Here is a 71,217-nt window from a genome sequence, read left to right as displayed (position 1 = left end):
CCATCATACTAAACTCAGCAAAAAAAGAAATGTCCCTTGTTCAGGACACTATCTTTCAAAGATAATTTGTAAAAATCCAAATACTTCACAGATCTTCATTGTAAAGGGTTTAAACACTGTTTCCCATGCGTGTTAAATGAACCACAAACAATTAATGAACATGCACCTGTGGAACAGTCGTTAAGACACTAACAGCTAACAGATGGTAGGCAATTAAGGTCACAGTTATGAAAACTTAGGACACTAAAGAGGCCTGATTGCGTTTGCTGTAGAGGGACAAAATACATTTTTGCACGATGGCGCACAGCCGGTTTGGTTTCCGTGTAATAAAGGTGAGAACTCTCTTGGTAGATAGTGTGGTCTACAGCTTATCATGAGGTGTTCTACCTCAGGCGAGCAATACCTCAAGACTTCTTTAATATTAAACATTGCACACCAACAGTTATTGACAAATAGACACAGCCCACCCCTCGTCTTACCAAACGTAGCTGCTCTGTCCTGCCGATACACAGAGAAGCCATGCAGCTCTCTATTATCCGTGTCGTCGTTCAGCCATGTCTCGGTAAAACGTAAGATATTATAGTTTTTAATGTCCCTTTGGTAGGATCATCTTAATCGTAGTTCTATCAGTTTGTTTTCCAATGATTGCACGTTGCCTAATAATATGGAGGAAAAGGTGGTTTACCTGCTCGTCTGAAAGTTCTTACAAGGCACCCGCTCTCCTCCCCCTTTTCCTCCGTATTTTCTTTATGCTAATGACGGGGATTTGGGCCTTGTCTTGACAAAGCATTATATCCTTTGCATCGGACACATTAAAGAAAAATCTTTGTCCAGTTCGAGGTGAGTAATCACTGTTCTGATGTCCAGAAGCTCTCTTCGGTCACAAGAGACAGTAGCAGCAACATTATGTACAAAATGAGTTACAAACAATGCGAAAAAACTAACAAAACAGCTCAGTTGGTTAGGAGCCTAGTTGGTTAGCTCTCTGTGTACATCCGGGGACCAACCGTGCTTCCCTGTTAAGAGCCAATTGCAATTTTCCTAAGTCCTTCTTTGTGGCACTTGACCACAGAACTGAACAGTAGTTCAGGTGCGACAAAACTAGGGCCTGTAGGACCTGCCTTGTTGATAGTGCTGTTAAGAAGGTAGAGAAGGGCTTTATTATGGACAGACTTCCCCCTATCTTAGCTGCTTTTGTATCATTATGTATCATTATGTTTTAACCATGACAGTCTACAATCCTGTTTAGTCATCTCAACTTGCTCAATATCCACATTATTTATTACAAGATTTAGTTGATGTTTAGGGTTTAGTGAATGATTTGTCCCAAATACGATGCTTGAAGATTTTGAAATATTTAGGACAAAATGATTCAATTCTGAAGCTAACTGCAGCTCTTTGTTGATTGTTGCAGTCATTTCAGTCTCTGTAGTAGCTGATGTGTATAGTGTTGAGCCATCCATCATTCCTTCAATTCTGACCAGTTTCCCAGTCCCTGCCAATGAAAAACATCCCCACAGCATGATGCTGCCACCACCATGCTTCACTGTGGGGATGTTGTTCTCGGGGTGATGAGAGGTTTTATGGTTGCGCAAGACATAGCATTTTCCTTGATGGTCAAAATTCTGCTCAATTTTAGTCTCATCTGACCAGATTACCTTCTTCCATATGTTTGGGGAGTTTCCCACATGCCTTTTGGCGAACACCAAACATGTTTGCTTATTTATTTCTTTAAGCGATGGCTTTTTTCTAGATTTATTGGTGCTCTGTGGGATATTCAAAGTTTCTGATATTTTTTAATAACTCAAGCCTGATCTGTACTTCTCCTCAACTTTGTCCCTGACCTGTGTGGAGAGCTGCTTGGTCTTCATAGTGCAACTTGATTGGTGGTGCCCCTTGCTTAGTGGTGTTGCAGACTCTGGGGCCTTTTAGGACAGGTGTATATATACTGAGATCATGTCACAGATCATGTGACACTTAGATTGCACACAGGTGGACTTAATTTAACTAATTATGTGACTTCTGAATGTAATTGGTTGCACCAGATCTTATTTAGGGACTTCATAGCAAAGGGGGTGAATGCATATGCACGCACCTGTTTTCAGTTTTTTATTTTTTGGAATTTTTTGAAACAAGTAATTTTTTTCATTTCACTTCACCAATTTGGACTATTTTGTGTATGTACATTACACAGAATCAAAATCAAAATCCATTTAAATTACAGGCTGTAATGAAACAAAATAGGAAAAATGCCAAGGGGGGTGAATACTTTTGCAAGGCACTCTATGTCGAAAAAGTACAGAAGTGCAACATTCTCTACCTTTTTACAGTAACTTTCAGGCAACTGACTGCCAGTAAGTTACCGTAAAAACAACTGGATTTGTTTTACAGCGCAGGATGGAATAGTCTTGGGTGTAAGATCAGAAAGAAACTTTGGTTTAACAGTTCATTAAAGTAATGTACTGTTAAAAAAAAGTTTATTGCAATTTACGGTAGCATACTGTACCCTTTTCACAGTAACTTATTGGTAAGTGGCTGCCAGTAAGTTAACGTGAAAACAACACGATTTGTTTTACAATGTGGGGTTATGGAAGTGTCAGGGACGGACAAGCCATAGGGCAATTCTGGCAAATGTCCATTATACAGGAGGTACCGGCGCACACCTACCGTCAACTAAGAGCCATTTTATGCTTGAGGCTACAGAGGCATGAAGAAGGCCAAATTGGCCATCATACTGCATCGCCTCTCAGATGTTGTAACAATGTGAAGGGAACCATATATGTACCCATCCTCTGGCTGTGGTTCAATGTACAGTAGTAATGTAGCCATCCTCTGGCTGTGGCTCAATGTACAGTAGTAATGTAGCCATCCTCTGGCTGTGGTTCAATGTACAGTAGTAATGTAGCCGTCCTCTGGCTGTGGCTCAATGTACAGTAGTAATGTACCCATCCTCTGGCTGTGGTTCAATGTACAGTAGTAATGTAGCCATCCTCTGGCTGTGGCTCAATGTACAGTAGTAATGTAGCCATCCTCTGGCTGTGGTTCAATGAGGAGTAGTAATGTAGCCATCCTCTGGCTGTGGTTCAATGACGAGCAGTAATGTAGCCATCCTCTGGCTGTGGTTCAATGAGGAGCAGTAATGTAGCCATCCTCTGGCTGTGGCTCAATGTGGAGTAGTAATGCAGCCATCCTCTGGCTGTGGTTCAATGTACAGTAGTAATGTAGCCATCCACTGGCTGTGGCTCAATGTACAGTAGCAATGTAGCCATCCTCTGGCTGTGGTTCAATGAGGAGCAGTAATGTAGCCATCCTCTGGCTGTGGTTCAATGAGGAGCAGTAATGTACCCATCCTCTGGCTGTGGTTCAATGAGGAGTAGTAATGTAGCCATCCTCTGGCTGTGGTTCAATATACAGTAGTAATGTAGCCATCCTCTGGCTGTGGTTCAATGTACAGTAGTAATGTAGCCATCCTCTGGCTGTGGTTAAATGAGGAGCAGTAATGTAGCCATCCTAAGGCTGTGGTTCAATGTACAGTAGTAATGTAGCCATCCTCTGGCTGTGGCTCAATGTACAGTAGTAATGTAGCCATCCTCTGGCTGTGGTTCAATGTGGACTAGTAATGTAGCCATCCTCTGTGGTTCAATGTGGAGTAGTATTGTAGCCATCCTCTGTGGTTCAATGTACAGTAGTAATGTAGCCATCCTCTGGCTGTGGTTCAATGTACAGTAGTAATGTAGCCATCATCTTGCTGTGGTTCAATGTACAGTAGTAATGTAGCCATCCTCTGGCTGTGGTTCAATGTGGAGTAGTAATGTAGCCATCCTCTGGCTGTGGTTCAATGTACAATAGTAATGTAGCCATCCTCTGGCTGTGGCTCAATGAGGAGCAGTAATGTAGCCATCCTCTGGCTGTGGTTCAATGTACAGTAGTAATGTAGCCATCCTCTGGCTGTGGTTCAATGAGGAGCAGTAATGTAGCCATCCTCTGGCTGTGGCTCAATGTACAGTAGTAATGTAGTCTTCCTCTGGCTGTGGTTCAATGAGGAGTAGTAATGTAGCCATCCTTTGGCTGTGGTTCAATGAGGAGCAGTAATGTAGCCATCCTCTGGCTGTGGTTCAATGAGGAGCAGTAATGTAGCCATCCTAAGGCTGTGGTTCAATGTACAGTAGTAGTGTAGCCATCCTCTGGCTGTGGCTCAATGTACAGTAGTAATGTAGCCATCCTCTGGCTGTGGTTCAATGTACAGTAGTAAAGTAGCCATCCTCTGGCTGTGGTTCAATGTACAGTAGTAATATAGCCATCCTCTGGCTGTGGCTCAATGAGGAGTAGTAATGTAGCCATCCTCTGGCTGTGGTTCAATGAGGAGTAGTAATGTAGCCATCCTCTGGCTGTGGTTCAATGTGGAGTAGTAATGTAGCCATCCTCTGGCTGTGGTTCAATGTACAGTAGTAATGTAGCCGTCCTCTTGCTGTGGCTCAATGTACGGTAGTAATGTAGCCATCCTCTGACTGTGGCTCAATGTACAGTAGTAATGTAACCATCCTCTGGCTGTGATTCAATGTTCAGTAGTAATGTAGCCATCCTCTGGCTGTGGTTCAATATTCAGCAGTAATGTAGCCATCCTCTGGCTGTGGCTCAATATACAGTAGTAATGTAGCCATCCTCTGGCTGTGGCTCAATGTACAGTAGTAATGTAGCCATCCTCTGGCTGTGGTTCAATGAGGAGTAGTAATGTAGCCATCCTCTGGCTGTGGTTCAATGACGAGCAGTAATGTAGCCATCCTCTGGCTGTGGCTCAATGTGGAGTAGTAATGTAGCCATCCTCTGGCTGTGGTTCAATGACGAGGAGTAATGTAGCCATCCTCTGGCTGTGGCTCAATGTGGAGTAGTAATGTAGCCATCCTCTGGCTGTGGTTCACTGTGGAGTAGTAATGTAGCCATCCTCTTGCTGTGGTTCAATGTACAGTAGTAATGTAGCCATCCACTGGCTGTGGCTCAATGTACAGTAGCAATGTAGCCATCCTCTGGCTGTGGTTCAATGAGGAGCAGTAATGTAGCCATCCTCTGGCTGTGGTTCAATGAGGAGCAGTAATGTACCCATCCTCTGGCTGTGGTTCAATGAGGAGTAGTAATGTAGCCATCCTCTGGCTGTGGTTCAATGACGAGCAGTAATGTAGCCATCCTCTGGCTGTGGCTCAATGTGGAGTAGTAATGTAGCCATCCTCTGGCTGTGGTTCACTGTGGAGTAGTAATGTAGCCATCCTCTTGCTGTGGTTCAATGTACAGTAGTAATGTAGCCATCCACTGGCTGTGGCTCAATGTACAGTAGTAATGTAGCCATCCTCTGGCTGTGGTTCAATGAGGAGCAGTAATGTAGCCATCCTAAGGCTCTGGTTCAATGTACAGTAGTAATGTAGCCATCCTCTGGCTGTGGCTCAATGTACAGTAGTAATGTAGCCATCCTCTGGCTGTGGTTCAATGTGGACTAGTAATGTAGCCATCCTCTGTGGTTCAATGTGGAGTAGTAATGTAGCCATCCTCTGTGGTTCAATGTACAGTAGTAATGTAGCCATCCTCTGGCTGTGGTTCAATATACAGTAGTAATGTAGCCATCATCTGGCTGTGGTTCAATGTACAGTAGTAATGTAGCCATCCTCTGGCTGTGGCTCAATGTACAGTAGCAATGTAGCCATCCTCTGGCTGTGGTTCAATGAGGAGCAGTAATGTAGCCATCCTCTGGCTGTGGTTCAATGAGGAGCAGTAATGTACCCATCCTCTGGCTGTGGTTCAATGAGGAGTAGTAATGTAGCCATCCTCTGGCTGTGGTTCAATATACAGTAGTAATGTAGTCATCCTCTGGCTGTGGTTCAATGTACAGAAGTAATGTAGCTATCCTCTGGCTGCGGTTCAATGAGGAGCAGTAATGTAGCCATCCTAAGGCTGTGGTTCAATGTACAGTAGTAATGTAGCCATCCTCTGGCTGTGGCTCAATGTACAGTAGTAATGTAGCCATCCTCTGGCTGTGGTTCAATGTGGACTAGTAATGTAGCCATCCTCTGTGGTTCAATGTGGAGTAGTAATGTAGCCATCCTCTGTGGTTCAATGTACAGTAGTAATGTAGCCATCCTCTGGCTGTGGTTCAATGTACAGTAGTAATGTAGCCATCATCTGGCTCTGGTTCAATGTACAGTAGTAATGTAGCCATCCTCTGGCTGTGGTTCAATGAGGAGTAGTAATGTACCCATCCTCTGGCTGTGTTTCAATGAGGAGTAGTAATGTAGCCATCCTCTGGCTGTGGTTCAATGAGGAGCAGTAATGTAGCCATCCTAAGGCTGTGGTTCAATGTACAGTAGTAGTGTAGCCATCCTCTGGCTGTGGCTCAATGTACAGTAGTAATGTAGCCATCCTCTGGCTGTGGTTCAATGTACAGTAGTAAAGTAGCCATCCTCTGGCTGTGGTTCAATGTACAGTAGTAATGTAGCCATCCTCTGGCTGTGGCTCAATGAGGAGTAGTAATGTAGCCATCCTCTGGCTGTGGTTCAATGAGGAGTAGTAATGTAGCCATCCTCTGGCTGTGGTTCAATGTGGAGTAGTAATGTAGCCATCCTCTTGCTGTGGTTCAATGTACAGTAGTAATGTAGCCGTCCTCTGGCTGTGGCTCAATGTACAGTAGTAATGTAGCCATCCTCTGACTGTGGCTCAATGTACAGTAGTAATGTAACCATCCTCTGGCTGTGGTTCAATATTCAGTAGTAATGTAGCCATCCTCTGGCTGTGGTTCAATGTTCAGCAGTAATGTAGCCATCCTCTGGCTGTGGCTCAATATACAGTAGTAATGTAGCCATCCTCTGGCTGTGGCTCAATGTACAGTAGTAATGTAGCCATCCTCTGGCTGTGGTTCAATGAGGAGTAGTAATGTAGCCATCCTCTGGCTGTGGTTCAATGACGAGCAGTAATGTAGCCATCCTCTGGCTGTGGCTCAATGTGGAGTAGTAATGTAGCCATCCTCTGGCTGTGGTTCACTGTGGAGTAGTAATGTAGCCATCGTCTTGCTGTGGTTCAATGTACAGTAGTAATGTAGCCATCCACTGGCTGTGGCTCAATGTACAGTAGCAATGTAGCCATCCTCTGGCTGTGGTTCAATGAGGAGCAGTAATGTACCCATCCTCTGGCTGTGGTTCAATGAGGAGCAGTAATGTAGCCATCCTAAGGCTGTGGTTCAATGTACAGTAGTAATGTAGCCATCCTCTGGCTGTGGCTCAATGTACAGTAGTAATGTAGCCATCCTCTGGCTGTGGTTCAATGTGGACTAGTAATGTAGCCATCCTCTGTGGTTCAATGTGGAGTAGTAATGTAGCCATCCTCTGTGGTTCAATGTACAATTGTAATGTAGCCATCCTCTGGCTGTGGTTCAATGTACAGTAGTAATGTAGCCATCATCTGGCTGTGGTTCAATGTACAGTAGTAATGTAGCCATCCTCTGGCTGTGGTTCAATGTGGAGTAGTAATGTAGCCATCCTCTGGCTGTGGTTCAATGTACAGTAGTAATGTAGCCATCCTCTGGCTGTGGCTCAATGTACAGTAGCAATGTAGCCATCCTCTGGCTGTGGTTCAATGAGGAGCAGTAATGTAGGATCCTCTGGCTGTGGTTCAATGAGGAGCAGTAATGTACCCATCCTCTGGCTGTGGTTCAATGAGGAGTAGTAATGTAGCCATCCTCTGGCTGTGGTTCAATATACAGTAGTAATGTAGTCATCCTCTGGCTGTGGTTCAATGTACAGTAGTAATGTAGCCATCCTCTGGCTGTGGTTCAATGAGGAGCAGTAATGTAGCCATCCTAATGCTGTGGTTCAATGTACAGTAGTAATGTAGCCATCCTCTGGCTGTGGCTCAATGTACAGTAGTAATGTAGCCATCCTCTGGCTGTGGTTCAATGTGGACTATTAATGTAGCCATCCTCTGTGGTTCAATGTGGAGTAGTAATGTAGCCATCCTCTGTGGTTCAATGTACAGTAGTAATGTAGCCGTCCTCTGGCTGTGGTTCAATGTACAGTAGTAATGTAGCCATCATCTGGCTGTTGTTCAATGTACAGTAGTAATGTAGCCATCCTCTGGCTGTGGTTCAATGTGGAGTAGTAATGAAGCCATCCTCTGGCTGTGGTTCAATGTACAGTAGTAATGTAGCCATCCTCTAGCTGTGGCTCAATGTACAGTAGCAATGTAGCCATCCTCTGGCTGTGGCTCAATGAGGAGCAGTAATGTAGCCATCCTCTGGCTGTGGTTCAATGTACAGTAGTAATGTAGCCATCCTCTGGCTGTGGTTCAATGAGGAGTAGTAATGTAGCCATCCTCTGGCTGTGGCTCAATGTACAGTAGCAATGTAGCCATCCTCTGGCTGTGGCTCAATGTACAGTAGTAATGTAGCCATCCTCTGGCTGTGGTTCAATGAGGAGCAGTAATGTAGCCATCCTCTGGCTGTGGCTCAATGTACAGTAGTAATGTAGCCATCCTCTGGCTGTGGTTCAATGAGGAGTAGTAATGTAGCCATCCTCTGGCTGTGGTTCAATGAGGAGCAGTAATGTAGCCATCCTCTGGCTGTGGCTTAATGTGGAGTAGTAATGTAGCCATCCTCTGGCTGTGGTTCAATGAGGAGCAGTAATGTAGCCATCCTCTGGCTGTGGCTTAATGTGGAGTAGTAATGTAGCCATCCTCTGGCTGTGGTTCAATGAGGAGCAGTAATGTAGCCATCCTCTGGCTGTGGTTCAATGAGGAGCAGTAATGTACCCATCCTCTGGCTGTGGTTCAATGAGGAGTAGTAATGTAGCCATCCTCTGGCTGTGGTTCAATGAGGAGCAGTAATGTAGCCATCCTAAGGCTGTGGTTCAATATACAGTAGTAATGTAGCCATCCTCTGGCTGTGGCTCAATGTACAGTAGTAATGTAGCCATCCTCTGGCTGTGGTTCAATGTACAGTAGTAAAGTAGCCATCCTCTGGCTGTGGTTCAATGTACAGTAGTAATGTAGCCATCCTCTGGCTGTGGCTCAATGAGGAGTAGTAATGTAGCCATCCTCTGGCTGTGGTTCAATCAGGAGTAGTAATGTAGCCATCCTCTGGCTGTGGTTCAATGTGGAGTAGTAATGTAGCCATCCTCTGGCTGTGGTTCAATGTACAGTAGTAATGTAGCCGTCCTCTGGCTGTGGCTCAATGTACGGTAGTAATGTAGCCATCCTCTGACTGTGGCTCAATGTACAGTAGTAATGTAACCATCCTCTGGCTGTGGTTCAATGAGGAGCAGTAATGTAGCCATCCTAAGGCTGTGGTTCAATGTACAGTAGTAATGTAGCCATCCTCTGGCTGTGTCTCAATGTACAGTAGTAATGTAGCCATCCTCTGGCTGTGGTTCAATGTGGACTAGTAATGTAGTCATCCTCTGTGGTTCAATGTGGAGTAGTAATGTAGCCATCCTCTGTGGTTCAATGTACAGTAGTAATGTAGCCATCCTCTGGCTGTGGTTCAATGTACAGTAGTAATGTAGCCATCATCTGGCTGTGGTTCAATGTACAGTAGCAATGTAGCCATCCTCTGGCTGTGGCTCAATGAGGAGCAGTAATGTAGCCATCCTCTGGCTGTGGTTCAATGTACAGTAGTAATGTAGCCATCCTCTGGCTGTGGTTCAATGAGGAGTAGTAATGTAGCCATCCTCTGTGGTTCAATGTACAGTAGTAATGTAGCCATCCTCTGGCTGTGGTTCAATGTACAGTAGTAATGTAGCCATCATCTTGCTGTGGTTCAATGTACAGTAGTAATGTAGCCATCCTCTGGCTGTGGTTCAATGTGGAGTAGTAATGTAGCCATCCTCTGGCTGTGGTTCAATGTACAGTAGTAATGTAGCCATCCTCTGGCTGTGGCTCAATGAGGAGCAGTAATGTAGCCATCCTCTGGCTGTGGTTCAATGTACAGTAGTAATGTAACCATCCTCTGGCTGTGGTTCAATGAGGAGTAGTAATGTAGCCATCCTCTGGCTGTGGCTCAATGTACAGTAGCAATGTAGCCATCCTCTGGCTGTGGCTCAATGTACAGTAGTAATGTAGCCATCCTCTGGCTGTGGTTCAATGAGGAGCAGTAATGTAGCCATCCTCTGGCTGTGGCTCAATGTACAGTAGTAATGTAGCCATCCTCTGGCTGTGGTTCAATGAGGAGTAGTAATGTAGCCATCCTCTGGCTGTGGCTCAATGTACAGTAGCAATATAGCCATCCTCTGGCTGTGGTTCAATGAGGAGCAGTAATGTAGCCATCCTCTGGCTGTGGCTTAATGTGGAGTAGTAATGTAGCCATCCTCTGGCTGTGGTTCAATGAGGAGCAGTAATGTAGCCATCCTCTGGCTGTGGCTTAATGTGGAGTAGTAATGTAGCCATCCTCTGGCTGTGGTTCAATGAGGAGCAGTAATGTAGCCATCCTCTGGCTGTGGTTCAATGAGGAGCAGTAATGTACCCATCCTCTGGCTGTGGTTCAATGAGGAGTAGTAATGTAGCCATCCTCTGGCTGTGGTTCAATGAGGAGCAGTAATGTAGCCATCCTAAGGCTGTGGTTCAATATACAGTAGTAATGTAGCCATCCTCTGGCTGTGGCTCAATGTACAGTAGTAATGTAGCCATCCTCTGGCTGTGGTTCAATGTACAGTAGTAAAGTAGCCATCCTCTGGCTGTGGTTCAATGTACAGTAGTAATGTAGCCATCCTCTGGCTGTGGCTCAATGAGGAGTAGTAATGTAGCCATCCTCTGGCTGTGGTTCAATCAGGAGTAGTAATGTAGCCATCCTCTGGCTGTGGTTCAATGTGGAGTAGTAATGTAGCCATCCTCTGGCTGTGGTTCAATGTACAGTAGTAATGTAGCCGTCCTCTGGCTGTGGCTCAATGTACGGTAGTAATGTAGCCATCCTCTGACTGTGGCTCAATGTACAGTAGTAATGTAACCATCCTCTGGCTGTGGTTCAATGTTCAGTATTAATGTAGCCATCCTCTGGCTGTGGTTCAATGTTCAGTAGTAATGTAGCCATCCTCTGGCTGTGGTTCAATGTACGGTAGTAATGTAGCCATCCTCTGGCTGTGGTTCAATGAGGAGCAGTAATGTAGCCATCCTAAGGCTGTGGTTCAATGTACAGTAGTAATGTAGCCATCCTCTGGCTGTGTCTCAATGTACAGTAGTAATGTAGCCATCCTCTGGCTGTGGTTCAATGTGGAATAGTAATGTAGTCATCCTCTGTGGTTCAATGTGGAGTAGTAATGTAGCCATCCTCTGTGGTTCAATGTACAGTAGTAATGTAGCCATCCTCTGGCTGTGGTTCAATGTACAGTAGTAATGTAGCCATCCTCTGGCTGTGGTTCAATGAGGAGTAGTAATGTAGCCATCCTCTGTGGTTCAATGTACAGTAGTAATGTAGCCATCCTCTGGCTGTGGTTCAATGTACAGTAGTAATGTAGCCATCATCTTGCTGTGGTTCAATGTACAGTAGTAATGTAGCCATCCTCTGGCTGTGGTTCAATGTGGAGTAGTAATGTAGCCATCCTCCGGCTGTGGTTCAATGTACAGTAGTAATGTAGCCATCCTCTGGCTGTGGCTCAATGAGGAGCAGTAATGTAGCCATCCTCTGGCTGTGGTTCAATGTACAGTAGTAATGTAACCATCCTCTGGCTGTGGTTCAATGAGGAGTAGTAATGTAGCCATCCTCTGGCTGTGGCTCAATGTACAGTAGCAATGTAGCCATCCTCTGGCTGTGGCTCAATGTACAGTAGTAATGTAGCCATCCTCTGGCTGTGGTTCAATGAGGAGCAGTAATGTAGCCATCCTCTGGCTGTGGCTCAATGTACAGTAGTAATGTAGCCATCCTCTGGCTGTGGTTCAATGAGGAGTAGTAATGTAGCCATCCTCTGGCTGTGGTTCATTGAGGAGCAGTAATATAGCCATCCTCTGGCTGTGGCTCAATGTGGAGTAGTAATATAGCCATCCTCTGGCTGTGGTTCAATGTGGAGTAGTAATGTAGCCATCCTCTTGCTGTGGTTCAATGTACAGTAGTAATGTAGCCATCCACTGGCTGTGGCCCAATGTACAGTAGCAATATAGCCATCCTCTGGCTGTGGTTCAATGAGGAGCAGTAATGTAGCCATCCTCTGGCTGTGGCTTAATGTGGAGTAGTAATGTAGCCATCCTCTGGCTGTGGTTCAATGAGGAGCAGTAATGTAGCCATCCTCTGGCTGTGGCTTAATGTGGAGTAGTAATGTAGGCATCCTCTGGCTGTGGTTCAATGAGGAGTAGTAATGTAGCCATCCTCTGGCTGTGGCTCAATGTACAGTAGTAGTGTAGCCATCCTCTGGCTGTGGCTCAATGTACAGTAGTAATGTAGCCATCCTCTGGCTGTGGTTCAATGTACAGTAGTAAAGTAGCCATCCTCTGGCTGTGGTTCAATGTACAGTAGTAATGTAGCCATCCTCTGGCTGTGGCTCAATGAGGAGTAGTAATGTAGCCATCCTCTGGCTGTGGTTCAATGAGGAGTAGTAATGTAGCCATCCTCTGGCTGTGGTTCAATGTGGAGTAGTAATGTAGCCATCCTCTGGCTGTGGTTCAATGTACAGTAGTAATGTAGCCGTCCTCTGGCTGTGGCTCAATGTACGGTAGTAATGTAGCCATCCTCTGACTGTGGCTCAACGTACAGTAGTAATGTAACCATCCTCTGGTTGTGGTTCAATGTTCAGTAGTAATGTAGCCATCCTCTGGCTGTGGTTCAATGTTCAGCAGTAATGTAGCCATCCTCTGGCTGTGGCTCAATATACAGTAGTAATGTAGCCATCCTCTGGCTGTGGTTCAATGAGGAGTAGTAATGTAGCCATCCTCTGGCTGTGGTTCAATATACAGTAGTAATGTAGTCATCCTCTGGCTGTGGTTCAATGTACAGTAGTAATGTAGCCATCCTCTGGCTGTGGTTCAATGAGGAGCAGTAATGTAGCCATCCTAAGGCTGTGGTTCAATGTACAGTAGTAATGTAGCCATCCTCTGGCTGTGGCTCAATGTACAGTAGTAATGTAGCCATCCTCTGGCTGTGGTTCAATGTGGACTAGTAATGTAGCCATCCTCTGTGGTTCAATGAGGAGTAGTAATGTAGCCATCCTCTGGCTGTGGCTCAATGTACAGTAGCAATGTAGCCATCCTCTGGCTGTGGCTCAATGTACAGTAGTAATGTAGCCATCCTCTGGCTGTGGTTCAATGTGGAGTAGTAATGTAGCCATCCTCTGGCTGTGGTTCAATGTACAGTAGTAATGTAGCCATCCTCTAGCTGTGGCTCAATGTACAGTAGCAATGTAGCCATCCTCTGGCTGTGGCTCAATGAGGAGCAGTAATGTAGCCATCCTCTGGCTGTGGTTCAATGTACAGTAGTAATGTAGCCATCCTCTGGCTGTGGTTCAATGAGGAGTAGTAATGTAGCCATCCTCTGGCTGTGGCTCAATGTAGAGTAGCAATGTAGCCATCCTCTGGCTGTGGCTCAATGTACAGTAGTAATGTAGCCATCCTCTGGCTGTGGTTCAATGAGGAGCAGTATTGTAGCCATCCTCTGGCTGTGGCTCAATGTACAGTAGTAATGTAGCCATCCTCTGGCTGTGGTTCAATGAGGAGTAGTAATGTAGCCATCCTCTGGCTGTGGTTCAATGAGGAGCAGTAATGTAGCCATCCTCTGGCTGTGGCTTAATGTGGCGTAGTAATGTAGCCATCCTCTGGCTGTGGTTCAATGAGGAGCAGTAATGTAGCCATCCTCTGGCTGTGGCTTAATGTGGAGTAGTAATGTAGCCATCCTCTGGCTGTGGTTCAATGAGGAGCAGTAATGTAGCCATCCTCTGGCTGTGGTTCAATGAGGAGCAGTAATGTACCCATCCTCTGGCTGTGGTTCAATGAGGAGTAGTAATGCAGCCGTCCTCTGGCTGTGGTTCAATGAGGAGCAGTAATGTAGCCATCCTAAGGCTGTGGTTCAATGTACAGTAGTAATGTAGCCATCCTCTGGCTGTGGCTCAATGTACAGTGGTAATGTAGCCATCCTCTGGCTGTGGTTCAATGTACAGTAGTAATGTAGCCATCCTCTGGCTGTGGTTCAATGAGGAGTAGTAATGTAGCCATCCTCTGGCTGTGGTTCAATGAGGAGCAGTAATGTAGCCATCATCTGGCTGTGGCTCAATGTGGAGTAGTAATATAGCCATCCTCTGGCTGTGGTTCAATGTGGAGTAGTAATGTAGCCATCCTCTTGCTGTGGTTCAATGTACAGTAGTAATGTAGCCATCCACTGGCTGTGGCTCAATGTACAGTAGCAATATAGCCATCCTCTGGCTGTGGTTCAATGAGGAGCAGTAATGTAGCCATCCTCTGGCTGTGGCTTAATGTGGAGTAGTAATGTAGCCATCCTCTGGCTGTGGTTCAATGAGGAGCAGTAATGTAGCCATCCTCTGGCTGTGGCTTAATGTGGAGTAGTAATGTAGCCATCCTCTGGCTGTGGTTCAATGAGGAGCAGTAATGTAGCCATCCTCTGGCTGTGGTTCAATGTTCAGTAGTAATGTAGCCATCCTCTGGCTGTGGTTCAATGTACGGTAGTAATGTAGCCATCCTCTGGCTGTGGCTCAATGTACAGTAGTAATGTAGCCATCCTCTGGCTGTGGTTCAATGTGGACTAGTAATGTAGTCATCCTCTGTGGTTCAATGTGGAGTAGTAATGTAGCCATCCTCTGTGGTTCAATGTACAGTAGTAATGTAGCCATCCTCTGGCTGTGGTTCAATGTACAGTAGTAATGTAGCCATCATCTGGCTGTGGTTCAATGTACAGTAGCAATGTAGCCATCCTCTGGCTGTGGCTCAATGAGGAGCAGTAATGTAGCCATCCTCTGGCTGTGGTTCAATGTACAGTAGTAATGTAGCCATCCTCTGGCTGTGGTTCAATGTACAGTAGTAATGTAGCCATCCTCTGGCTGTGGTTCAATGAGGAGTAGTAATGTAGCCATCCTCTGTGGTTCAATGTGGAGTAGTATTGTAGCCATCCTCTGTGGTTCAATGTACAGTAGTAATGTAGCCATCCTCTGGCTGTTGTTCAATGAGGAGTAGTAATGTAGCCATCCTCTGGCTGTGGTTCAATGAGGAGCAGTAATGTAGCCATCCTCTGGCTGTGGCTCAATGTGGAGTAGTAATATAGCCATCCTCTGGCTGTGGTTCAATGTACAGTAGTAATGTAGCCATCCTCTGGCTGTGGTTCAATGAGGAGTAGTAATGTAGCCATCCTCTGTGGTTCAATGTGGAGTAGTATTGTAGCCATCCTCTGTGGTTCAATGTACAGTAGTAATGTAGCCATCCTCTGGCTGTTGTTCAATGAGGAGTAGTAATGTAGCCGTCCTCTGGCTGTGGTTCAATGAGGAGCAGTAATGTAGCCATCCTAAGGCTGTGGTTCAATGTACAGTAGTAATGTAGCCATCCTCTGGCTGTGGCTCAATGTACAGTGGTAATGTAGCCATCCTCTGGCTGTGGTTCAATGTACAGTAGTAATGTAGCCATCCTCTGGCTGTGGTTCAATGAGGAGTAGTAATGTAGCCATCCTCTGGCTGTGGTTCAATGAGGAGCAGTAATGTAGCCATCATCTGGCTGTGGCTCAATGTGGAGTAGTAATATAGCCATCCTCTGGCTGTGGTTCAATGTGGAGTAGTAATGTAGCCATCCTCTTGCTGTGGTTCAATGTACAGTAGTAATGTAGCCATCCACTGGCTGTGGCTCAATGTACAGTAGCAATATAGCCATCCTCTGGCTGTGGTTCAATGAGGAGCAGTAATGTAGCCATCCTCTGGCTGTGGCTTAATGTGGAGTAGTAATGTAGCCATCCTCTGGCTGTGGTTCAATGAGGAGCAGTAATGTAGCCATCCTCTGGCTGTGGCTTAATGTGGAGTAGTAATGTAGCCATACTCTGGCTGTGGTTCAATGAGGAGCAGTAATGTAGCCATCCTCTGGCTGTGGTTCAATGTTCAGTAGTAATGTAGCCATCCTCTGGCTGTGGTTCAATGTACGGTAGTAATGTAGCCATCCTCTGGCTGTGGCTCAATGTACAGTAGTAATGTAGCCATCCTCTGGCTGTGGTTCAATGTGGACTAGTAATGTAGTCATCCTCTGTGGTTCAATGTGGAGTAGTAATGTAGCCATCCTCTGTGGTTCAATGTACAGTAGTAATGTAGCCATCCTCTGGCTGTGGTTCAATGTACAGTTGTAATGTAGCCATCATCTGGCTGTGGTTCAATGTACAGTAGCAATGTAGCCATCCTCTGGCTGTGGTTCAATGTACAGTAGTAATGTAGCCATCCTCTGGCTGTGGTTCAATGAGGAGTAGTAATGTAGCCATCCTCTGTGGTTCAATGTGGAGTAGTATTGTAGCCATCCTCTGTGGTTCAATGTACAGTAGTAATGTAGCCATCCTCTGGCTGTTGTTCAATGAGGAGTAGTAATGTAGCCATCCTCTGGCTGTGGTTCAATGAGGAGCAGTAATGTAGCCATCCTCTGGCTGTGGCTCAATGTGGAGTAGTAATATAGCCATCCTCTGGCTGTGGTTCAATGTACAGTAGTAATGTAGCCATCCTCTGGCTGTGGTTCAATGAGGAGTAGTAATGTAGCCATCCTCTGTGGTTCAATGTGGAGTAGTATTGTAGCCATCCTCTGTGGTTCAATGTACAGTAGTAATGTAGCCATCCTCTGGCTGTTGTTCAATGAGGAGTAGTAATGTAGCCGTCCTCTGGCTGTGGTTCAATGAGGAGCAGTAATGTAGCCATCCTAAGGCTGTGGTTCAATGTACAGTAGTAATGTAGCCATCCTCTGGCTGTGGCTCAATGTACAGTGGTAATGTAGCCATCCTCTGGCTGTGGTTCAATGTACAGTAGTAATGTAGCCATCCTCTGGCTGTGGTTCAATGAGGAGTAGTAATGTAGCCATCCTCTGGCTGTGGTTCAATGAGGAGCAGTAATGTAGCCATCATCTGGCTGTGGCTCAATGTGGAGTAGTAATATAGCCATCCTCTGGCTGTGGTTCAATGTGGAGTAGTAATGTAGCCATCCTCTTGCTGTGGTTCAATGTACACTAGTAATGTAGCCATCCACTGGCTGTGGCTCAATGTACAGTAGCAATATAGCCATCCTCTGGCTGTGGTTCAATGAGGAGCAGTAATGTAGCCATCCTCTGGCTGTGGCTTAATGTGGAGTAGTAATGTAGCCATCCTCTGGCTGTGGTTCAATGAGGAGCAGTAATGTAGCCATCCTCTGGCTGTGGTTCAATGTACGGTAGTAATGTAGCCATCCTCTGGCTGTGGCTCAATGTACAGTAGTAATGTAGCCATCCTCTGGCTGTGGTTCAATGTGGACTAGTAATGTAGTCATCCTCTGTGGTTCAATGTGGAGTAGTAATGTAGCCATCCTCTGTGGTTCAATGTACAGTAGTAATGTAGCCATCCTCTGGCTGTGGTTCAATGTACAGTTGTAATGTAGCCATCATCTGGCTGTGGTTCAATGTACAGTAGCAATGTAGCCATCCTCTGGCTGTGGTTCAATGTACAGTAGTAATGTAGCCATCCTCTGGCTGTGGTTCAATGAGGAGTAGTAATGTAGCCATCCTCTGTGGTTCAATGTGGAGTAGTATTGTAGCCATCCTCTGTGGTTCAATGTACAGTAGTAATGTAGCCATCCTCTGGCTGTTGTTCAATGAGGAGTAGTAATGTAGCCATCCTCTGGCTGTGGTTCAATGAGGAGCAGTAATGTAGCCATCCTCTGGCTGTGGCTCAATGTGGAGTAGTAATATAGCCATCCTCTGGCTGTGGTTCAATGTACAGTAGTAATGTAGCCATCCTCTGGCTGTGGTTCAATGAGGAGTAGTAATGTAGCCATCCTCTGTGGTTCAATGTGGAGTAGTATTGTAGCCATCCTCTGTGGTTCAATGTACAGTAGTAATGTAGCCATCCTCTGGCTGTTGTTCAATGAGGAGTAGTAATGTAGCCGTCCTCTGGCTGTGGTTCAATGAGGAGCAGTAATGTAGCCATCCTAAGGCTGTGGTTCAATGTACAGTAGTAATGTAGCCATCCTCTGGCTGTGGCTCAATGTACAGTGGTAATGTAGCCATCCTCTGGCTGTGGTTCAATGTACAGTAGTAATGTAGCCATCCTCTGGCTGTGGTTCAATGAGGAGTAGTAATGTAGCCATCCTCTGGCTGTGGTTCAATGAGGAGCAGTAATGTAGCCATCATCTGGCTGTGGCTCAATGTGGAGTAGTAATATAGCCATCCTCTGGCTGTGGTTCAATGTGGAGTAGTAATGTAGCCATCCTCTTGCTGTGGTTCAATGTACACTAGTAATGTAGCCATCCACTGGCTGTGGCTCAATGTACAGTAGCAATATAGCCATCCTCTGGCTGTGGTTCAATGAGGAGCAGTAATGTAGCCATCCTCTGGCTGTGGCTTAATGTGGAGTAGTAATGTAGCCATCCTCTGGCTGTGGTTCAATGAGGAGCAGTAATGTAGCCATCCTCTGGCTGTGGCTTAATGTGGAGTAGTAATGTAGCCATCCTCTGGCTGTGGTTCAATGAGGAGCAGTAATGTAGCCATCCTCTGGCTGTGGTTCAATGTTCAGTAGTAATGTAGCCATCCTCTGGCTGTGGTTCAATGTACGGTAGTAATGTAGCCATCCTCTGGCTGTGGCTCAATGTACAGTAGTAATGTAGCCATCCTCTGGCTGTGGTTCAATGTGGACTAGTAATGTAGTCATCCTCTTTGGTTCAATGTGGAGTAGTAATGTAGCCATCCTCTGTGGTTCAATGTACAGTAGTAATGTAGCCATCCTCTGGCTGTGGTTCAATGTACAGTAGTAATGTAGCCATCATCTGGCTGTGGTTCAATGTACAGTAGCAATGTAGCCATCCTCTGGCTGTGGCTCAATGAGGAGCAGTAATGTAGCCATCCTCTGGCTGTGGTTCAATGTACAGTAGTAATGTAGCCATCCTCTGGCTGTGGTTCAATGAGGAGTAGTAATGTAGCCATCCTCTGTGGTTCAATGTGGAGTAGTATTGTAGCCATCCTCTGTGGTTCAATGTACAGTAGTAATGTAGCCATCCTCTGGCTGTTGTTCAATGAGGAGTAGTAATGTAGCCATCCTCTGGCTGTGGTTCAATGAGGAGCAGTAATGTAGCCATCCTCTGGCTGTGGCTCAATGTGGAGTAGTAATATAGCCATCCTCTGGCTGTGGTTCAATGTGGAGTAGTAATGTAGCCATCCTCTTGCTGTGGTTCAATGTACAGTAGTAATGTAGCCATCCACTGGCTGTGGCTCAATGTACAGTAGCAATATAGCCATCCTCTGGCTGTGGTTCAATGAGGAGCAGTAATGTAGCCATCCTCTGGCTGTGACTTAATGTGGAGTAGTAATGTAGCCATCCTCTGGCTGTGGTTCAATGAGGAGCAGTAATGTAGCCATCCTCTGGCTGTGGCTTAATGTGGAGTAGTAATGTAGCCATCCTCTGGCTGTGGTTCAATGAGGAGCAGTAATGTAGCCATCCTCTGGCTGTGGTTCAATGTTCAGTAGTAATGTAGCCATCCTCTGGCTGTGGTTCAATGTACGGTAGTAATGTAGCCATCCTCTGGCTGTGGTTCAATGAGGAGCAGTAATGTAGCCATCCTAAGGCTGTGGTTCAATGTACAGTAGTAATGTAGCCATCCTCTGGCTGTGGCTCAATGTACAGTAGTAATGTAGCCATCCTCTGGCTGTGGTTCAATGTGGACTAGTAATGTAGTCATCCTCTGTGGTTCAATGTGGAGTAGTAATGTAGCCATCCTCTGTGGTTCAATGTACAGTAGTAATGTAGCCATCCTCTGGCTGTGGTTCAATGTACAGTAGTAATGTAGCCATCATCTGGCTGTGGTTCAATGTACAGTAGCAATGTAGCCATCCTCTGGCTGTGGCTCAATGAGGAGCAGTAATGTAGCCATCCTCTGGCTGTGGTTCAATGTACAGTAGTAATGTAGCCATCCTCTGGCTGTGGTTCAATGAGGAGTAGTAATGTAGCCATCCTCTGTGGTTCAATGTGGAGTAGTATTGTAGCCATCCTCTGTGGTTCAATGTACAGTAGTAATGTAGCCATCCTCTGGCTGTGGTTCAATGTACAGTAGTAATGTAGCCATCATCTTGCTGTGGTTCAATGTACAGTAGTAATGTAGCCATCCTCTGGCTGTGGTTCAATGTGGAGTAGTAATGTAGCCATCCTCTGGCTGTGGTTCAATGTACAGTAGTAATGTAGCCATCCTCTGGCTGTGGCTCAATGAGGAGCAGTAATGTAGCCATCCTCTGGCTGTGGTTCAATGTACAGTAGTAATGTAACCATCCTCTGGCTGTGGTTCAATGAGGAGTAGTAATGTAGCCATCCTCTGGCTGTGGCTCAATGTACAGTAGCAATGTAGCCATCCTCTGGCTGTGGCTCAATGTACAGTAGTAATGTAGCCATCCTCTGGCTGTGGTTCAATGAGGAGCAGTAATGTAGCCATCCTCTGGCTGTGGCTCAATGTACAGTAGTAATGTAGCCATCCTCTGGCTGTGGTTCAATGAGGAGTAGTAATGTAGCCATCCTCTGGCTGTGGTTCATTGAGGAGCAGTAATGTAGCCATCCTCTGGCTGTGGCTCAATGTGGAGTAGTAATATAGCCATCCTCTGGCTGTGGTTCAATGTGGAGTAGTAATGTAGCCATCCTCTTGCTGTGGTTCAATGTACAGTAGTAATGTAGCCATCCACTGGCTGTGGCTCAATGTACAGTAGCAATATAGCCATCCTCTGGCTGTGGTTCAATGAGGAGCAGTAATGTAGCCATCCTCTGGCTGTGGCTTAATGTGGAGTAGTAATGTAGCCATCCTCTGGCTGTGGTTCAATGAGGAGCAGTAATGTAGCCATCCTCTGGCTGTGGCTTAATGTGGAGTAGTAATGTAGGCATCCTCTGGCTGTGGTTCAATGAGGAGCAGTAATGTAGCCATCCTCTGGCTGTGGTTCAATGAGGAGTAGTAATGTACCCATCCTCTGGCTGTGGTTCAATGAGGAGTAGTAATGTAGCCATCCTCTGGCTGTGGTTCAATGAGGAGCAGTAATGTAGCCATCCTAAGGCTGTGGTTCAATGGACAGTAGTAGTGTAGCCATCCTCTGGCTGTGGCTCAATGTACAGTAGTAATGTGGCCATCCTCTGGCTGTGGTTCAATGTACAGTAGTAAAGTAGCCATCCTCTGGCTGTGGTTCAATGTACAGTAGTAATGTAGCCATCCTCTGGCTGTGGCTCAATGAGGAGTAGTAATGTAGCCATCCTCTGGCTGTGGTTCAATGAGGAGTAGTAATGTAGCCATCCTCTGGCTGTGGTTCAATGTGGAGTAGTAATGTAGCCATCCTCTGGCTGTGGTTCAATGTACAGTAGTAATGTAGCCGTCCTCTGGCTGTGGCTCAATGTACGGTAGTAATGTAGCCATCCTCTGACTGTGGCTCAATGTACAGTAGTAATGTAACCATCCTCTGGTTGTGGTTCAATGTTCAGTAGTAATGTAGCCATCCTCTGGCTGTGGTTCAATGTTCAGCAGTAATGTAGCCATCCTCTGGCTGTGGCTCAATATACAGTAGTAATGTAGCCATCCTCTGGCTGTGGCTCAATGTACAGTAGTAATGTAGCCATCCTCTGGCTGTGGTTCAATGAGGAGTAGTAATGTAGCCATCCTCTGGCTGTGGTTCAATGACGAGCAGTAATGTAGCCATCCTCTGGCTGGGGCTCAATGTGGAGTAGTAATGTAGCCATCCTCTGGCTGTGGTTCACTGTGGAGTAGTAATGTAGCCATCCTCTTGCTGTGGTTCAATGTACAGTAGTAATGTAGCCATCCACTGGCTGTGGCTCAATGTACAGTAGCAATGTAGCCATCCTCTGGCTGTGGTTCAATGAGGAGCAGTAATGTAGCCATCCTCTGGCTGTGGTTCAATGAGGAGCAGTAATGTAGCCATCCTCTGGCTGTGGTTCAGGGAGGAGCAGTAATGTAGCCATCCTAAGGCTGTGGTTCAATGTACAGTAGTAATGTAGCCATCCTCTGGCTGTGGCTCAATGTACAGTAGTAACGTAGCCATCCTCTGGCTGTGGTTCAATGTGGACTAGTAATGTAGCCATCCTCTGTGGTTCAATGTACAGTAGTAATGTAGCCATCCTCTGGCTGTGGTTCAATGAGGAGCAGTAATGTAGCCATCCTAAGGCTGTGGTTCAATGTACAGTAGTAATGTAGCCATCCTCTGGCTGTGGCTCAATGTACAGTAGTAATGTAGCCATCCTCTGGCTGTGGTTCAATGTGGACTATTAATGTAGCCATCCTCTGTGGTTCAATGTGGAGTAGTAATGTAGCCATCCTCTGTGGTTCAATGTACAGTAGTAATGTAGCCATCCTTTGGCTGTGGTTCAATGTACAGTAGTAATGTAGCCATCATCTGGCTGTGGTTCAATGTACAGTAGTAATGTAGCCATCCTCTGGCTGTGGTTCATTGTGGAGTAGTAATGTAGCCATCCTCTGGCTGTGGTTCAATGTACAGTAGTAATGTAGCCATCCTCTGGCTGTGGTTCAATGAGGAGCAGTAATGTAGCCATCCTAAGGCTGTGGTTCAATGTACAGTAGTAATGTAGCCATCCTCTGGCTGTGGCTCAATGTACAGTAGTAATGTAGCCATCCTCTGGCTGTGGTTCAATGTGGACTATTAATGTAGCCATCCACTGTGGTTCAATGTGGAGTAGTAATGTAGCCATCCTCTGTGGTTCAATGTACAGTAGTAATGTAGCCATCCTTTGGCTGTGGTTCAATGTACAGTAGTAATGTAGCCATCATCTGGCTGTGGTTCAATGTACAGTAGTAATGTAGCCATCCTCTGGCTGTGGTTCATTGTGGAGTAGTAATGTAGCCATCCTCTGGCTGTGGTTCAATGTACAGTAGTAATGTAGCCATCCTCTGGCTGTGGCTCAATGTACAGTAGCAATGTAGCCATCCTCTGGCTGTGGCTCAATGAGCAGCAGTAATGTAGCCATCCTCTGGCTGTGGTTCAATGTACAGTAGTAATGTAGCCATCCTCTGGCTGTGGTTCAATGAGGAGTAGTAATGTAGCCATCCTCTGGCTGTGGCTCAATGTACAGTAGCAATGTAGCCATCCTCTGGCTGTGGCTCAATGTACAGTAGTAATGTAGCCATCCTCTGGCTGTGGTTCAATGAGGAGCAGTAATGTAGCCATCCTCTGGCTGTGGCTCAATGTACAGTAGTAATGTAGCCATCCTCTGGCTGTGGTTCAATGAGGAGTAGTAATGTAGCCATCCTCTGGCTGTGGTTCAATGAGGAGCAGTAATTAGCCATCCTCTGGCTGTGGCTCAATGTGGAGTAGTAATATAGCCATCCTCTGGCTGTGGTTCAATGTGGAGTAGTAATGTAGCCATCCTCTTGCTGTGGTTCAATGTACAGTAGTAATGTAGCCATCCACTGGCTGTGGCTCAATGTACAGTAGCAATATAGCCATCCTCTGGCTGTGGTTCAATGAGGAGCAGTAATTAGCCATCCTCTGGCTGTGGCTCAATGTGGAGTAGTAATATAGCCATCCTCTGGCTGTGGTTCAATGTGGAGTAGTAATGTAGCCATCCTCTTGCTGTGGTTCAATGTACAGTAGTAATGTAGCCATCCACTGGCTGTGGCTCAATGTACAGTAGCAATATAGCCATCCTCTGGCTGTGGTTCAATGAGGAGCAGTAATGTAGCCATCCTCTGGCTGTGGCTTAATGTGGAGTAGTAATGTAGCCATCCTCTGGCTGTGGTTCAATGAGGAGCAGTAATGTAGCCATACTCTGGCTGTGGCTTAATGTGGAGTAGTAATGTAGCCATCCTCTGGCTGTGGTTCAATGAGGAACAGTAATGTAGCCATCCTCTGGCTATGGTTAAATGAGGAGCAGTAATGTACCCATCCTCTGGCTGTGGTTCAATGAGGAGTAGTAATGTAGCCATCCTCTGGCTGTGGTTCAATGAGGAGCAGTAATGTAGCCATCCTAAGGCTGTGGTTCAATGTACAGTAGTAATGTAGCCATCCTCTGGCTGTGGCTCAATGTACAGTAGTAATGTAGCCATCCTCTGGCTGTGGTTCAATGTACAGTAGTAATGTAGCAATCCTCTCGCTGTGGTTCAATGAGGAGTAGTAATGTAGCCATCCTCTGGCTGTGGTTCAATGAGGAGCAGTAATGTAGCCATCCTCTGGCTGTGGCTCAATGTGGAGTAGTAATGTAGCCATCCTCTGGCTGTGGTTCAATGTGGAGTATTAATGTAGCCATCCTCTGGCTGTGGTTCAATGTACAGTAGTAATGTAGCCGTCCTCTGGCTGTGGCTCAATGTACGGTAGTAATGTAGCCATCCTCTGACTGTGGCTCAATGTACAGTAGTAATGTAACCATCCTCTGGCTGTGGTTCAATGTTCAGCAGTAATGTAGCCATCCTCTGGCTGTGGCTCAATGTACAGTAGTAATGTAGCCATCCTCTGGCTGTGGTTGAATGAGGAGTAGTAATGTAGCCATCCTCTGGCTGTGGTTCAATGAGGAGCAGTAATTAGCCATCCTCTGGCTGTGGCTCAATGTGGAGTAGTAATATAGCCATCCTCTGGCTGTGGTTCAATGTGGAGTAGTAATGTAGCCATCCTCTTGCTGTGGTTCAATGTACAGTAGTAATGTAGCCATCCACTGGCTGTGGCTCAATGTACAGTATTAATATAGCCATCCTCTGGCTGTGGTTCAATGAGGAGCAGTAATGTAGCCATCCTCTGGCTGTGGCTTAATGTGGAGTAGTAATGTAGCCATCCTCTGGCTGTGGTTCAATGAGGAGCAGTAATGTAGCCATACTCTGGCTGTGGCTTAATGTGGAGTAGTAATGTAGCCATCCTCTGGCTGTGGTTCAATGAGGAAGAGTAATGTAGCCATCCTCTGGCTATGGTTAAATGAGGAGCAGTAATGTACCCATCCTCTGGCTGTGGTTCAATGAGGAGTAGTAATGTAGCCATCCTCTGGCTGTGGTTCAATGAGGTGCAGTAATGTAGCCATCCTAAGGCTGTGGTTCAATGTACAGTAGTAATGTAGCCATCCTCTGGCTGTGGCTCAATGTACAGTAGTAATGTAGCCATCCTCTGGCTGTGGTTCAATGTACAGTAGTAATGTAGCCATCCTCTCGCTGTGGTTCAATGAGGAGTAGTAATGTAGCCATCCTCTGGCTGTGGTTCAATGAGGAGCAGTAATCTAGCCATCCTCTGGCGGTGGCTCAATGTGGAGTAGTAATGTAGCCATCCTCTGGCTGTGGTTCAATGTGGAGTAGTAATGTAGCCATCCTCTGGCTGTGGTTCAATGTTCAGTAGTAATGTAGCCATCCTCTGGCTGTGGTTCAATGTTCAGTAGTAATGTAGCCATCCTCTGGCTGTGGTTCAATGTACGGTAGTAATGTAGCCATCCTCTGGCTGTGGTTCAATGAGGAGCAGTAATGTAGCCATCCTAAGGCTGTGGTTCAATGTACAGTAGTAATGTAGCCATCCTCTGGCTGTGATTCAATGTGGACTAGTAATGTAGTCATCCTCTGTGGTTCAATGTGGAGTAGTAATGTAGCCATCCTCTGGCTGTGGTTCATTGAGGAGCAGTAATGTAGCCATCCTCTGGCTGTGGCTCAATGTGGAGTAGTAATACAGCCATCCTCTGGCTGTGGTTCAATGTGGAGTAGTAATGTAGCCATCCTCTTGCTGTGGTTCAATGTACAGTAGTAATGTAGCCATCCACTGGCTGTGGCTCAATGTACAGTAGCAATATAGCCATCCTCTGGCTGTGGTTCAATGAGGAGCAGTAATGTAGCCATCCTCTGGCTGTGGCTTAATGTGGAGTAGTAATGTAGCCATCCTCTGGCTGTGGTTCAATGAGGAGCAGTAATGTAGCCATCCTCTGGCTGTGGCTTAATGTGGAGTAGTAATGTAGGCATCCTCTGGCTGTGGTTCAATGAGGAGCAGTAATGTAGCCATCCTCTGGCTGTGGTTCAATGAGGAGTAGTAATGTACCCATCCTCTGGCTGTGGTTCAATGAGGAGTAGTAATGTAGCCATCCTCTGGCTGTGGTTCAATGAGGAGCAGTAATGTAGCCATCCTAAGGCTGTGGTTCAATGTACAGTAGTAGTGTAGCCATCCTCAGGCTCTGGTTCAATGTACAGTAGTAATGTAGCCATCCTCTGGCTGTGGCTCAATGTACAGTAGTAATGTAGCCATCCTCTGGCTGTGGTTCAATGTGGACTAGTAATGTAGCCATCCTCTGTGGTTCAATGTGGAGTAGTAATGTAGCCATCCTCTGTGGTTCAATGTACAGTAGTAATGTAGCCATCCTCTGGCTGTGGTTCAATGTACAGTAGTAATGTAGCCATCATCTGGCTGTGGTTCAATGTACAGTAGTAATGTAGCCATCCTCTGGCTGTGGCTCAATGTACAGTAGCAATGTAGCCATCCTCTGGCTGTGGTTCAATGAGGAGCAGTAATGTAGCCATCCTCTGGCTGTGGTTCAATGAGGAGCAGTAATGTACCCATCCTCTGGCTGTGGTTCAATGAGGAGTAGTAATGTAGCCATCCTCTGGCTGTGGTTCAATGTTCAGTAGTAATGTAGCCATCCTCTGGCTGTGGTTCAATGTTCAGTAGTAATGTAGCCATCCTCTGGCTGTGGTTCAATGTACGGTAGTAATGTAGCCATCCTCTGGCTGTGGTTCAATGAGGAGCAGTAATGTAGCCATCCTAAGGCTGTGGTTCAATGTACAGTAGTAATGTAGCCATCCTCTGGCTGTGGCTCAATGTACAGTAGTAATGTAGCCATCCTCTGGCTGTGATTCAATGTGGACTAGTAATGTAGTCATCCTCTGTGGTTCAATGTGGAGTAGTAATGTAGCCATCCTCTGGCTGTGGTTCATTGAGGAGCAGTAATGTAGCCATCCTCTGGCTGTGGCTCAATGTGGAGTAGTAATACAGCCATCCTCTGGCTGTGGTTCAATGTGGAGTAGTAATGTAGCCATCCTCTTGCTGTGGTTCAATGTACAGTAGTAATGTAGCCATCCACTGGCTGTGGCTCAATGTACAGTAGCAATATAGCCATCCTCTGGCTGTGGTTCAATGAGGAGCAGTAATGTAGCCATCCTCTGGCTGTGGCTTAATGTGGAGTAGTAATGTAGCCATCCTCTGGCTGTGGTTCAATGAGGAGCAGTAATGTAGCCATCCTCTGGCTGTGGTTCAATGAGGAGTAGTAATGTACCCATCCTCTGGCTGTGGTTCAATGAGGAGTAGTAATGTAGCCATCCTCTGGCTGTGGTTCAATGAGGAGCAGTAATGTAGCCATCCTAAGGCTGTGGTTCAATGTACAGTAGTAGTGTAGCCATCCTCTGGCTGTGGCTCAATGTACAGTAGTAATGTAGCCATCCTCTGGCTGTGGTTCAATGTACAGTAGTAAAGTAGCCATCCTCTGGCTGTGGTTCAATGAGGAGCAGTAATGTAGCCATCCTAAGGCTCTGGTTCAATGTACAGTAGTAATGTAGCCATCCTCTGGCTGTGGCTCAATGTACAGTAGTAATGTAGCCATCCTCTGGCTGTGGTTCAATGTGGACTAGTAATGTAGCCATCCTCTGTGGTTCAATGTGGAGTAGTAATGTAGCCATCCTCTGTGGTTCAATGTACAGTAGTAATGTAGCCATCCTCTGGCTGTGGTTCAATGTACAGTAGTAATGTAGCCATCATCTGGCTGTGGTTCAATGTCCAGTAGTAATGTAGCCATCCTCTGGCTCTGGCTCAATGTACAGTAGCAATGTAGCCATCCTCTGGCTGTGGTTCAATGAGGAGCAGTAATGTAGCCATCCTCTGGCTGTGGTTCAATGAGGAGCAGTAATGTACCCATCCTCTGGCTGTGGTTCAATGAGGAGTAGTAATGTAGCCATCCTCTGGCTGTGGTTCAATGTTCAGTAGTAATGTAGCCATCCTCTGGCTGTGGTTCAATGTTCAGTAGTAATGTAGCCATCCTCTGGCTGTGGTTCAATGTACGGTAGTAATGTAGCCATCCTCTGGCTGTGGTTCAATGAGGAGCAGTAATGTAGCCATCCTAAGTCTGTGGTTCAATGTACAGTAGTAATGTAGCCATCCTCTGGCTGTGGCTCAATGTACAGTAGTAATGTAGCCATCCTCTGGCTGTGATTCAATGTGGACTAGTAATGTAGTCATCCTCTGTGGTTCAATGTGGAGTAGTAATGTAGCCATCCTCTGGCTGTGGTTCATTGAGGAGCAGTAATGTAGCCATCCTCTGGCTGTGGCTCAATGTGGAGTAGTAATACAGCCATCCTCTGGCTGTGGTTCAATGTGGAGTAGTAATGTAGCCATCCTCTTGCTGTGGTTCAATGTACAGTAGTAATGTAGCCATCCACTGGCTGTGGCTCAATGTGGAGTAGTAATGTAGCCATCCTCTGGCTGTGGTTCAATGTACAGTAGTAATGTAGCCATCCTCTGGCTGTGGCTCAATGTACAGTAGCAATGTAGCCATCCTCTGGCTGTGGCTCAATGAGGAGCAGTAATGTAGCCATCCTCTGGCTGTGGTTCAATGTACAGTAGTAATGTAGCCATCCTCTGGCTGTGGTTCAATGAGGAGTAGTAATGTAGCCATCCTCTGGCTGTGGCTCAATGTACAGTAGCAATGTAGCCATCCTCTGGCTGTGGCTCAATGTACAGTAGTAATGTAGCCATCCTCTGGCTGTGGTTCAATGAGGAGCAGTAATGTAGCCATCCTCTGGCTGTGGCTCAATGTACAGTAGTAATGTAGCCATCCTCTGGCTGTGGTTGAATGAGGAGTAGTAATGTAGCCATCCTCTGGCTGTGGTTCAATGAGGAGCAGTAATTAGCCATCCTCTGGCTGTGGCTCAATGTGGAGTAGTAATATAGCCATCCTCTGGCTGTGGTTCAATGTGGAGTAGTAATGTAGCCATCCTCTTGCTGTGGTTCAATGTACAGTAGTAATGTAGCCATCCACTGGCTGTGGCTCAATGTACAGTATTAATATAGCCATCCTCTGGCTGTGGTTCAATGAGGAGCAGTAATGTAGCCATCCTCTGGCTGTGGCTTAATGTGGAGTAGTAATGTAGCCATCCTCTGGCTGTGGTTCAATGAGGAGCAGTAATGTAGCCATACTCTGGCTGTGGCTTAATGTGGAGTAGTAATGTAGCCATCCTCTGGCTGTGGTTCAATGAGGAACAGTAATGTAGCCATCCTCTGGCTATGGTTAAATGAGGAGCAGTAATGTACCCATCCTCTGGCTGTGGTTCAATGAGGAGTAGTAATGTAGCCATCCTCTGGCTGTGGTTCAATGAGGTGCAGTAATGTAGCCATCCTAAGGCTGTGGTTCAATGTACAGTAGTAATGTAGCCATCCTCTGGCTGTGGCTCAATGTACAGTAGTAATGTAGCCATCCTCTGGCTGTGGTTCAATGTACAGTAGTAATGTAGCCATCCTCTCGCTGTGGTTCAATGAGGAGTAGTAATGTAGCCATCCTCTGGCTGTGGTTCAATGAGGAGCAGTAATCTAGCCATCCTCTGGCTGTGGCTCAATGTGGAGTAGTAATGTAGCCATCCTCTGGCTGTGGTTCAATGTGGAGTAGTAATGTAGCCATCCTCTGGCTGTGGTTCAATGTTCAGTAGTAATGTAGCCATCCTCTGGCTGTGGTTCAATGTTCAGTAGTAATGTAGCCATCCTCTGGCTGTGGTTCAATGTACGGTAGTAATGTAGCCATCCTCTGGCTGTGGTTCAATGAGGAGCAGTAATGTAGCCATCCTAAGGCTGTGGTTCAATGTACAGTAGTAATGTAGCCATCCTCTGGCTGTGATTCAATGTGGACTAGTAATGTAGTCATCCTCTGTGGTTCAATGTGGAGTAGTAATGTAGCCATCCTCTGGCTGTGGTTCATTGAGGAGCAGTAATGTAGCCATCCTCTGGCTGTGGCTCAATGTGGAGTAGTAATACAGCCATCCTCTGGCTGTGGTTCAATGTGGAGTAGTAATGTAGCCATCCTCTTGCTGTGGTTCAATGTACAGTAGTAATGTAGCCATCCACTGGCTGTGGCTCAATGTACAGTAGCAATATAGCCATCCTCTGGCTGTGGTTCAATGAGGAGCAGTAATGTAGCCATCCTCTGGCTGTGGCTTAATGTGGAGTAGTAATGTAGCCATCCTCTGGCTGTGGTTCAATGAGGAGCAGTAATGTAGCCATCCTCTGGCTGTGGCTTAATGTGGAGTAGTAATGTAGGCATCCTCTGGCTGTGGTTCAATGAGGAGCAGTAATGTAGCCATCCTCTGGCTGTGGTTCAATGAGGAGTAGTAATGTACCCATCCTCTGGCTGTGGTTCAATGAGGAGTAGTAATGTAGCCATCCTCTGGCTGTGGTTCAATGAGGAGCAGTAATGTAGCCATCCTAAGGCTGTGGTTCAATGTACAGTAGTAGTGTAGCCATCCTCAGGCTCTGGTTCAATGTACAGTAGTAATGTAGCCATCCTCTGGCTGTGGCTCAATGTACAGTAGTAATGTAGCCATCCTCTGGCTGTGGTTCAATGTGGACTAGTAATGTAGCCATCCTCTGTGGTTCAATGTGGAGTAGTAATGTAGCCATCCTCTGTGGTTCAATGTACAGTAGTAATGTAGCCATCCTCTGGCTGTGGCTCAATGTACAGTAGTAATGTAGCCATCCTCTGGCTGTGGTTGAATGAGGAGTAGTAATGTAGCCATCCTCTGGCTGTGGTTCAATGAGGAGCAGTAATTAGCCATCCTCTGGCTGTGGCTCAATGTGGAGTAGTAATATAGCCATCCTCTGGCTGTGGTTCAATGTGGAGTAGTAATGTAGCCATCCTCTTGCTGTGGTTCAATGTACAGTAGTAATGTAGCCATCCACTGGCTGTGGCTCAATGTACAGTATTAATATAGCCATCCTCTGGCTGTGGTTCAATGAGGAGCAGTAATGTAGCCATCCTCTGGCTGTGGCTTAATGTGGAGTAGTAATGTAGCCATCCTCTGGCTGTGGTTCAATGAGGAGCAGTAATGTAGCCATACTCTGGCTGTGGCTTAATGTGGAGTAGTAATGTAGCCATCCTCTGGCTGTGGTTCAATGAGGAACAGTAATGTAGCCATCCTCTGGCTATGGTTAAATGAGGAGCAGTAATGTACCCATCCTCTGGCTGTGGTTCAATGAGGAGTAGTAATGTAGCCATCCTCTGGCTGTGGTTCAATGAGGTGCAGTAATGTAGCCATCCTAAGGCTGTGGTTCAATGTACAGTAGTAATGTAGCCATCCTCTGGCTGTGGCTCAATGTACAGTAGTAATGTAGCCATCCTCTGGCTGTGGTTCAATGTACAGTAGTAATGTAGCCATCCTCTCGCTGTGGTTCAATGAGGAGTAGTAATGTAGCCATCCTCTGGCTGTGGTTCAATGAGGAGCAGTAATCTAGCCATCCTCTGGCGGTGGCTCAATGTGGAGTAGTAATGTAGCCATCCTCTGGCTGTGGTTCAATGTGGAGTAGTAATGTAGCCATCCTCTGGCTGTGGTTCAATGTTCAGTAGTAATGTAGCCATCCTCTGGCTGTGGTTCAATGTTCAGTAGTAATGTAGCCATCCTCTGGCTGTGCTTCAATGTACGGTAGTAATGTAGCCATCCTCTGGCTGTGGTTCAATGAGGAGCAGTAATGTAGCCATCCTAAGGCTGTGGTTCAATGTACAGTAGTAATGTAGCCATCCTCTGGCTGTGATTCAATGTGGACTAGTAATGTAGTCATCCTCTGTGGTTCAATGTGGAGTAGTAATGTAGCCATCCTCTGGCTGTGGTTCATTGAGGAGCAGTAATGTAGCCATCCTCTGGCTGTGGCTCAATGTGGAGTAGTAATACAGCCATCCTCTGGCTGTGGTTCAATGTGGAGTAGTAATGTAGCCATCCTCTTGCTGTGGTTCAATGTACAGTAGTAATGTAGCCATCCACTGGCTGTGGCTCAATGTACAGTAGCAATATAGCCATCCTCTGGCTGTGGTTCAATGAGGAGCAGTAATGTAGCCATCCTCTGGCTGTGGCTTAATGTGGAGTAGTAATGTAGCCATCCTCTGGCTGTGGTTCAATGAGGAGCAGTAATGTAGCCATCCTCTGGCTGTGGCTTAATGTGGAGTAGTAATGTAGGCATCCTCTGGCTGTGGTTCAATGAGGAGCAGTAATGTAGCCATCCTCTGGCTGTGGTTCAATGAGGAGTAGTAATGTACCCATCCTCTGGCTGTGGTTCAATGAGGAGTAGTAATGTAGCCATCCTCTGGCTGTGGTTCAATGAGGAGCAGTAATGTAGCCATCCTAAGGCTGTGGTTCAATGTACAGTAGTAGTGTAGCCATCCTCAGGCTCTGGTTCAATGTACAGTAGTAATGTAGCCATCCTCTGGCTGTGGCTCAATGTACAGTAGTAATGTAGCCATCCTCTGGCTGTGGTTCAATGTGGACTAGTAATGTAGCCATCCTCTGTGGTTCAATGTGGAGTAGTAATGTAGCCATCCTCTGTGGTTCAATGTACAGTAGTAATGTAGCCATCCTCTGGCTGTGGTTCAATGTACAGTAGTAATGTAGCCATCATCTGGCTGTGGTTCAATGTACAGTAGTAATGTAGCCATCCTCTGGCTGTGGCTCAATGTACAGTAGCAATGTAGCCATCCTCTGGCTGTGGTTCAATGAGGAGCAGTAATGTAGCCATCCTCTGGCTGTGGTTCAATGAGGAGCAGTAATGTACCCATCCTCTGGCTGTGGTTCAATGAGGAGTAGTAATGTAGCCATCCTCTGGCTGTGGTTCAATGTTCAGTAGTAATTTAGCCATCCTCTGGCTGTGGTTCAATGTTCAGTAGTAATGTAGCCATCCTCTGGCTGTGGTTCAATGTACGGTAGTAATGTAGCCATCCTCTGGCTGTGGTTCAATGAGGAGCAGTAATGTAGCCATCCTAAGGCTGTGGTTCAATGTACAGTAGTAATGTAGCCATCCTCTGGCTGTGGCTCAATGTACAGTAGTAATGTAGCCATCCTCTGGCTGTGATTCAATGTGGACTAGTAATGTAGTCATCCTCTGTGGTTCAATGTGGAGTAGTAATGTAGCCATCCTCTGGCTGTGGTTCATTGAGGAGCAGTAATGTAGCAATCCTCTGGCTGTGGCTCAATGTGGAGTAGTAATACAGCCATCCTCTGGCTGTGGTTCAATGTGGAGTAGTAATGTAGCCATCCTCTTGCTGTGGTTCAATGTACAGTAGTAATGTAGCCATCCACTGGCTGTGGCTCAATGTACAGTAGCAATATAGCCATCCTCTGGCTGTGGTTCAATGAGGAGCAGTAATGTAGCCATCCTCTGGCAGTGGCTTAATGTGGAGTAGTAATGTAGCCATCCTCTGGCTGTGGTTCAATGAGGAGCAGTAATGTAGCCATCCTCTGGCTGTGGTTCAATGAGGAGTAGTAATGTACCCATCCTCTGGCTGTGGTTCAATGAGGAGTAGTAATGTAGCCATCCTCTGGCTGTGGTTCAATGAGGAGCAGTAATGTAGCCATCCTAAGGCTGTGGTTCAATGTACAGTAGTAGTGTAGCCATCCTCTGGCTGTGGCTCAATGTACAGTAGTAATGTAGCCATCCTCTGGCTGTGGTTCAATGTACAGTAGTAAAGTAGCCATCCTCTGGCTGTGGTTCAATGAGGAGCAGTAATGTAGCCATCCTAAGGCTCTGGTTCAATGTACAGTAGTAATGTAGCCATCCTCTGGCTGTGGCTCAATGTACAGTAGTAATGTAGCCATCCTCTGGCTGTGGTTCAATGTGGACTAGTAATGTAGCCATCCTCTGTGGTTCAATGTGGAGTAGTAATGTAGCCATCCTCTGTGGTTCAATGTACAGTAGTAATGTAGCCATCCTCTGGCTGTGGTTCAATGTACAGTAGTAATGTAGCCATCATCTGGCTGTGGTTCAATGTCCAGTAGTAATGTAGCCATCCTCTGGCTCTGGCTCAATGTACAGTAGCAATGTAGCCATCCTCTGGCTGTGGTTCAATGAGGAGCAGTAATGTAGCCATCCTCTGGCTGTGGTTCAATGAGGAGCAGTAATGTACCCATCCTCTGGCTGTGGTTCAATGAGGAGTAGTAATGTAGCCATCCTCTGGCTGTGGTTCAATGTTCAGTAGTAATGTAGCCATCCTCTGGCTGTGGTTCAATGTTCAGTAGTAATGTAGCCATCCTCTGGCTGTGGTTCAATGTACGGTAGTAATGTAGCCATCCTCTGGCTGTGGTTCAATGAGGAGCAGTAATGTAGCCATCCTAAGTCTGTGGTTCAATGTACAGTAGTAATGTAGCCATCCTCTGGCTGTGGCTCAATGTACAGTAGTAATGTAGCCATCCTCTGGCTGTGATTCAATGTGGACTAGTAATGTAGTCATCCTCTGTGGTTCAATGTGGAGCAGTAATGTAGCCATCCTCTGGCAGTGGCTTAATGTGGAGTAGTAATGTAGCCATCCTCTGGCTGTGGTTCAATGAGGAGCAGTAATGTAGCCATCCTCTGGCTGTGGTTCAATGAGGAGTAGTAATGTACCCATCCTCTGGCTGTGGTTCAATGAGGAGTAGTAATGTAGCCATCCTCTGGCTGTGGTTCAATGAGGAGCAGTAATGTAGCCATCCTAAGGCTGTGGTTCAATGTACAGTAGTAGTGTAGCCATCCTCTGGCTGTGGCTCAATGTACAGTAGTAATGTAGCCATCCTCTGGCTGTGGTTCAATGTACAGTAGTAAAGTAGCCATCCTCTGGCTGTGGTTCAATGAGGAGCAGTAATGTAGCCATCCTAAGGCTCTGGTTCAATGTACAGTAGTAATGTAGCCATCCTCTGGCTGTGGCTCAATGTACAGTAGTAATGTAGCCATCCTCTGGCTGTGGTTCAATGTGGACTAGTAATGTAGCCATCCTCTGTGGTTCAATGTGGAGTAGTAATGTAGCCATCCTCTGTGGTTCAATGTACAGTAGTAATGTAGCCATCCTCTGGCTGTGGTTCAATGTACAGTAGTAATGTAGCCATCATCTGGCTGTGGTTCAATGTCCAGTAGTAATGTAGCCATCCTCTGGCTCTGGCTCAATGTACAGTAGCAATGTAGCCATCCTCTGGCTGTGGTTCAATGAGGAGCAGTAATGTAGCCATCCTCTGGCTGTGGTTCAATGAGGAGCAGTAATGTACCCATCCTCTGGCTGTGGTTCAATGAGGAGTAGTAATGTAGCCATCCTCTGGCTGTGGTTCAATGTTCAGTAGTAATGTAGCCATCCTCTGGCTGTGGTTCAATGTTCAGTAGTAATGTAGCCATCCTCTGGCTGTGGTTCAATGTACGGTAGTAATGTAGCCATCCTCTGGCTGTGGTTCAATGAGGAGCAGTAATGTAGCCATCCTAAGTCTGTGGTTCAATGTACAGTAGTAATGTAGCCATCCTCTGGCTGTGGCTCAATGTACAGTAGTAATGTAGCCATCCTCTGGCTGTGATTCAATGTGGACTAGTAATGTAGTCATCCTCTGTGGTTCAATGTGGAGTAGTAATGTAGCCATCCTCTGGCTGTGGTTCATTGAGGAGCAGTAATGTAGCCATCCTCTGGCTGTGGCCACCTGACAACCAGGTGGCGAATCGCATCTCTGCATGTCTGGCAGACATATCAGTGTGGATGACGGATCACCACCTCAAGCTGAACCTCGGCAAGACGGAGCTGCTCTTCCTCCCGGGGAAGGACTGCCCGTTCCATGATCTCGCCATCACGGTTGACAACTCCCTTGTGTCCTCCTCCCAGAGTGCTAAGAGCCTTGGCGTGACCCTGGACAACACCCTGTCGTTCTCCACCAACATCAAGGCGGTGACCCGATCCTGCAGGTTCATGCTCTACAACATTCGCAGAGTACGACCCTGCCTCACACAGGAAGCGGCGCAGGTCCTAATCCAGGCACTTGTCATCTCCCGTCTGGATTACTGCAACTCGCTGTTGGCTGGGCTCCCTGCCTGTGCCATTAAACCCCTACAACTCATCCAGAACGCCGCAGCCCGTCTGGTGTTCAACCTTCCCAAGTTCTCTCACGCCACCCCGCTCCTCCGCTCTCTCCACTGGCTTCCAGTCGAAGCTCGCATCCGCTACAAGACCATGGTGCTTGCCTACGGAGCTGTTAGGGGAACGGCACCTCCGTACCTTCAGGCTCTGATCAGGCCCTACACCCAAACAAGGGCACTCCGTTCATCCACCTCTGGCCTGCTCGCCTCCCTACCTCTGAGGAAGCACAGTTCCCGCTCAGCCCAGTCAAAACTGTTCGCTGCTCTGGCACCCCAATGGTGGAACAAGCTCCCTCACGACGCCAGGACAGCGGAGTCAATCACCACCTTCCGGAGACACCTGAAACCCCACCTCTTCAAGGAATACCTGGGTTAGGATAAGGTAATCCTTCGAACCCCCCCCCCTTAAAAGATTTAGATGCACTATTGTAAAGTGGTTGTTCCACTGGATATTATAGGTGAATGCACCAATTTGTAAGTCGCTCTGGATAAGAGCGTCTGCTAAATGGCTAAAATGTAATGTAAATGTAATGTAAATGAGTAGTAATACAGCCATCCTCTGGCTGTCGTTCAATGTGGAGTAGTAATGTAGCCATCCTCTTGCTGTGGTTCAATGTACAGTAGTAATGTAGCCATCCACTGGCTGTGGCTCAATGTACAGTAGCAATATAGCCATCCTCTGGCTGTGGTTCAATGAGGAGCAGTAATGTAGCCATCCTCTGGCTGTGGCTTAATGTGGAGTAGTAATGTAGCCATCCTCTGGCTGTGGTTCAATGAGGAGCAGTAATGTAGCCATCCTCTGGCTGTGGCTTAATGTGGAGTAGTAATGTAGGCATCCTCTGGCTGTGGTTCAATGAGGAGCAGTAATGTAGCCATCTTCTGGCAGTGGTTCAATGAGGAGTAGTAATGTACCCATCCTCTGGCTGTGGTTCAATGAGGAGTAGTAATGTAGCCATCCTCTGGCTGTGGTTCAATGAGGAGCAGTAATGTAGCCATCCTAAGGCTGTGGTTCAATGTACAGTAGTAGTGTAGCCATCCTCTGGCTGTGGCTCAATGTACAGTAGTAATGTAGCCATCCTCTGGCTGTGGTTCAATGTACAGTAGTAAAGTAGCCATCCTCTGGCTGTGGTTCAATGTACAGTAGTAATGTAGCCATCCTCTGGCTGTGGCTCAATGAGGAGTAGTAATGTAGCCATCCTCTGGCTGTGGTTCAATGAGGAGTAGTAATGTAGCCATCCTCTGGCTGTGGTTCAATGTGGAGTAGTAATGTAGCCATCCTCTGGCTGTGGTTCAATGTACAGTAGTAATGTAGAAGTCCTCTGGCTGTGGCTCAATGTACGGTAGTAATGTAGCCATCCTCTGACTGTGGCTCAATGTACAGTAGTAATGTAACCATCCTCTGGCTGTGGTTTAATATTCAGTAGTAATGTAGCCATCCTCTGGCTGTGGTTCAATGTTCAGCAGTAATGTAGCCATCCTCTGGCTGTGGCTCAATATACAGTAGTAATGTAGCCATCCTCTGGCTGTGGCTCAATGTACAGTAGTAATGTAGCCATCCTCTGGCTGTGGTTCAATGAGGAGTAGTAATGTAGCCATCCTCTGGCTGTGGTTCAATGACGAGCAGTAATGTAGCCATCCTCTGGCTGTGGCTCAATGTGGAGTAGTAATGTAGCCATCCTCTGGCTGTGGTTCACTGTGGAGTAGTAATGTAGCCATCCTCTTGCTGTGGTTCAATGTACAGTAGTAATGTAGCCATCCACTGGCTGTGGCTCAATGTACAGTAGCAATGTAGCCATCCTCTGGCTGTGGTTCAATGAGGAGCAGTAATGTAGCCATCCTCTGGCTGTTGTTCAATGAGGAGCAGTAATGTACCCATCCTCTGGCTGTGGTTCAATGAGGAGTAGTAATGTAGCCATCCTCTGGCTGTGGTTCAATATACAGTAGTAATGTAGCCATCCTCTGGCTGTGGTTCAATGAGGAGCAGTAATGTAGCCATCCTAAGGCTGTGGTTCAATGTACAGTAGTAATGTAGCCATCCTCTGGCTGTGGCTCAATGTACAGTAGTAATGTAGCCATCCTCTGGCTGTGGTTCAATGTGGACTAGTAATGTAGCCATCCTCTTGCTGTGGTTCAATGTACAGTAGTAATGTAGCCATCCACTGGCTGTGGCTCAATGAACAGTAGCAATATAGCCATCCTCTGGCTGTGGTTCAATGAGGAGCAGTAATGTAGCCATCCTCTGGCTGTGGCTTAATGTGGAGTAGTAATGTAGCCATCCTCTGGCTGTGGTTCAATGAGGAGCAGTAATGTAGCCATCCTCTGGCTGTGGCTTAATGTGGAGTAGTAATGTAGGCATCCTCTGGCTGTGGTTCAATGAGGAGCAGTAATGTAGCCATCCTCTGGCTGTGGTTCAATGAGGAGTAGTAATGTACCCATCCTCTGGCTGTGGTTCAATGAGGAGTAGTAATGTAGCCATCCTCTGGCTGTGGTTCAATGAGGAGCAGTAATGTAGCCATCCTAAGGCTGTGGTTCAATGTACAGTAGTAGTGTAGCCATCCTCTGGCTGTGGCTCAATGTACAGTAGTAATGTAGCCATCCTCTGGCTGTGGTTCAATGTACAGTAGTAAAGTAGCCATCCTCTGGCTGTGGTTCAATGAGGAGCAGTAATGTAGCCATCCTAAGGCTCTGGTTCAATGTACAGTAGTAATGTAGCCATCCTCTGGCTGTGGCTCAATGTACAGTAGTAATGTAGCCATCCTCTGGCTGTGGTTCAATGTGGACTAGTAATGTAGCCATCCTCTGTGGTTCAATGTGGAGTAGTAATGTAGCCATCCTCTGTGGTTCAATGTACAGTAGTAATGTAGCCATCCTCTGGCTGTGGTTCAATGTACAGTAGTAATGTAGCCATCATCTGGCTGTGGTTCAATGTACAGTAGTAATGTAGCCATCCTCTGGCTGTGGCTCAATGTACAGTAGCAATGTAGCCATCCTCTGGCTGTGGTTCAATGAGGAGCAGTAATGTAGCCATCCTCTGGCTGTGGTTCAATGAGGAGCAGTAATGTACCCATCCTCTGGCTGTGGTTCAATGAGGAGTAGTAATGTAGCCATCCTCTGGCTGTGGTTCAATGTTCAGTAGTAATGTAGCCATCCTCTGGCTGTGGTTCAATGTTCAGTAGTAATGTAGCCATCCTCTGGCTGTGGTTCAATGTACGGTAGTAATGTAGCCATCCTCTGGCTGTGGTTCAATGAGGAGCAGTAATGTAGCCATCCTAAGGCTGTGGTTCAATGTACAGTAGTAATGTAGCCATCCTCTGGCTGTGGCTCAATGTACAGTAGTAATGTAGCCATCCTCTGGCTGTGATTCAATGTGGACTAGTAATGTAGTCATCCTCTGTGGTTCAATGTGGAGTAGTAATGTAGCCATCCTCTGGCTGTGGTTCATTGAGGAGCAGTAATGTAGCCATCCTCTGGCTGTGGCTCAATGTGGAGTAGTAATACAGCCATCCTCTGGCTGTGGTTCAATGTGGAGTAGTAATGTAGCCATCCTCTTGCTGTGGTTCAATGTACAGTAGTAATGTAGCCATCCACTGGCTGTGGCTCAATGTACAGTAGCAATATAGCCATCCTCTGGCTGTGGTTCAATGAGGAGCAGTAATGTAGCCATCCTCTGGCTGTGGCTTAATGTGGAGTAGTAATGTAGCCATCCTCTGGCTGTGGTTCAATGAGGAGTAGTAATGTAGCCATCCTCTGGCTGTGGTTCAATGAGGAGCAGTAATGTAGCCATCCTAAGGCTGTGGTTCAATGTACAGTAGTAGTGTAGCCATCCTCTGGCTGTGGCTCAATGTACAGTAGTAATGTAGCCATCCTCTGGCTGTGGTTCAATGTACAGTAGTAAAGTAGCCATCCTCTGGCTGTGGTTCAATGTACAGTAGTAATGTAGCCATCCTCTGGCTGTGGCTCAATGAGGAGTAGTAATGTAGCCATCCTCTGGCTGTGGTTCAATGAGGAGTAGTAATGTAGCCATCCTCTGGCTGTGGTTCAATGTGGAGTAGTAATGTAGCCATCCTCTGGCTGTGGTTCAATGTACAGTAGTAATGTAGAAGTCCTCTGGCTGTGGCTCAATGTACGGTAGTAATGTAGCCATCCTCTGACTGTGGCTCAATGTACAGTAGTAATGTAACCATCCTCTGGCTGTGGTTTAATATTCAGTAGTAATGTAGCCATCCTCTGGCTGTGGTTCAATGTTCAGCAGTAATGTAGCCATCCTCTGGCTGTGGCTCAATATACAGTAGTAATGTAGCCATCCTCTGGCTGTGGTTCAATGAGGAGTAGTAATGTAGCCATCCTCTGGCTGTGGTTCAATGACGAGCAGTAATGTAGCCATCCTCTGGCTGTGGCTCAATGTGGAGTAGTAATGTAGCCATCCTCTGGCTGTGGTTCACTGTGGAGTAGTAATGTAGCCATCCTCTTGCTGTGGTTCAATGTACAGTAGTAATGTAGCCATCCACTGGCTGTGGCTCAATGTACAGTAGCAATGTAGCCATCCTCTGGCTGTGGTTCAATGAGGAGCAGTAATGTAGCCATCCTCTGGCTGTTGTTCAATGAGGAGCAGTAATGTACCCATCCTCTGGCTGTGGTTCAATGAGGAGTAGTAATGTAGCCATCCTCTGGCTGTGGTTCAATATACAGTAGTAATGTAGCCATCCTCTGGCTGTGGTTCAATGAGGAGCAGTAATGTAGCCATCCTAAGGCTGTGGTTCAATGTACAGTAGTAATGTAGCCATCCTCTGGCTGTGGCTCAATGTACAGTAGTAATGTAGCCATCCTCTGGCTGTGGTTCAATGTGGACTAGTAATGTAGCCATCCTCTTGCTGTGGTTCAATGTACAGTAGTAATGTAGCCATCCACTGGCTGTGGCTCAATGAACAGTAGCAATATAGCCATCCTCTGGCTGTGGTTCAATGAGGAGCAGTAATGTAGCCATCCTCTGGCTGTGGCTTAATGTGGAGTAGTAATGTAGCCATCCTCTGGCTGTGGTTCAATGAGGAGCAGTAATGTAGCCATCCTCTGGCTGTGGCTTAATGTGGAGTAGTAATGTAGGCATCCTCTGGCTGTGGTTCAATGAGGAGCAGTAATGTAGCCATCCTCTGGCTGTGGTTCAATGAGGAGTAGTAATGTACCCATCCTCTGGCTGTGGTTCAATGAGGAGTAGTAATGTAGCCATCCTCTGGCTGTGGTTCAATGAGGAGCAGTAATGTAGCCATCCTAAGGCTGTGGTTCAATGTACAGTAGTAGTGTAGCCATCCTCTGGCTGTGGCTCAATGTACAGTAGTAATGTAGCCATCCTCTGGCTGTGGTTCAATGTACAGTAGTAATGTAGCCATCCTCTGGCTTTGGTTCAATGAGGAGCAGTAATGTAGCCATCCTAAGGCTCTGGTTCAATGTACAGTAGTAATGTAGCCATCCTCTGGCTGTGGCTCAATGTACAGTAGTAATGTAGCCATCCTCTGGCTGTGGTTCAATGTGGACTAGTAATGTAGCCATCCTCTGTGGTTCAATGTGGAGTAGTAATGTAGCCATCCTCTGTGGTTCAATGTACAGTAGTAATGTAGCCATCCTCTGGCTGTGGTTCAATGTACAGTAGTAATGTAGCCATCATCTGGCTGTGGTTCAATGTACAGTAGTAATGTAGCCATCCTCTGGCTGTGGCTCAATGTACAGTAGCAATGTAGCCATCCTCTGGCTGTGGTTCAATGAGGAGCAGTAATGTAGCCATCCTCTGGCTGTGGTTCAATGAGGAGCAGTAATGTACCCATCCTCTGGCTGTGGTTCAATGAGGAGTAGTAATGTAGCCATCCTCTGGCTGTGGTTCAATGTTCAGTAGTAATGTAGCCATCCTCTGGCTGTGGTTCAATGTTCAGTAGTAATGTAGCCATCCTCTGGCTGTGGTTCAATGTACGGTAGTAATGTAGCCATCCTCTGGCTGTGGTTCAATGAGGAGCAGTAATGTAGCCATCCTAAGGCTGTGGTTCAATGTACAGTAGTAATGTAGCCATCCTCTAGCTGTGGCTCAATGTACAGTAGTAATGTAGCCATCCTCTGGCTGTGATTCAATGTGGACTAGTAATGTAGTCATCCTCTGTGGTTCAATGTGGAGTAGTAATGTAGCCATCCTCTGGCTGTGGTTCATTGAGGAGCAGTAATGTAGCCATCCTCTGGCTGTGGCTCAATGTGGAGTAGTAATACAGCCATCCTCTGGCTGTGGTTCAATGTGGAGTAGTAATGTAGCCATCCTCTTGCTGTGGTTCAATGTACAGTAGTAATGTAGCCATCCACTGGCTGTGGCTCAATGTACAGTAGCAATATAGCCATCCTCTGGCTGTGGTTCAATGAGGAGCAGTAATGTAGCCATCCTCTGGCTGTGGCTTAATGTGGAGTAGTAATGTAGCCATCCTCTGGCTGTGGTTCAATGAGGAGCAGTAATGTAGCCATCCTCTGGCTGTGGCTTAATGTGGAGTAGTAATGTAGGCATCCTCTGGCTGTGGTTCAATGAGGAGCAGTAATGTAGCCATCTTCTGGCTGTGGTTCAATGAGGAGTAGTAATGTACCCATCCTCTGGCTGTGGTTCAATGAGGAGTAGTAATGTAGCCATCCTCTGGCTGTGGTTAAATGAGGAGCAGTAATGTAGCCATCCTAAGGCTGTGGTTCAATGTACAGTAGTAGTGTAGCCATCCTCTGGCTGTGGCTCAATGTACAGTAGTAATGTAGCCATCCTCTGGCTGTGGCTCAATATACAGTAGTAATGTAGCCATCCTCTGGCTGTGGCTCAATGTACAGTAGTAATGTAGCCATCCTCTGGCTGTGGTTCAATGAGGGGTAGTAATGTAGCCATCCTCTGGCTGTGGTTCAATGACGAGCAGTAATGTAGCCATCCTCTGGCTGTGGCTCAATGTGGAGTAGTAATGTAGCCATCCTCTGGCTGTGGTTCACTGTGGAGTAGTAATGTAGCCATCCTCTTGCTGTGGTTCAATGTACAGTAGTAATGTAGCCATCCACTGGCTGTGGCTCAATGTACAGTAGCAATGTAGCCATCCTCTGGCTGTGGTTCAATGAGGAGCAGTAATGTAGCCATCCTCTGGCTGTTGTTCAATGAGGAGCAGTAATGTACCCATCCTCTGGCTGTGGTTCAATGAGGAGTAGTAATGTAGCCATCCTCTGGCTGTGGTTCAATATACAGTAGTAATGTAGCCATACTCTGGCTGTGGTTCAATGAGGAGCAGTAATGTAGCCATCCTAAGGCTGTGGTTCAATGTACAGTAGTAATGTAGCCATCCTCTGGCTGTGGCTCAATGTACAGTAGTAATGTAGCCATCCTCTGGCTGTGGTTCAATGTGGACTAGTAATGTAGCCATCCTCTTGCTGTGGTTCAATGTACAGTAGTAATGTAGCCATCCACTGGCTGTGGCTCAATGTACAGTAGCAATATAGCCATCCTCTGGCTGTGGTTCAATGAGGAGCAGTAATGTAGCCATCCTCTGGCTGTGGCTTAATGTGGAGTAGTAATGTAGCCATCCTCTGGCTGTGGTTCAATGAGGAGCAGTAATGTAGCCATCCTCTGGCTGTGGCTTAATGTGGAGTAGTAATGTAGGCATCCTCTGGCTGTGGTTCAATGAGGAGCAGTAATGTAGCCATCCTCTGGCTGTGGTTCAATGAGGAGTAGTAATGTACCCATCCTCTGGCTGTGGTTCAATGAGGAGTAGTAATGTAGCCATCCTCTGGCTGTGGTTCAATGAGGAGCAGTAATGTAGCCATCCTAAGGCTGTGGTTCAATGTACAGTAGTAGTGTAGCCATCCTCTGGCTGTGGCTCAATGTACAGTAGTAATGTAGCCATCCTCTGGCTGTGGTTCAATGTACAGTAGTAAAGTAGCCATCCTCTGGCTGTGGTTCAATGAGGAGCAGTAATGTAGCCATCCTAAGGCTCTGGTTCAATGTACAGTAGTAATGTAGCCATCCTCTGGCTGTGGCTCAATGTACAGTAGTAATGTAGCCATCCTCTGGCTGTGGTTCAATGTGGACTAGTAATGTAGCCATCCTCTGTGGTTCAATGTGGAGTAGTAATGTAGCCATCCTCTGTGGTTCAATGTACAGTAGTAATGTAGCCATCCTCTGGCTGTGGTTCAATGTACAGTAGTAATGTAGCCATCATCTGGCTGTGGTTCAATGTACAGTAGTAATGTAGCCATCCTCTGGCTGTGGCTCAATGTACAGTAGCAATGTAGCCATCCTCTGGCTGTGGTTCAATGAGGAGCAGTAATGTAGCCATCCTCTGGCTGTGGTTCAATGAGGAGCAGTAATGTACCCATCCTCTGGCTGTGGTTCAATGAGGAGTAGTAATGTAGCCATCCTCTGGCTGTGGTTCAATATACAGTAGTAATGTAGTCATCCTCTGGCTGTGGTTCAATGTACAGAAGTAATGTAGCTATCCTCTGGCTGTGGTTCAATGAGGAGCAGTAATGTAGCCATCCTAAGGCTGTGGTTCAATGTACAGTAGTAATGTAGCCATCCTCTGGCTGTGGCTCAATGTACAGTAGTAATGTAGCCATCCTCTGGCTGTGGTTCAATGTGGACTAGTAATGTAGCCATCCTCTGTGGTTCAATGTGGAGTAGTAATGTAGCCATCCTCTGTGGTTCAATGTACAGTAGTAATGTAGCCATCCTCTGGCTGTGGTTCAATGTACAGTAGTAATGTAGCCATCATCTGGCTCTGGTTCAATGTACAGTAGTAATGTAGCCATCCTCTGGCTGTGGTTCAATGTGGAGTAGTAATGTAGCCATCCTCTGTGGTTCAATGTGGAATAGTATTGTAGCCATCCTCTGTGGTTCAATATACAGTAGTAATGTAGCCATCCTCTGGCTGTGGTTCAATGTACAGTAGTAATGTAGCCATCATCTTGCTGTGGTTCAATGTGCAGTAGTAATGTAGCCATCCTCTGGCTGTGGTTCAATGTGGAGTAGTAATGTAGCCATCCTCTGGCTGTGGTTCCATGTACAGTAGTAATGTAGCCATCCTCTGGCTGTGGCTCAATGAGGAGCAGTAATGTAGCCATCCTCTGGCTGTGGTTCAATGTACAGTAGTAATGTAGCCATCCTCTGGCTGTGGTTCAATGAGGAGTAGTAATGTAGCCATCCTCTGGCTGTGGCTCAATGTACAGTAGCAATGTAGCCATCCTCTGGCTGTGGCTCAATGTACAGTAGTAATGTTGCCATCCTCTGGCTGTGGTTCAATGAGGAGCAGTAATGTAGCCATCCTTTGGCTGTGGCTCAATGTACAGTAGTAATGTAGCCATCCTCTGGCTGTGGTTCAATGAGGAGTAGTAATGTAGCCATCCTCTGGCTGTGGTTCAATGAGGAGAAGTAATGTAGCCATCCTCTGGCTGTGGCTCAATGTGGAGTAGTAATGTAGCCATCCTCTGGCTGTGGTTCAATGAGGAGCAGTAATGTAGCCATCCTAAGGCTCTGGTTCAATGTACAGTAGTAATGTAGCCATCCTCTGGCTGTGGCTCAATGTACAGTAGTAATGTAGCCATCCTCTGGCTGTGGTTCAATGTGGACTAGTAATGTAGCCATCCTCTGTGGTTCAATGTGGAGTAGTAATGTAGCCATCCTCTGTGGTTCAATGTACAGTAGTAATGTAGCCATCCTCTGGCTGTGGTTCAATGTACAGTAGTAATGTAGCCATCATCTGGCTGTGGTTCAATGTACAGTAGTAATGTAGCCATCCTCTGGCTGTGGCTCAATGTACAGTAGCAATGTAGCCATCCTCTGGCTGTGGTTCAATGAGGAGCAGTAATGTAGCCATCCTCTGGCTGTGGTTCAATGAGGAGCAGTAATGTACCCATCCTCTGGCTGTGGTTCAATGAGGAGTAGTAATGTAGCCATCCTCTGGCTGTGGTTCAATGTTCAGTAGTAATGTAGCCATCCTCTGGCTGTGGTTCAATGTTCAGTAGTAATGTAGCCATCCTCTGGCTGTGGTTCAATGTACGGTAGTAATGTAGCCATCCTCTGGCTGTGGTTCAATGAGGAGCAGTAATGTAGCCATCCTAAGGCTGTGGTTCAATGTACAGTAGTAATGTAGCCATCCTCTGGCTGTGGCTCAATGTACAGTAGTAATGTAGCCATCCTCTGGCTGTGATTCAATGTGGACTAGTAATGTAGTCATCCTCTGTGGTTCAATGTGGAGTAGTAATGTAGCCATCCTCTGGCTGTGGTTCATTGAGGAGCAGTAATGTAGCCATCCTCTGGCTGTGGCTCAATGTGGAGTAGTAATACAGCCATCCTCTGGCTGTGGTTCAATGTGGAGTAGTAATGTAGCCATCCTCTTGCTGTGGTTCAATGTACAGTAGTAATGTAGCCATCCACTGGCTGTGGCTCAATGTACAGTAGCAATATAGCCATCCTCTGGCTGTGGTTCAATGAGGAGCAGTAATGTAGCCATCCTCTGGCTGTGGCTTAATGTGGAGTAGTAATGTAGCCATCCTCTGGCTGTGGTTCAATGAGGAGTAGTAATGTAGCCATCCTCTGGCTGTGGTTCAATGAGGAGCAGTAATGTAGCCATCCTAAGGCTGTGGTTCAATGTACAGTAGTAGTGTAGCCATCCTCTGGCTGTGGCTCAATGTACAGTAGTAATGTAGCCATCCTCTGGCTGTGGTTCAATGTACAGTAGTAAAGTAGCCATCCTCTGGCTGTGGTTCAATGTACAGTAGTAATGTAGCCATCCTCTGGCTGTGGCTCAATGAGGAGTAGTAATGTAGCCATCCTCTGGCTGTGGTTCAATGAGGAGTAGTAATGTAGCCATCCTCTGGCTGTGGTTCAATGTGGAGTAGTAATGTAGCCATCCTCTGGCTGTGGTTCAATGTACAGTAGTAATGTAGAAGTCCTCTGGCTGTGGCTCAATGTACGGTAGTAATGTAGCCATCCTCTGACTGTGGCTCAATGTACAGTAGTAATGTAACCATCCTCTGGCTGTGGTTTAATATTCAGTAGTAATGTAGCCATCCTCTGGCTGTGGTTCAATGTTCAGCAGTAATGTAGCCATCCTCTGGCTGTGGCTCAATATACAGTAGTAATGTAGCCATCCTCTGGCTGTGGTTCAATGAGGAGTAGTAATGTAGCCATCCTCTGGCTGTGGTTCAATGACGAGCAGTAATGTAGCCATCCTCTGGCTGTGGCTCAATGTGGAGTAGTAATGTAGCCATCCTCTGGCTGTGGTTCACTGTGGAGTAGTAATGTAGCCATCCTCTTGCTGTGGTTCAATGTACAGTAGTAATGTAGCCATCCACTGGCTGTGGCTCAATGTACAGTAGCAATGTAGCCATCCTCTGGCTGTGGTTCAATGAGGAGCAGTAATGTAGCCATCCTCTGGCTGTTGTTCAATGAGGAGCAGTAATGTACCCATCCTCTGGCTGTGGTTCAATGAGGAGTAGTAATGTAGCCATCCTCTGGCTGTGGTTCAATATACAGTAGTAATGTAGCCATCCTCTGGCTGTGGTTCAATGAGGAGCAGTAATGTAGCCATCCTAAGGCTGTGGTTCAATGTACAGTAGTAATGTAGCCATCCTCTGGCTGTGGCTCAATGTACAGTAGTAATGTAGCCATCCTCTGGCTGTGGTTCAATGTGGACTAGTAATGTAGCCATCCTCTTGCTGTGGTTCAATGTACAGTAGTAATGTAGCCATCCACTGGCTGTGGCTCAATGAACAGTAGCAATATAGCCATCCTCTGGCTGTGGTTCAATGAGGAGCAGTAATGTAGCCATCCTCTGGCTGTGGCTTAATGTGGAGTAGTAATGTAGCCATCCTCTGGCTGTGGTTCAATGAGGAGCAGTAATGTAGCCATCCTCTGGCTGTGGCTTAATGTGGAGTAGTAATGTAGGCATCCTCTGGCTGTGGTTCAATGAGGAGCAGTAATGTAGCCATCCTCTGGCTGTGGTTCAATGAGGAGTAGTAATGTACCCATCCTCTGGCTGTGGTTCAATGAGGAGTAGTAATGTAGCCATCCTCTGGCTGTGGTTCAATGAGGAGCAGTAATGTAGCCATCCTAAGGCTGTGGTTCAATGTACAGTAGTAGTGTAGCCATCCTCTGGCTGTGGCTCAATGTACAGTAGTAATGTAGCCATCCTCTGGCTGTGGTTCAATGTACAGTAGTAAAGTAGCCATCCTCTGGCTGTGGTTCAATGAGGAGCAGTAATGTAGCCATCCTAAGGCTCTGGTTCAATGTACAGTAGTAATGTAGCCATCCTCTGGCTGTGGCTCAATGTACAGTAGTAATGTAGCCATCCTCTGGCTGTGGTTCAATGTGGACTAGTAATGTAGCCATCCTCTGTGGTTCAATGTGGAGTAGTAATGTAGCCATCCTCTGTGGTTCAATGTACAGTAGTAATGTAGCCATCCTCTGGCTGTGGTTCAATGTACAGTAGTAATGTAGCCATCATCTGGCTGTGGTTCAATGTACAGTAGTAATGTAGCCATCCTCTGGCTGTGGCTCAATGTACAGTAGCAATGTAGCCATCCTCTGGCTGTGGTTCAATGAGGAGCAGTAATGTAGCCATCCTCTGGCTGTGGTTCAATGAGGAGCAGTAATGTACCCATCCTCTGGCTGTGGTTCAATGAGCAGTAGTAATGTAGCCATCCTCTGGCTGTGGTTCAATGTTCAGTAGTAATGTAGCCATCCTCTGGCTGTGGTTCAATGTTCAGTAGTAATGTAGCCATCCTCTGGCTGTGGTTCAATGTACGGTAGTAATGTAGCCATCCTCTGGCTGTGGTTCAATGAGGAGCAGTAATGTAGCCATCCTAAGGCTGTGGTTCAATGTACAGTAGTAATGTAGCCATCCTCTAGCTGTGGCTCAATGTACAGTAGTAATGTAGCCATCCTCTGGCTGTGATTCAATGTGGACTAGTAATGTAGTCATCCTCTGTGGTTCAATGTGGAGTAGTAATGTAGCCATCCTCTGGCTGTGGTTCATTGAGGAGCAGTAATGTAGCCATCCTCTGGCTGTGGCTCAATGTGGAGTAGTAATACAGCCATCCTCTGGCTGTGGTTCAATGTGGAGTAGTAATGTAGCCATCCTCTTGCTGTGGTTCAATGTACAGTAGTAATGTAGCCATCCACTGGCTGTGGCTCAATGTACAGTAGCAATATAGCCATCCTCTGGCTGTGGTTCAATGAGGAGCAGTAATGTAGCCATCCTCTGGCTGTGGCTTAATGTGGAGTAGTAATGTAGCCATCCTCTGGCTGTGGTTCAATGAGGAGCAGTAATGTAGCCATCCTCTGGCTGTGGCTTAATGTGGAGTAGTAATGTAGGCATCCTCTGGCTGTGGTTCAATGAGGAGCAGTAATGTAGCCATCTTCTGGCTGTGGTTCAATGAGGAGTAGTAATGTACCCATCCTCTGGCTGTGGTTCAATGAGGAGTAGTAATGTAGCCATCCTCTGGCTGTGGTTCAATGAGGAGCAGTAATGTAGCCATCCTAAGGCTGTGGTTCAATGTACAGTAGTAGTGTAGCCATCCTCTGGCTGTGGCTCAATGTACAGTAGTAATGTAGCCATCCTCTGGCTGTGGCTCAATATACAGTAGTAATGTAGCCATCCTCTGGCTGTGGCTCAATGTACAGTAGTAATGTAGCCATCCTCTGGCTGTGGTTCAATGAGGGGTAGTAATGTAGCCATCCTCTGGCTGTGGTTCAATGACGAGCAGTAATGTAGCCATCCTCTGGCTGTGGCTCAATGTGGAGTAGTAATGTAGCCATCCTCTGGCTGTGGTTCACTGTGGAGTAGTAATGTAGCCATCCTCTTGCTGTGGTTCAATGTACAGTAGTAATGTAGCCATCCACTGGCTGTGGCTCAATGTACAGTAGCAATGTAGCCATCCTCTGGCTGTGGTTCAATGAGGAGCAGTAATGTAGCCATCCTCTGGCTGTTGTTCAATGAGGAGCAGTAATGTACCCATCCTCTGGCTGTGGTTCAATGAGGAGTAGTAATGTAGCCATCCTCTGGCTGTGGTTCAATATACAGTAGTAATGTAGCCATACTCTGGCTGTGGTTCAATGAGGAGCAGTAATGTAGCCATCCTAAGGCTGTGGTTCAATGTACAGTAGTAATGTAGCCATCCTCTGGCTGTGGCTCAATGTACAGTAGTAATGTAGCCATCCTCTGGCTGTGGTTCAATGTGGACTAGTAATGTAGCCATCCTCTTGCTGTGGTTCAATGTACAGTAGTAATGTAGCCATCCACTGGCTGTGGCTCAATGTACAGTAGCAATATAGCCATCCTCTGGCTGTGGTTCAATGAGGAGCAGTAATGTAGCCATCCTCTGGCTGTGGCTTAATGTGGAGTAGTAATGTAGCCATCCTCTGGCTGTGGTTCAATGAGGAGCAGTAATGTAGCCATCCTCTGGCTGTGGCTTAATGAGGAGCAGTAATGTAGGCATCCTCTGGCTGTGGTTCAATGAGGAGCAGTAATGTAGCCATCCTCTGGCTGTGGTTCAATGAGGAGTAGTAATGTACCCATCCTCTGGCTGTGGTTCAATGAGGAGTAGTAATGTAGCCATCCTCTGGCTGTGGTTCAATGAGGAGCAGTAATGTAGCCATCCTAAGGCTGTGGTTCAATGTACAGTAGTAGTGTAGCCATCCTCTGGCTGTGGCTCAATGTACAGTAGTAATGTAGCCATCCTCTGGCTGTGGTTCAATGTACAGTAGTAAAGTAGCCATCCTCTGGCTGTGGTTCAATGAGGAGCAGTAATGTAGCCATCCTAAGGCTCTGGTTCAATGTACAGTAGTAATGTAGCCATCCTCTGGCTGTGGCTCAATGTACAGTAGTAATGTAGCCATCCTCTGGCTGTGGTTCAATGTGGACTAGTAATGTAGCCATCCTCTGTGGTTCAATGTGGAGTAGTAATGTAGCCATCCTCTGTGGTTCAATGTACAGTAGTAATGTAGCCATCCTCTGGCTGTGGTTCAATGTACAGTAGTAATGTAGCCATCATCTGGCTGTGGTTCAATGTACAGTAGTAATGTAGCCATCCTCTGGCTGTGGCTCAATGTACAGTAGCAATGTAGCCATCCTCTGGCTGTGGTTCAATGAGGAGCAGTAATGTAGCCATCCTCTGGCTGTGGTTCAATGAGGAGCAGTAATGTACCCATCCTCTGGCTGTGGTTCAATGAGGAGTAGTAATGTAGCCATCCTCTGGCTGTGGTTCAATATACAGTAGTAATGTAGTCATCCTCTGGCTGTGGTTCAATGTACAGAAGTAATGTAGCTATCCTCTGGCTGTGGTTCAATGAGGAGCAGTAATGTAGCCATCCTAAGGCTGTGGTTCAATGTACAGTAGTAATGTAGCCATCCTCTGGCTGTGGCTCAATGTACAGTAGTAATGTAGCCATCCTCTGGCTGTGGTTCAATGTGGACTAGTAATGTAGCCATCCTCTGTGGTTCAATGTGGAGTAGTAATGTAGCCATCCTCTGTGGTTCAATGTACAGTAGTAATGTAGCCATCCTCTGGCTGTGGTTCAATGTACAGTAGTAATGTAGCCATCATCTGGCTCTGGTTCAATGTACAGTAGTAATGTAGCCATCCTCTGGCTGTGGTTCAATGTGGAGTAGTAATGTAGCCATCCTCTGTGGTTCAATGTGGAATAGTATTGTAGCCATCCTCTGTGGTTCAATATACAGTAGTAATGTAGCCATCCTCTGGCTGTGGTTCAATGTACAGTAGTAATGTAGCCATCATCTTGCTGTGGTTCAATGTGCAGTAGTAATGTAGCCATCCTCTGGCTGTGGTTCAATGTGGAGTAGTAATGTAGCCATCCTCTGGCTGTGGTTCCATGTACAGTAGTAATGTAGCCATCCTCTGGCTGTGGCTCAATGAGGAGCAGTAATGTAGCCATCCTCTGGCTGTGGTTCAATGTACAGTAGTAATGTAGCCATCCTCTGGCTGTGGTTCAATGAGGAGTAGTAATGTAGCCATCCTCTGGCTGTGGCTCAATGTACAGTAGCAATGTAGCCATCCTCTGGCTGTGGCTCAATGTACAGTAGTAATGTTGCCATCCTCTGGCTGTGGTTCAATGAGGAGCAGTAATGTAGCCATCCTTTGGCTGTGGCTCAATGTACAGTAGTAATGTAGCCATCCTCTGGCTGTGGTTCAATGAGGAGTAGTAATGTAGCCATCCTCTGGCTGTGGTTCAATGAGGAGCAGTAATGTAGCCATCCTCTGGCTGTGGCTCAATGTGGAGTAGTAATGTAGCCATCCTCTGGCTGTGGTTCAATGTGGAGTAGTAATGTAGCCATCCTCTTGCTGTGGTTCAATGTACAGTAGTAATGTAGCCATCCACTGGCTGTGGCTCAATGTACAGTAGCAATATAGCCATCCTCTGGCTGTGGTTCAATGAGGAGCAGTAATGTAGCCAACCTCTGGCTGTGGCTTAATGTGGAGTAGTAATGTAGCCATCCTCTGGCTGTGGTTCAATGAGGAGCAGTAATGTAGCCATCCTCTGGCTGTGGCTTAATGTGGAGTAGTAATGTAGCCATCCTCTGGCTGTGGTTCAATGAGGAGCAGTAATGTAGCCATCCTCTGGCTGTGGTTCAATGAGGAGTAGTAATGTACCCATCCTCTGGCTGTGGTTCAATGAGGAATAGTAATGTAGCCATCCTCTGGCTGTGGTTCAATGAGGAGCAGTAATGTAGCCATCCTAAGGCTGTGGTTCAATGTACAGTAGTAGTGTAGCCATCCTCTGGCTGTGGCTCAATGTACAGTAGTAATGTAGCCATCCTCTGGCTGTGGTTCAATGTACAGTAGTAATGTAACCATCCTCTGGCTGTGGTTCAATATTCAGTAGTAATGTAGCCATCCTCTGGCTGTGGTTCAATGTTCAGCAGTAATGTAGCCATCCTCTGGCTGTGGCTCAATATACAGTAGTAATGTAGCCATCCTCTGGCTGTGGCTCAATGTACAGTAGTAATGTAGCCATCCTCTGGCTGTGGTTCAATGAGGAGTAGTAATGTAGCCATCCTCTGGCTGTGGTTCAATGACGAGCAGTAATGTAGCCATCCTCTGGCTGTGGCTCAATGTACAGTAGTAATGTAGCCATCCTCTGGCTGTGGTTCACTGTGGAGTAGTAATGTAGCCATCCTCTTGCTGTGGTTCAATGTACAGTAGTAATGTAGCCATCCACTGGCTGTGGCTCAATGTACAGTAGCAATGTAGCCATCCTCTGGCTGTGGTTCAATGAGGAGCAGTAATGTAGCCATCCTCTGGCTGTTGTTCAATGAGGAGCAGTAATGTACCCATCCTCTGGCTGTGGTTCAATGAGGAGTAGTAATGTAGCCATCCTCTGGCTGTGGTTCAATATACAGTAGTAATGTAGCCATCCTCTGGCTGTGGTTCAATGAGGAGCAGTAATGTAGCCATCCTAAGGCTGTGGTTCAATGTACAGTAGTAATGTAGCCATCCTCTGGCTGTGGCTCAATGTACAGTAGTAATGTAGCCATCCTCTGGCTGTGGTTCAATGTGGACTAGTAATGTAGCCATCCTCTTGCTGTGGTTCAATGTACAGTAGTAATGTAGCCATCCACTGGCTGTGGCTCAATGTACAGTAGCAATATAGCCATCCTCTGGCTGTGGTTCAATGAGGAGCAGTAATGTAGCCATCCTCTGGCTGTGGCTTAATGTGGAGTAGTAATGTAGCCATCCTCTGGCTGTGGTTCAATGAGGAGCAGTAATGTAGCCATCCTCTGGCTGTGGCTTAATGTGGAGTAGTAATGTAGGCATCCTCTGGCTGTGGTTCAATGAGGAGCAGTAATGTAGCCATCCTCTGGCTGTGGTTCAATGAGGAGTAGTAATGTACCCATCCTCTGGCTGTGGTTCAATGAGGAGTAGTAATGTAGCCATCCTCTGGCTGTGGTTCAATGAGGAGCAGTAATGTAGCCATCCTAAGGCTGTGGTTCAATGTACAGTAGTAGTGTAGCCATCCTCTGGCTGTGGCTCAATGTACAGTAGTAATGTAGCCATCCTCTGGCTGTGGTTCAATGTACAGTAGTAAAGTAGCCATCCTCTGGCTGTGGTTCAATGTACAGTAGTAATGTAGCCATCCTCTGGCTGTGGCTCAATGAGGAGTAGTAATGTAGCCATCCTCTGGCTGTGGTTCAATGAGGAGTAGTAATGTAGCCATCCTAAGGCTGTGGTTCAATGTACAGTAGTAGTGTAGCCATCCTCTGGCTGTGGCTCAATGTACAGTAGTAATGTAGCCATCCTCTGGCTGTGGTTCAATGTACAGTAGTAAAGTAGCCATCCTCTGGCTGTGGTTCAATGTACAGTAGTAATGTAGCCATCCTCTGGCTGTGGCTCAATGAGGAGTAGTAATGTAGCCATCCTCTGGCTGTGGTTCAATGAGGAGTAGTAATGTAGCCATCCTCTGGCTGTGGTTCAATGTGGAGTAGTAATGTAGCCATCCTCTGGCTGTGGTTCAATGTACAGTAGTAATGTAGCCGTCCTCTGGCTGTGGCTCAATGTACGGTAGTAATGTAGCCATCCTCTGACTGTGGCTCAATGTACAGTAGTAATGTAACCATCCTCTGGCTGTGGTTCAATATTCAGTAGTAATGTAGCCATCCTCTGGCTGTGGTTCAATGTTCAGCAGTAATGTAGCCATCCTCTGGCTGTGGCTCAATATACAGTAGTAATGTAGCCATCCTCTGGCTGTGGCTCAATGTACAGTAGTAATGTAGCCATCCTCTGGCTGTGGTTCAATGAGGAGTAGTAATGTAGCCATCCTCTGGCTGTGGTTCAATGACGAGCAGTAATGTAGCCATCCTCTGGCTGTGGCTCAATGTGGAGTAGTAATGTAGCCATCCTCTGGCTGTGGTTCACTGTGGAGTAGTAATGTAGCCATCCTCTTGCTGTGGTTCAATGTACAGTAGTAATGTAGCCATCCACTGGCTGTGGCTCAATGTACAGTAGCAATGTAGCCATCCTCTGGCTGTGGTTCAATGAGGAGCAGTAATGTAGCCATCCTCTGGCTGTTGTTCAATGAGGAGCAGTAATGTACCCATCCTCTGGCTGTGGTTCAATGAGGAGTAGTAATGTAGCCATCCTCTGGCTGTGGTTCAATATACAGTAGTAATGTAGCCATCCTCTGGCTGTGGTTCAATGAGGAGCAGTAATGTAGCCATCCTAAGGCTGTGGTTCAATGTACAGTAGTAATGTAGCCATCCTCTGGCTGTGGCTCAATGTACAGTAGTAATGTAGCCATCCTCTGGCTGTGGTTCAATGTGGACTAGTAATGTAGCCATCCTCTTGCTGTGGTTCAATGTACAGTAGTAATGTAGCCATCCACTGGCTGTGGCTCAATGTACAGTAGCAATATAGCCATCCTCTGGCTGTGGTTCAATGAGGAGCAGTAATGTAGCCATCCTCTGGCTGTGGCTTAATGTGGAGTAGTAATGTAGCCATCCTCTGGCTGTGGTTCAATGAGGAGCAGTAATGTAGCCATCCTCTGGCTGTGGCTTAATGTGGAGTAGTAATGTAGGCATCCTCTGGCTGTGGTTCAATGAGGAGCAGTAATGTAGCCATCCTCTGGCTGTGGTTCAATGAGGAGTAGTAATGTACCCATCCTCTGGCTGTGGTTCAATGAGGAGTAGTAATGTAGCCATCCTCTGGCTGTGGTTCAATGAGGAGCAGTAATGTAGCCATCCTAAGGCTGTGGTTCAATGTACAGTAGTAGTGTAGCCATCCTCTGGCTGTGGCTCAATGTACAGTAGTAATGTAGCCATCCTCTGGCTGTGGTTCAATGTACAGTAGTAAAGTAGCCATCCTCTGGCTGTGGTTCAATGAGGAGCAGTAATGTAGCCATCCTAAGGCTCTGGTTCAATTTACAGTAGTAATGTAGCCATCCTCTGGCTGTGGCTCAATGTACAGTAGTAATGTAGCCATCCTCTGGCTGTGGTTCAATGTGGACTAGTAATGTAGCCATCCTCTGTGGTTCAATGTGGAGTAGTAATGTAGCCATCCTCTGTGGTTCAATGTACAGTAGTAATGTAGCCATCCTCTGGCTGTGGTTCAATGTAAGTAGTAATGTAGCCATCATCTGGCTGTGGTTCAATGTACAGTAGTAATGTAGCCATCCTCTGGCTGTGGCTCAATGTACAGTAGCAATGTAGCCATCCTCTGGCTGTGGTTCAATGAGGAGCAGTAATGTAGCCATCCTCTGGCTGTGGTTCAATGAGGAGCAGTAATGTACCCATCCTCTGGCTGTGGTTCAATGAGGAGTAGTAATGTAGCCATCCTCTGGCTGTGGTTCAATATACAGTAGTAATGTAGTCATCCTCTGGCTGTGGTTCAATGTACAGAAGTAATGTAGCTATCCTCTGGCTGTGGTTCAATGAGGAGCAGTAATGTAGCCATCCTAAGGCTGTGGTTCAATGTACAGTAGTAATGTAGCCATCCTCTGGCTGTGGCTCAATGTACAGTAGTAATGTAGCCATCCTCTGGCTGTGGTTCAATGTGGACTAGTAATGTAGCCATCCTCTGTGGTTCAATGTGGAGTAGTAATGTAGCCATCCTCTGTGGTTCAATGTACAGTAGTAATGTAGCCATCCTCTGGCTGTGGTTCAATGTACAGTAGTAATGTAGCCATCATCTGGCTCTGGTTCAATGTACAGTAGTAATGTAGCCATCCTCTGGCTGTGGTTCAATGTGGAGTAGTAATGTAGCCATCCTCTGTGGTTCAATGTGGAATAGTATTGTAGCCATCCTCTGTGGTTCAATATACAGTAGTAATGTAGCCATCCTCTGGCTGTGGTTCAATGTACAGTAGTAATGTAGCCATCATCTTGCTGTGGTTCAATGTGCAGTAGTAATGTAGCCATCCTCTGGCTGTGGTTCAATGTGGAGTAGTAATGTAGCCATCCTCTGGCTGTGGTTCCATGTACAGTAGTAATGTAGCCATCCTCTGGCTGTGGCTCAATGAGGAGCAGTAATGTAGCCATCCTCTGGCTGTGGTTCAATGTACAGTAGTAATGTAGCCATCCTCTGGCTGTGGTTCAATGAGGAGTAGTAATGTAGCCATCCTCTGGCTGTGGCTCAATGTACAGTAGCAATGTAGCCATCCTCTGGCTGTGGCTCAATGTACAGTAGTAATGTTGCCATCCTCTGGCTGTGGTTCAATGAGGAGCAGTAATGTAGCCATCCTTTGGCTGTGGCTCAATGTACAGTAGTAATGTAGCCATCCTCTGGCTGTGGTTCAATGAGGAGTAGTAATGTAGCCATCCTCTGGCTGTGGTTCAATGAGGAGCAGTAATGTAGCCATCCTCTGGCTGTGGCTCAATGTGGAGTAGTAATATAGCCATCCTCTGGCTGTGGTTCAATGTGGAGTAGTAATGTAGCCATCCTCTTGCTGTGGTTCAATGTACAGTAGTAATGTAGCCATCCACTGGCTGTGGCTCAATGTACAGTAGCAATATAGCCATCCTCTGGCTGTGGTTCAATGAGGAGCAGTAATGTAGCCAACCTCTGGCTGTGGCTTAATGTGGAGTAGTAATGTAGCCATCCTCTGGCTGTGGTTCAATGAGGAGCAGTAATGTAGCCATCCTCTGGCTGTGGCTTAATGTGGAGTAGTAATGTAGCCATCCTCTGGCTGTGGTTCAATGAGGAGCAGTAATGTAGCCATCCTCTGGCTGTGGTTCAATGAGGAGTAGTAATGTACCCATCCTCTGGCTGTGGTTCAATGAGGAATAGTAATGTAGCCATCCTCTGGCTGTGGTTCAATGAGGAGCAGTAATGTAGCCATCCTAAGGCTGTGGTTCAATGTACAGTAGTAGTGTAGCCATCCTCTGGCTGTGGCTCAATGTACAGTAGTAATGTAGCCATCCTCTGGCTGTGGTTCAATGTACAGTAGTAAAGTAGCCATCCTCTGGCTGTGGTTCAATGAGGAGCAGTAATGTAGCCATCCTCTGTGGTTCAATGTGGAGTAGTAATGTAGCCATCCTCTGTGGTTCAATGTACAGTAGTAATGTAGCCATCCTCTGGCTGTGGTTCAATGTACAGTAGTAATGTAGCCATCATCTGGCTGTGGTTCAATGTCCAGTAGTAATGTAGCCATCCTCTGGCTGTGGCTCAATGTACAGTAGCAATGTAGCCATCCTCTGGCTGTGGTTCAATGAGGAGCAGTAATGTAGCCATCCTCTGGCTGTGGTTCAATGAGGAGCAGTAATGTACCCATCCTCTGGCTGTGGTTCAATGAGGAGTAGTAATGTAGCCATCCTCTGGCTGTGGTTCAATGTTCAGTAGTAATGTAGCCATCCTCTGGCTGTGGTTCAATGTTCAGTAGTAATGTAGCCATCCTCTGGCTGTGGTTCAATGTACGGTAGTAATGTAGCCATCCTCTGGCTGTGGTTCAATGAGGAGCAGTAATGTAGCCATCCTAAGGCTGTTGTTCAATGTACAGTAGTAATGTAGCCATCCTCTGGCTGTGGCTCAATGTACAGTAGTAATGTAGCCATCCTCTGGCTGTGATTCAATGTGGACTAGTAATGTAGTCATCCTCTGTGGTTCAATGTGGAGTAGTAATGTAGCCATCCTCTGGCTGTGGTTCATTGAGGAGCAGTAATGTAGCCATCCTCTGGCTGTGGCTCAATGTGGAGTAGTAATACAGCCATCCTCTGGCTGTGGTTCAATGAGGAGCAGTAATGTAGCCATCCTCTGGCTGTGGCTTAATGTGGAGTAGTAATGTAGGCATCCTCTGGCTGTGGTTCAATGAGGAGCAGTAATGTAGCCATCTTCTGGCTGTGGTTCAATGAGGAGTAGTAATGTACCCATCCTCTGGCTGTGGTTCAATGAGGAGTAGTAATGTAGCCATCCTCTGGCTGTGGTTCAATGAGGAGCAGTAATGTAGCCATCCTAAGGCTGTGGTTCAATGTACAGTAGTAGTGTAGCCATCCTCTGGCTGTGGCTCAATGTACAGTAGTAATGTAGCCATCCTCTGGCTGTGGTTCAATGTACAGTAGTAAAGTAGCCATCCTCTGGCTGTGGTTCAATGTACAGTAGTAATGTAGCCATCCTCTGGCTGTGGCTCAATGAGGAGTAGTAATGTAGCCATCCTCTGGCTGTGGTTCAATGAGGAGTAGTAATGTAGCCATCCTCTGGCTGTGGTTCAATGTGGAGTAGTAATGTAGCCATCCTCTGGCTGTGGTTCAATGTACAGTAGTAATGTAGCCGTCCTCTGGCTGTGGCTCAATGTACGGTAGTAATGTAGCCATCCTCTGACTGTGGCTCAATGTACAGTAGTAATGTAACCATCCTCTGGCTGTGGTTTAATATTCAGTAGTAATGTAGCCATCCTCTGGCTGTGGTTCAATGTTCAGCAGTAATGTAGCCATCCTCTGGCTGTGGCTCAATATACAGTAGTAATGTAGCCATCCTCTGGCTGTGGCTCAATGTACAGTAGTAATGTACCCATCCTCTGGCTGTGGTTCAATGAGGAGTAGTAATGTAGCCATCCTCTGGCTGTGGTTCAATATACAGTAGTAATGTAGCCATCCTCTGGCTGTGGTTCAATGAGGAGCAGTAATGTAGCCATCCTAAGGCTGTGGTTCAATGTACAGTAGTAATGTAGCCATCCTCTGGCTGTGGCTCAATGTACAGTAGTAATGTAGCCATCCTCTGGCTGTGGTTCAATGTGGACTAGTAATGTAGCCATCCTCTTGCTGTGGTTCAATGTACAGTAGTAATGTAGCCATCCACTGGCTGTGGCTCAATGTACAGTAGCAATATAGCCATCCTCTGGCTGTGGTTCAATGAGGAGCAGTAATGTAGCCATCCTCTGGCTGTGGCTTAATGTGGAGTAGTAATGTAGCCATCCTCTGGCTGTGGTTCAATGAGGAGCAGTAATGTAGCCATCCTCTGGCTGTGGCTTAATGTGGAGTAGTAATGTAGGCATCCTCTGGCTGTGGTTCAATGAGGAGCAGTAATGTAGCCATCCTCTGGCTGTGGTTCAATGAGGAGTAGTAATGTACCCATCGTCTGGCTGTGGTTCAATGAGGAGCAGTAATGTAGCCATCCTAAGGCTGTGGTTCAATGTACAGTAGTAGTGTAGCCATCCTCTGGCTGTGGCTCAATGTACAGTAGTAATGTAGCCATCCTCTGGCTGTGGTTCAATGTACAGTAGTAAAGTAGCCATCCTCTGGCTGTGGTTCAATGAGGAGCAGTAATGTAGCCATCCTAAGGCTCTGGTTCAATGTACAGTAGTAATGTAGCCATCCTCTGGCTGTGGCTCAATGTACAGTAGTAATGTAGCCATCCTCTGGCTGTGGTTCATTGTGGACTAGTAATGTAGCCATCCTCTGTGGTTCAATGTGGAGTAGTAATGTAGCCATCCTCTGTGGTTCAATGTACAGTAGTAATGTAGCCATCCTCTGGCTGTGGTTCAATGTACAGTAGTAATGTAGCCATCATCTGGCTGTGGTTCAATGTACAGTAGTAATGTAGCCATCCTCTGGCTGTGGCTCAATGTACAGTAGCAATGTAGCCATCCTCTGGCTGTGGTTCAATGAGGAGCAGTAATGTAGCCATCCTGTGGCTGTGGTTCAATGAGGAGCAGTAATGTACCCATCCTCTGGCTGTGGTTCAATGAGGAGTAGTAATGTAGCCATCCTCTGGCTGTGGTTCAATGTTCAGTAGTAATGTAGCCATCCTCTGGCTGTGGTTCAATGTTCAGTAGTAATGTAGCCATCCTCTGGCTGTGGTTCAATGTACGGTAGTAATGTAGCCATCCTCTGGCTGTGGTTCAATGAGGAGCAGTAATGTAGCCATCCTAAGGCTGTGGTTCAATGTACAGTAGTAATGTAGCCATCCTCTGGCTGTGGCTCAATGTACAGTAGTAATGTAGCCATCCTCTGGCTGTGATTCAATGTGGACTAGTAATGTAGTCATCCTCTGTGGTTCAATGTGGAGTAGTAATGTAGCCATCCTCTGGCTGTGGTTCATTGAGGAGCAGTAATGTAGCCATCCTCTGGCTGTGGCTCAATGTGGAGTAGTAATACAGCCATCCTCTGGCTGTGGTTCAATGTGGACTAGTAATGTAGCCATCCTCTGTGGTTCAATGTGGAGTAGTAATGTAGCCTTCCTCTGTGGTTCAATGTACAGTAGTAATGTAGCCATCCTCTGGCTGTGGTTCAATGTACAGTAGTAATGTAGCCATCATCTGGCTGTGGTTCAATGTACAGTAGTAATGTAGCCATCCTCTGGCTGTGGCTCAATGTACAGTAGCAATGTAGCCATCCTCTGGCTGTGGTTCAATGAGGAGCAGTAATGTAGCCATACTCTGGCTGTGGTTCAATGAGGAGCAGTAATGTACCCATCCTCTGGCTGTGGTTCAATGAGGAGTAGTAATGTAGCCATCCTCTGGCTGTGGTTCAATATACAGTAGTAATGTAGTCATCCTCTGGCTGTGGTTCAATGTACAGAAGTAATGTAGCTATCCTCTGGCTGTGGTTCAATGAGGAGCAGTAATGTAGCCATCCTAAGGCTGTGGTTCAATGTACAGTAGTAATGTAGCCATCCTCTGGCTGTGGCTCAATGTACAGTAGTAATGTAGCCATCCTCTGGCTGTGGTTCAATGTGGACTAGTAATGTAGCCATCCTCTGTGGTTCAATGTGGAGTAGTAATGTAGCCATCCTCTGTGGTTCAATGTACAGTAGTAATGTAGCCATCCTCTGGCTGTGGTTCAATGTACAGTAGTAATGTAGCCATCATCTGGCTCTGGTTCAATGTACAGTAGTAATGTAGCCATCCTCTGGCTGTGGTTCAATGTGGAGTAGTAATGTAGCCATCCTCTGTGGTTCAATGTGGAATAGTATTGTAGCCATCCTCTGTGGTTCAATATACAGTAGTAATGTAGCCATCCTCTGGCTGTGGTTCAATGTACAGTAGTAATGTAGCCATCATCTTGCTGTGGTTCAATGTGCAGTAGTAATGTAGCCATCCTCTGGCTGTGGTTCAATGTGGAGTAGTAATGTAGCCATCCTCTGGCTGTGGTTCCATGTACAGTAGTAATGTAGCCATCCTCTGGCTGTGGTTCAATGAGGAGTAGTAATGTAGCCATCCTCTGGCTGTGGCTCAATGTACAGTAGCAATGTAGCCATCCTCTGGCTGTGGCTCAATGTACAGTAGTAATGTTGCCATCCTCTGGCTGTGGTTCAATGAGGAGCAGTAATGTAGCCATCCTCTGGCTGTGGCTCAATGTACAGTAGTAATGTAGCCATCCTCTGGCTGTGGTTCAATGAGGAGTAGTAATGTAGCCATCCTCTGGCTGTGGTTCAATGAGGAGCAGTAATGTAGCCATCCTCTGGCTGTGGCTCAATGTGGAGTAGTAATATAGCCATCCTCTGGCTGTGGTTCAATGTGGAGTAGTAATGTAGCCATCCTCTTGCTGTGGTTCAATGTACAGTAGTAATGTAGCCATCCACTGGCTGTGGCTCAATGTACAGTAGCAATATAGCCATCCTCTGGCTGTGGTTCAATGAGGAGCAGTAATGTAGCCAACCTCTGGCTGTGGCTTAATGTGGAGTAGTAATGTAGCCATCCTCTGGCTGTGGTTCAATGAGGAGCAGTAATGTAGCCATCCTCTGGCTGTGGCTTAATGTGGAGTAGTAATGTAGCCATCCTCTGGCTGTGGTTCAATGAGGAGCAGTAATGTAGCCATCCTCTGGCTGTGGTTCAATGAGGAGTAGTAATGTACCCATCCTCTGGCTGTGGTTCAATGAGGAATAGTAATGTAGCCATCCTCTGGCTGTGGTTCAATGAGGAGCAGTAATGTAACCATCCTAAGGCTGTGGTTCAATGTACAGTAGTAGTGTAGCCATCCTCTGGCTGTGGCTCAATGTACAGTAGTAATGTAGCCATCCTCTGGCTGTGGTTCAATGTACAGTAGTAAAGTAGCCATCCTCTGGCTGTGGTTCAATGTACAGTAGTAATGTAGCCATCCTCTGGCTGTGGCTCAATGAGGAGTAGTAATGTAGCCATCCTCTGGCTGTGGTTCAATGAGGAGTAGTAATGTAGCCATCCTCTGGCTGTGGTTCAATGTGGAGTAGTAATGTAGCCATCCTCTGGCTGTGGTTCAATGTACAGTAGTAATGTAGCCGTCCTCTGGCTGTGGCTCAATGTACGGTAGTAATGTAGCCATCCTCTGACTGTGGCTCAATGTACAGTAGTAATGTAACCATCCTCTGGCTGTGGTTCAATATTCAGTAGTAATGTAGCCATCCTCTGGCTGTGGTTCAATGTTCAGCAGTAATGTAGCCATCCTCTGGCTGTGGCTCAATATACAGTAGTAATGTAGCCATCCTCTGGCTGTGGCTCAATGTACAGTAGTAATGTAGCCATCCTCTGGCTGTGGTTCAATGAGGAGTAGTAATGTAGCCATCCTCTGGCTGTGGTTCAATGTTGAGCAGTAATGTAGCCATCCTCTGGCTGTGGCTCAATGTGGAGTAGTAATGTAGCCATCCTCTGGCTGTGGTTCACTGTGGAGTAGTAATGTAGCCATCCTCTTGCTGTGGTTCAATGTACAGTAGTAATGTAGCCATCCACTGGCTGTGGCTCAATGTACAGTAGCAATGTAGCCATCCTCTGGCTGTGGTTCAATGAGGAGCAGTAATGTAGCCATCCTCTGGCTGTGGTTCAATGAGGAGCAGTAATGTACCCATCCTCTGGCTGTGGTTCAATGAGGAGTAGTAATGTAGCCATCCTCTGGCTGTGGTTCAATATACAGTAGTAATGTAGCCATCCTCTGGCTGTGGTTCAATGAGGAGCAGTAATGTAGCCATCCTAAGGCTGTGGTTCAATGTACAGTAGTAATGTAGCCATCCTCTGGCTGTGGCTCAATGTACAGTAGTAATGTAGCCATCCTCTGGCTGTGGTTCAATGTGGACTAGTAATGTAGCCATCCTCTGTGGTTCAATGTGGAGTAGTAATGTAGCCATCCTCTGTGGTTCAATGTACAATTGTAATGTAGCCATCCTCTGGCTGTGGTTCAATGTACAGTAGTAATGTAGCCATCATCTGGCTGTGGTTCAATGTACAGTAGTAATGTAGCCATCCTCTGGCTGTGGTTCAATGTGGAGTAGTAATGTAGCCATCCTCTGGCTGTGGTTCAATGTACAGTAGTAATGTAGCCATCCTCTGGCTGTGGCTCAATGTACAGTAGCAATGTAGCCATCCTCTGGCTGTGGTTCAATGAGGAGCAGTAATGTAGCCATCCTCTGGCTGTGGTTCAATGAGGAGCAGTAATGTACCCATCCTCTGGCTGTGGTTCAATGAGGAGTAGTAATGTAGCCATCCTCTGGCTGTGGTTCAATATACAGTAGTAATGTAGTCATCCTCTGGCTGTGGTTCAATGTACAGTAGTAATGTAGCCATCGTCTGGCTGTGGTTCAATGAGGAGCAGTAATGTAGCCATCCTAATGCTGTGGTTCAATGTACAGTAGTAATGTAGCCATCCTCTGGCTGTGGCTCAATGTACAGTAGTAATGTAGCCATCCTCTGGCTGTGGTTCAATGTGGACTATTAATGTAGCCATCCTCTGTGGTTCAATGTGAAGTAGTAATGTAGCCATCCTCTGTGGTTCAATGTACAGTAGTAATGTAGCCATCCTCTGGCTGTGGTTCAATGTACAGTAGTAATGTAGCCATCATCTGGCTGTGGTTCAATGTACAGTAGTAATGTAGCCATCCTCTGGCTGTGGTTCAATGTGGAGTAGTAATGTAGCCATCCTCTGGCTGTGGTTCAATGTACAGTAGTAATGTAGCCATCCTCTAGCTGTGGCTCAATGTACAGTAGCAATGTAGCCATCCTCTGGCTGTGGCTCAATGAGGAGCAGTAATGTAGCCATCCTCTGGCTGTGGTTCAATGTACAGTAGTAATGTAGCCATCCTCTGGCTGTGGTTCAATGAGGAGTAGTAATGTAGCCATCCTCTGGCTGTGGCTCAATGTACAGTAGCAATGTAGCCATCCTCTGGCTGTGGCTCAATGTACAGTAGTAATGTAGCCATCCTCTGGCTGTGGTTCAATGAGGAGCAGTAATGTAGCCATCCTCTGGCTGTGGCTCAATGTACAGTAGTAATGTAGCCATCCTCTGGCTGTGGTTCAATGAGGAGTAGTAATGTAGCCATCCTCTGGCTGTGGTTCAATGAGGAGCAGTAATGTAGCCATCCTCTGGCTGTGGCTTAATGTGGAGTAGTAATGTAGCCATCCTCTGGCTGTGGTTCAATTAGGAGCAGTAATGTAGCCATCCTCTGGCTGTGGCTTAATGTGGAGTAGTAATGTAGCCATCCTCTGGCTGTGGTTCAATGAGGAGCAGTAATGTAGCCATCCTCTGGCTGTGGTTCAATGAGGAGCAGTAATGTACCCATCCTCTGGCTGTGGTTCAATGAGGAGTAGTAATGTAGCCGTCCTTTGGCTGTGGTTCAATGAGGAGCAGTAATGTAGCCATCCTAAGGCTGTGGTTCAATGTACAGTAGTAATGTAGCCATCCTCTGGCTGTGGCTCAATGTACAGTAGTAATGTAGCCATCCTCTGGCTGTGGTTCAATGTACAGTAGTAATGTAGCCATCCTCTGGCTGTGGTTCAATGAGGAGTAGTAATGTAGCCATCCTCTGGCTGTGGTTCAATGAGGAGCAGTAATGTAGCCATCCTCTGGCTGTGGCACAATGTGGAGTAGTAATATAGCCATCCTCTGACTGTGGTTCAATGTGGAGTAGTAATGTAGCCATCCTCTTGCTGTGGTTCAATGTACAGTAGTAATGTAGCCATCCACTGGCTGTGGCTCAATGTACAGTAGCAATTTAGCCATCCTCTGGCTGTGGTTCAATGAGGAGCAGTAATGTAGCCATCCTCTGGCTGTGGCTTAATGTGGAGTAGTAATGTAGCCATCCTCTGGCTGTGGTTCAATGAGGAGCAGTAATGTAGCCATCCTCTGGCTGTGGCTTAATGTGGAGTAGTAATGTAGCCATCCTCTGGCTGTGGTTCAATGAGGAGCAGTAATGTAGCCATCCTCTGGCTGTGGTTCAATGAGGAGCAGTAATGTACCCATCCTCTGGCTGTGGTTCAATGAGGAGTAGTAATGTAGCCATCCTCTGGCTGTGGTTCAATGAGGAGCAGTAATGTAGCCATCCTCTTGCTGTGGCTCAATGTACAGTAGTAATGTAGCCATCCTCTGGCTGTGGTTCAATGTACAGTAGTAAAGTAGCCATCCTCTGGCTGTGGTTCAATGTACAGTAGTAATGTAGCCATCCTCTGGCTGTGGCTCAATGAGGAGTAGTAATGTAGCCATCCTCTGGCTGTGGTTCAATCAGGAGTAGTAATGTAGCCATCCTCTGGCTGTGGTTCAATGTGGAGTAGTAATGTAGCCATCCTCTGGCTGTGGTTCAATGTACAGTAGTAATGTAGCCGTCCTCTGGCTGTGGCTCAATGTACGGTAGTAATGTAGCCATCCTAAGACTGTGGCTCAATGTACAGTAGTAATGTAACCATCCTCTGGCTGTGGTTCAATGTTCAGTAGTAATGTAGCCATCCTCTGGCTGTGGTTCAATGTTCAGTAGTAATGTAGCCATCCTCTGGCTGTGGTTCAATGTACGGTAGTAATGTAGCCATCCTCTGGCTGTGGTTCAATGAGGAGCAGTAATGTAGCCATCCTAAGGCTGTGGTTCAATGTACAGTAGTAATGTAGCCATCCTCTGGCTGTGGCTCAATGTACAGTAGTAATGTAGCCATCCTCTGGCTGTGGTTCAATGTGGACTAGTAATGTAGTCATCCTCTGTGGTTCAATGTGGAGTAGTAATGTAGCCATCCTCTGTGGCTCAATGTACGGTAGTAATGTAGCCATCCTAAGGCTGTGGCTCAATGTACAGTAGTAATGTAGCCATCCTCTGGCTGTGGTTCAATGTTCAGTAGTAATGTAGCCATCATCTGGCTGTGGTTCAATGTACAGTAGCAATGTAGCCATCCTCTGGCTGTGGCTCAATGAGGAGCAGTAATGTAGCCATCCTCTGGCTGTGGTTCAATGTACAGTAGTAATGTAGCCATCCTCTGGCTGTGGTTCAATGAGGAGTAGTAATGTAGCCATCCTCTGTGGTTCAATGTGGAGTAGTATTGTAGCCATCCTCTGTGGTTCAATGTACAGTAGTAATGTAGCCATCCTCTGGCTGTGGTTCAATGTACAGTAGTAATGTAGCCATCATCTTGCTGTGGTTCAATGTACAGTAGTAATGTAGCCATCCTCTGGCTGTGGTTCAATGTGGAGTAGTAATGTAGCCATCCTCTGGCTGTGGTTCAATGTACAGTAGTAATGTAGCCATCCTCTGGCTGTGGCTCAATGAGGAGCAGTAATGTAGCCATCCTCTGGCTGTGGTTCAATGTACAGTAGTAATGTAGCCATCCTCTGGCTGTGGTTCAATGAGGAGTAGTAATGTAGCCATCCTCTGGCTGTGGCTCAATGTACAGTAGCAATGTAGCCATCCTCTGGCTGTGGCTCAATGTACAGTAGTAATGTAGCCATCCTCTGGCTGTGGTTCAATGAGGAGCAGTAATGTAGCCATCCTCTGGCTGTGGCTCAATGTACAGTAGTAATGTAGCCATCCTCTGGCTGTGGTTCAATGAGGAGTAGTAATGTAGCCATCCTCTGGCTGTGGTTCATTGAGGAGCAGTAATATAGCCATCCTCTGGCTGTGGCTCAATGTGGAGTAGTAATATAGCCATCCTCTGGCTGTGGTTCAATGTGGAGTAGTAATGTAGCCATCCTCTGGCTGTGGTTCAATGTGGACTAGTAATGTAGCCATCCTCTGTGGTTCAATGTGGAGTAGTAATGTAGCCATCCTCTGTGGTTCAATGTACAGTAGTAATGTAGCCATCCTCTGGCTGTGGTTCAATGTACAGTAGTAATGTAGCCATCATCTGGCTGTGGTTCAATGTACAGTAGTAATGTAGCCATCCTCTGGCTGTGGCTTAATGTGGAGTAGTAATGTAGGCATCCTCTGGCTGTGGTTCAATGAGGAGCAGTAATGTAGCCATCCTCTGGCTGTGGTTCAATGAGGAGTAGTAATGTACCCATCCTCTGGCTGTGGTTCAATGAGGAGTAGTAATGTAGCCATCCTCTGGCTGTGGCTCAATGTACAGTAGTAGTGTAGCCATCCTCTGGCTGTGACTCAATGTACAGTAGTAATGTAGCCATCCTCTGGCTGTGGGTCAATGTACAGTAGTAAAGTAGCCATCCTCTGGCTGTGGTTCAATGTACAGTAGTAATGTAGCCATCCTCTGGCTGTGGCTCAATGAGGAGTAGTAATGTAGCCATCCTCTGGCTGTGGTTCAATGAGGAGTAGTAATGTAGCCATCCTCTGGCTGTGGTTCAATGTGGAGTAGTAATGTAGCCATCCTCTGGCTGTGGTTCAATGTACAGTAGTAATGTAGCCGTCCTCTGGCTGTGGCTCAATGTACGGTAGTAATGTAGCCATCCTCTGACTGTGGCTCAACGTACAGTAGTAATGTAACCATCCTCTGGTTGTGGTTCAATGTTCAGTAGTAATGTAGCCATCCTCTGGCTGTGGTTCAATGTTCAGTAGTAATGTAGCCATCCTCTGGCTGTGGCTCAATATACAGTAGTAATGTAGCCATCCTCTGGCTGTGGTTCAATGAGGAGTAGTAATGTAGCCATCCTCTGGCTGTGGTTCAATATACAGTAGTAATGTAGTCATCCTCTGACTGTGGTTCAATGTACAGTAGTAATGTAGCCATCCTCTGGCTGTGGTTCAATGAGGAGCAGTAATGTAGCCATCCTAAGGCTGTGGTTCAATGTACAGTAGTAATGTAGCCATCCTCTGGCTGTGGCTCAATGTACAGTAGTAATGTAGCCATCCTCTGGCTGTGGTTCAATGTGGACTAGTAATGTAGCCATCCTCTGTGGTTCAATGTGGAGTAGTAATGTAGCCATCCTCTGTGGTTCAATGTACAGTAGTAATGTAGCCATCCTCTGGCTGTGGTTCAATGTACAGTAGTAATGTAGCCATCATCTGGCTGTGGTTCAATGTACAGTAGTAATGTAGCCATCCTCTGGCTGTGGTTCAATGTGGAGTAGTAATGTAGCCATCCTCTGGCTGTGGTTCAATGTACAGTAGTAATGTAGCCATCCTCTAGCTGTGGCTCAATGTACAGTAGCAATGTAGCCATCCTCTGGCTGTGGCTCAATGAGGAGCAGTAATGTAGCCATCCTCTGGCTGTGGTTCAATGTACAGTAGTAATGTAGCCATCCTCTGGCTGTGGTTCAATGAGGAGTAGTAATGTAGCCATCCTCTGGCTGTGGCTCAATGTAGAGTAGCAATGTAGCCATCCTCTGGCTGTGGCTCAATGTACAGTAGTAATGTAGCCATCCTCTGGCTGTGGTTCAATGAGGAGCAGTAATGTAGCCATCCTCTGGCTGTGGCTCAATGTACAGTAGTAATGTAGCCATCCTCTGGCTGTGGTTCAATGAGGAGTAGTAATGTAGCCATCCTCTGGCTGTGGTTCAGTGAGGAGCAGTAATGTAGCCATCCTCTGGCTGTGGCTTAATGTGGAGTAGTAATGTAGCCATCCTCTGGCTGTGGTTCAATGAGGAGCAGTAATGTAGCCATCCTCTGGCTGTGGCTTAATGTGGAGTAGTAATGTAGCCATCCTCTGGCTGTGGTTCAATGAGGAGCAGTAATGTAGCCATCCTCTGGCTGTGGTTCAATGAGGAGCAGTAATGTACCCATCCTCTGGCTGTGGTTCAATGAGGAGTAGTAATGTAGCCGTCCTCTGGCTGTGGTTCAATGAGGAGCAGTAATGTAGCCATCCTAAGGCTGTGGTTCAATGTACAGTAGTAATGTAGCCATCCTCTGGCTGTGGCTCAATGTACAGTAGTAATGTAGCCATCCTCTGGCTGTGGTTCAATGTACAGTAGTAATGTAGCCATCCTCTGGCTGTGGCTCAATGTACAGTAGTAATGTAGCCATCCTCTGGCTGTGGTTCAATGTACAGTAGTAATGTAGCCATCCTCTGGCTGTGGTTCAATGAGGAGCAGTAATGTAGCCATCCTCTGGCTGTGGCTCAATGTGGAGTAGTAATATAGCCATCCTAAGGCTGTGGTTCAATGTACAGTAGTAATGTAGCCATCCTCTGGCTGTGGCTCAATGTACAGTAGTAATGTAGCCATCCTCTGGCTGTGATTCAATGAGGAGTAGTAATGTAGCCATCCTCTGGCTGTGGTTCAATGAGGAGCAGTAATGTAGCCATCCTCTGGCTGTGGCTCAATGTGGAGTAGTAATATAGCCATCCTCTGGCTGTGGTTCAATGTGGAGTAGTAATGTAGCCATCCTCTTGCTGTGGTTCAATGTACAGTAGTAATGTAGCCATCCTCTGGCTGTGGCTTAATGTGGAGTAGTAATGTAGCCATCCTCTGGCTGTGGTTCAATGAGGAGCAGTAATGTAGCCATCCTCTGGCTGTGGCTTAATGTGGAGTAGTAATGTAGCCATCCTCTGGCTGTGGTTCAATGAGGAGCAGTAATGTAGCCATCCTCTGGCTGTGGTTCAATGTTCAGTAGTAATGTAGCCATCCTCTGGCTGTGGTTCAATGTACGGTAGTAATGTAGCCATCCTCTGGCTGTGGTTCAATGAGGAGCAGTAATGTAGCCATCCTAAGGCTGTGGTTCAATGTACAGTAGTAATGTAGCCATCCTCTGGCTGTGGCTCAATGTACAGTAGTAATGTAGCCATCCTCTGGCTGTGGTTCAATGTGGACTAGTAATGTAGTCATCCTCTGTGGTTCAATGTGGAGTAGTAATGTAGCCATCCTCTGTGGTTCAATGTACAGTAGTAATGTAACCATCCTCTGGCTGTGGTTCAATGTACGAGTAGTAATGTAGCTCATCACTCTGGCTGTGGTTCAATGTACAGTAGCTAATGTAGCCATCCTC

The sequence above is a fragment of the Salmo salar genome, chromosome 11 (genome assembly GCF_965601325.2).
Source record: "Salmo salar chromosome 11, fSalSal1, whole genome shotgun sequence".
NCBI classification, from domain to species: domain Eukaryota; kingdom Metazoa; phylum Chordata; class Actinopteri; order Salmoniformes; family Salmonidae; genus Salmo; species Salmo salar.
This window is presented reverse-complemented; position numbering follows the sequence as displayed.